The sequence below is a fragment of the Pisolithus orientalis genome (assembly GCF_024613125.1).
Source record: "Pisolithus orientalis strain OTSU chromosome Unknown F5J12scaffold_101, whole genome shotgun sequence".
NCBI classification, from domain to species: domain Eukaryota; kingdom Fungi; phylum Basidiomycota; class Agaricomycetes; order Boletales; family Pisolithaceae; genus Pisolithus; species Pisolithus orientalis.
Window position 1 is genome coordinate 5406 of NW_026260882.1, and position 70009 is coordinate 75414.

General features: G+C 45.8%; 12 protein-coding genes across 12 annotated transcripts; 7 read left to right on the forward strand and 5 right to left on the reverse strand.

Annotated features, from left to right (window-relative positions):
* Positions 1 to 3342: 3342 nt before the first annotated feature.
* On the forward strand, positions 3343 to 3681 carry F5J12DRAFT_898889 (uncharacterized protein; the record flags this gene model as incomplete). The annotated part of the gene is made up of 2 exons (XM_051748139.1): positions 3343 to 3420; positions 3469 to 3681. 2 exons carry the CDS (start codon positions 3343 to 3345, stop codon positions 3679 to 3681), a joined length of 291 nt encoding a protein of 96 aa, XP_051594367.1.
* A 2876-nt stretch (positions 3682 to 6557) lies between these two features.
* On the forward strand, positions 6558 to 8204 carry F5J12DRAFT_787331 (uncharacterized protein; the record flags this gene model as incomplete). The annotated part of the gene is made up of 9 exons (XM_051743626.1): positions 6558 to 6569; positions 6606 to 6623; positions 6721 to 6753; positions 6963 to 7010; positions 7059 to 7347; positions 7785 to 7814; positions 7881 to 8002; positions 8059 to 8097; positions 8157 to 8204. 9 exons carry the CDS (start codon positions 6558 to 6560, stop codon positions 8202 to 8204), a joined length of 639 nt encoding a protein of 212 aa, XP_051594368.1.
* Positions 8205 to 8704: 500 nt separating this feature from the next.
* F5J12DRAFT_728980 (uncharacterized protein) lies at positions 8705 to 8887 on the forward strand (the record flags this gene model as incomplete). The annotated part of the gene is made up of 1 exon (XM_051741931.1): positions 8705 to 8887. A coding segment is annotated over one exon (183 nt), but the record flags the coding sequence as incomplete, so codon positions are not given.
* A 14372-nt stretch (positions 8888 to 23259) lies between these two features.
* F5J12DRAFT_930357 (ras family-domain-containing protein) lies at positions 23260 to 25008 on the forward strand (the record flags this gene model as incomplete). The annotated part of the gene is made up of 7 exons (XM_051749539.1): positions 23260 to 23305; positions 23414 to 23589; positions 23750 to 23797; positions 23951 to 24023; positions 24115 to 24230; positions 24377 to 24629; positions 24821 to 25008. The coding sequence occupies 7 exons, from the start codon at positions 23260 to 23262 to the stop codon at positions 25006 to 25008; spliced, it is 900 nt and encodes a 299-aa protein (XP_051594370.1).
* F5J12DRAFT_869249 (cleavage and polyadenylation specificity factor 25 kDa subunit) lies at positions 24783 to 26041 on the reverse strand. Its single transcript, XM_051747098.1, has 7 exons — positions 25994 to 26041; positions 25919 to 25945; positions 25687 to 25860; positions 25439 to 25619; positions 25299 to 25374; positions 25168 to 25240; positions 24783 to 25109 (listed from the first exon to the last, which is right to left on the reverse strand). The coding sequence occupies exons 1-7, from the start codon at positions 26011 to 26013 to the stop codon at positions 25046 to 25048; spliced, it is 615 nt and encodes a 204-aa protein (XP_051594371.1). The 5' UTR covers positions 26014 to 26041; the 3' UTR covers positions 24783 to 25045.
* A 927-nt stretch (positions 26042 to 26968) lies between these two features.
* Positions 26969 to 29725, forward strand: F5J12DRAFT_787334 (uncharacterized protein; the record flags this gene model as incomplete). The annotated part of the gene is made up of 17 exons (XM_051743627.1): positions 26969 to 27014; positions 27065 to 27381; positions 27467 to 27509; positions 27616 to 27685; positions 27751 to 27931; positions 27982 to 28097; positions 28241 to 28289; positions 28359 to 28442; positions 28603 to 28652; positions 28717 to 28813; positions 28861 to 28913; positions 28959 to 29040; positions 29093 to 29158; positions 29201 to 29302; positions 29361 to 29592; positions 29635 to 29669; positions 29705 to 29725. The coding sequence occupies 17 exons, from the start codon at positions 26969 to 26971 to the stop codon at positions 29723 to 29725; spliced, it is 1644 nt and encodes a 547-aa protein (XP_051594372.1).
* Positions 29726 to 36292: 6567 nt separating this feature from the next.
* On the reverse strand, positions 36293 to 37930 carry F5J12DRAFT_898897 (uncharacterized protein; the record flags this gene model as incomplete). Its single annotated transcript, XM_051748140.1, has 5 exons — positions 36293 to 36631; positions 36835 to 36963; positions 37019 to 37684; positions 37748 to 37778; positions 37800 to 37930. 5 exons carry the CDS (start codon positions 37928 to 37930, stop codon positions 36293 to 36295), a joined length of 1296 nt encoding a protein of 431 aa, XP_051594373.1.
* A 12241-nt stretch (positions 37931 to 50171) lies between these two features.
* On the reverse strand, positions 50172 to 50708 carry F5J12DRAFT_728988 (uncharacterized protein; the record flags this gene model as incomplete). The annotated part of the gene is made up of 1 exon (XM_051741932.1): positions 50172 to 50708. A coding segment is annotated over one exon (537 nt), but the record flags the coding sequence as incomplete, so codon positions are not given.
* Positions 50709 to 58586: 7878 nt separating this feature from the next.
* F5J12DRAFT_869258 (ras-domain-containing protein) lies at positions 58587 to 60034 on the reverse strand. The gene is made up of 5 exons (XM_051747099.1): positions 59792 to 60034; positions 59584 to 59631; positions 59358 to 59430; positions 59139 to 59254; positions 58587 to 59003 (listed from the first exon to the last, which is right to left on the reverse strand). The coding sequence occupies exons 1-5, from the start codon at positions 59960 to 59962 to the stop codon at positions 58725 to 58727; spliced, it is 687 nt and encodes a 228-aa protein (XP_051594375.1). The 5' UTR covers positions 59963 to 60034; the 3' UTR covers positions 58587 to 58724.
* Positions 60035 to 60654: 620 nt separating this feature from the next.
* F5J12DRAFT_898901 (P-loop containing nucleoside triphosphate hydrolase protein) lies at positions 60655 to 61671 on the forward strand (the record flags this gene model as incomplete). Its single annotated transcript, XM_051748141.1, has 5 exons — positions 60655 to 60795; positions 60937 to 60984; positions 61071 to 61143; positions 61207 to 61322; positions 61417 to 61671. 5 exons carry the CDS (start codon positions 60655 to 60657, stop codon positions 61669 to 61671), a joined length of 633 nt encoding a protein of 210 aa, XP_051594376.1.
* A 1889-nt stretch (positions 61672 to 63560) lies between these two features.
* On the forward strand, positions 63561 to 64798 carry F5J12DRAFT_869281 (ras family-domain-containing protein). The gene is made up of 6 exons (XM_051747100.1): positions 63561 to 63701; positions 63762 to 63870; positions 63932 to 63979; positions 64076 to 64148; positions 64214 to 64329; positions 64445 to 64798. The coding sequence occupies exons 3-6, from the start codon at positions 63941 to 63943 to the stop codon at positions 64697 to 64699; spliced, it is 483 nt and encodes a 160-aa protein (XP_051594377.1). The 5' UTR covers positions 63561 to 63701; positions 63762 to 63870; positions 63932 to 63940; the 3' UTR covers positions 64700 to 64798.
* On the reverse strand, positions 64799 to 65725 carry F5J12DRAFT_869282 (uncharacterized protein). The gene has a single exon (XM_051747101.1). The coding sequence runs from the start codon at positions 65656 to 65658 to the stop codon at positions 65164 to 65166; it is 495 nt and encodes a 164-aa protein (XP_051594378.1). The 5' UTR covers positions 65659 to 65725; the 3' UTR covers positions 64799 to 65163.
* Positions 65726 to 70009: the final 4284 nt, after the last annotated feature.

The following is a 70009-nucleotide window of genomic DNA, read 5'->3' on the forward strand; positions in this document are numbered from 1 at the left end:
TGAATGGAGATGAGAGACTAGAGCCCTAAAGTGTAGGAAGATGGCCAGAGGTGTTAGCAGTCATCCTTTGCACAAGAATAAGTTGTCAGTGCCAAAGAAAAAAGGAGGAAGCAAGTTAAGTGCCCATAAAAATTCTTAGTGCCCATGTATCGCATTCCAGTTTTCAATGTATCTCCTCCATTTCCAAAGATACCAACCCCATTCCCACACTCACTTATAGTGCTCAGCCACATGATCCTACCTTCCAAAATTGGAGAGGATCCTTACACTCCACATGTTTCTACAGCACTCCCTTCAACAGATGCTCATTTCACTAATTCCTTTGATATGGCTGCCTCCATGTCAATCATTTCACTTGTCCCCTTCACTAGGGACAATGGCTATGTATATCTACCAGGAATTCCTACCAGCTTCTGCCTTGAAGCATCCTGGTACATCCCATCCTCATCTGCTCCCTCTCAGCCCATCCAGCTTGGACAACATGTTCTCCTTGTCAGTATGACATCCAGAAGGACATTCTTTGGTCACCTCAGGTCTGTCATTCAGCTTGAAAGGTTGTTTCAGTCTCCCCAGTCAATGAAGCATATGGATCCTTCCTCCCTGCTCCCTGCAACATCTTTATACCAATCTCATCCATCATTCTTGCAAAATTGCAACAGCTACAGTATGCTCTACTGTCCTCCAGTCTCCCTGATCACATCCATGATGAATATGATGCACATCTTGCCTTCTTATTGCAAGATACAGCAGAAGATGCCCCCTCCTCATCCTCTCCTCCAACAGAGCCTCATCCATGAAGTATTTATTAACTTCACTGAGAGGACAGAGGGGGGGAATATGTGATCCCCTATGCTCCTGTCACCCCACAGACCCCCAATGCTCAAGTCCTTGGTCACCTGACACCTGCCATCCCTTTATGGATGTAATATATCAGCATCAGATGAGTGCTGCCTCTCTGTCATCCCACTTTGGCCTGGCAGTGATTCCTTTGAGATGTGTCTGACTGTCCTTGACTCACCTATTGCAAATACTTACCAATCTTTTGGCATTGCTTACTGATTTTTCACCTTTTTGCTTATTGATCCTTACCAATCCTTACCAAGTGTTTGTGCCTTGTTTTCTATAGGCTATGCCCCTGTACTGTATATAAATCACTGTACTTACATAGATAGCAAAAAAAAAAAAGACATCAGAGAGCCCCTCTTGCATGCATTTCATTGTCCCTCAGTAATCCATATAGTTGAGACTTTATTAAGGGTCTAACTATCATCGACTTCACCTATCACTGCTTATCATCAATATACTTTGCTCCAAGTCCTCCCTGAGCTCAAAACAGCTTAAGACATTGCATTAAGTCATCATCCATCCTTCTGTAGGCTGATAGCAGTCTACCCCATCGCAATCTCTCACATTCCTGCTCCCCTCTTTGTCAGGAGCACCCCCAACCCTCAGCAATCATCTTTGAGTGTTGTATCTCACAAAAACTGCCCATTTTAGATCTTCTGCCACCCAGGTACCATGGAGGCATGCCACCACTTGCTTCATACTGTCATTTGTGTTGGTTTTGGTTGGTTTTCACCACTGATCCACACTTTGACTCACACCAGCCTATGCTGGAAGGCCAGCACCCTGATTCACCAGATTGTAACAAGCCAGCATGTCCTTTGGCAGTGCTGAAGACTACGAAGAGGGCCCACAAATGGCCAAATTCACAGCACAAGTTTCCCATTCCATCCATGAGTCAGTACTCCTGCCACAATCCCTGAACAGTTGATTAAATTCATCCATCAATTCTAGTACCCACAAACAGCATGGGTGAATATGATGTGATCAGTATGCAGCACTCAAAACAGGTGTGCAAGGTACCAAAGCAGCCTGATGATGATTTTCCCACTCCCAGTCCCTCCAAGAAATGTAGGTGATGTTAGCAGTGTAATTTACATGAGGATGGGATGTGATACTATTTATTGAAAACCTATAGCCACAATTACAATAAGTCCTCATTGAGTTCCAATTCATCTTTGCCATCCCAATCCTTGGTCATCAAATCTTGTATGTATTGCTGAGTCCATGCCAGTTGCACTCTCCTTGCAAGCAAAAGACAAAACCAGATGCTTGATTCCACCAGTATATTGCTGTAGTGATTGTAAGCAGCAATGATCAACCCATCAGTGGTGGTATTAAGAGGGGGCAGGTGCTCATCAGCAGGTCCCAAGAGAAGAACAGCAAGCCACCTTGCTTTTTCCACTGCTGAAAGATCAATATATGTGCATGGGATATTGTAACACAACTCACATGTTGTAATTGGCCCTTTGTCATGAATCCCTTGTATACCCAAATCACTGGCAAAACATTGCAGCACTGAAAAGCACACTAATACACTTATCAATGCCACCAAAAAGCATGATGTAACACTCAATAGCAGTGGCAGAGATGGCTGCCATGATTTGGTCACAATGGGCTGAGTCTCAGCAGTTGGCTCCTCATCAGCCCCCTCATCCATGCATGGATGGTCCTGGGGCAATGGCTGCATAGGCAGAATTGGGGGGGATGCCACTAATGAAATGGGTGTTGGTGAGGCAGCTGTATGTGCCAGCAAAGCTGTTGGCAAATCCCAGCTGGGGGCAATGGCCACCAAGGAAGGCATGGAATGGCTAGTTGGTCAACCCTCCCATTGTCAATCAGTACCAAGGGGCTGCACAGATGGTGACAATGGTGAGGAGTCCCATGAAGGTGCAACCACACATAGTGGGGGTCAGGAAGGGCCAGCCATTGACTGTGATGAGGAGGATGGGGATCTGAGCTGATCGGCCCACACTGCAGCATTGGCAGCTGCTCCAAACAGTAGAAATTCTGGTTCATCCACTGCCATATCTGTGTCATTGAAACCTGGCAATACCTGAGATTTCTTTCATGGGGAGATGACTGGTAATGGTTGGCTGCAGTTGTATGTTATAATGACTACTCACTTCAAGTGACCAGACTGCCCAGTCTCCATCTTACTGACTTTTGATCCATGATATTGGGCAATCCTGATAAGTTGATTGAAATCTTGGTCAATTGGAAAATGTGTTGTAGTAATGTCAGATTTGGTTATTTGAGGTTGTTTGTGTACTAGCCAAGTCTTGATGCTGGCACAATGATTCAGCAAAATATAAAAATGCAGCATGCACCGCCCACACTGTTTTCAACTACCACCTACTGTGTCCCTCTCATCTGACTGAATCCATCTCCCCAACAATATTGTCCCAAGCTGAAGCTGAATCATTGCAATCCCCCACTGCTGCTACCTCCATTGCCCTCCCATGGGAAATAGTCACTAATGCTGCAGACATCATCATGATGGAGCTGTCTGGGCTAGATGCAAACAGGAACTGGCAATATGGGCAAAAGGCAATGAATGTCATCTGGGAACAGCTGGTAAGTGCCCAGCTGATCCATTTATCCTCTAGACTAACACCATCCTAGGGCCATGTGTGCCCGTTGGTTGAAGATCTGCCTTCAAAATTCACCATCCCTACCCACCTCATTGCCACAGAAATGTGGAGGAAAGATTCCACTGAGCTCACCACCTTGAAACAGTGGCCAGATTTTGATAAGATCTGGGATGCAACAGACACTGACATTGTGGATCATCAGTGGTACCAGGTTGGGAGGCCTGTTGCCAATGGTAAAGGGTGAGCAGTCCCATCAGAGCCCCTTCAGATGAGTGGCACTGCCAGTGATGTTGCTAACACTTCAGAAGAACCTTGTCATATGCTAAACAACTCAGTACTCCAGTCCTTGACAGAGGAATGCCAATGGTGCACCAAACACTGATGGTAGCTAGGCTTTCCCTTGATTCCTCTTTCAGTTAGACACTTACACTGCCCTTGCTTGTGCTGAGGCAGTGTCTATCATTTGGACCTCAGTCTAGCTTATATGCAACCTAGGTATCACATAACCTTTAGTACATTCTTGCACATCACTATTTAGTTGTTTACTAGTAACTCTGGACTTCAGGTTACCAGTCCTTGGTATATAAGTCTTAGCTACTCCTGTCCCTAGTCCTCAGTCTGAATATTGAATTAGTCTCCCCTTGATCCACCCAGCCTAAGTTCAAGTTAGCTCTTGGCTTTCACATCTGACCCCCTCAGCTTTCATCCTTTGACTTCAACCCAGCCTGCACAAGAGTCTAGCACACAAGCTAGACTAAGGGTTGTTGCACTCAGCTCTTGGCCTTTGGAACCCCCACCTTGTCTCAGACTTAACAAGCACCCCCAACCCTCAGCACTTGTCTTTGAGTGTTGTAACTTGCAAAAACCCACCTGAATAAGACCTTCCACCATCTAGGTACCACATAGACACACCACCACTTGCTTTCTTTGTCTTTTGTGTTGGTTTTGGTTGGTCTACACCACTGAACTGCACTTTGACTCACACTGAGCCATTTGGTGTGCTCTACCCTGTATCTGTATGCATCTATGGTTTCCTTGACAAGTTCTGCCTTGGCAATTTTGGGAATTGGAATGGGTGTGGTCCAAATGTTTTCTGGACTGTGCAAAACTAAACCATGCCTTCTAGAGACTGTGCAAAAGCTGCATATGCAGTCCAGAGTCTTTCTATCAGTGGTGCAGGAAATCCTGCCACCTGACAAAATCAACTGGATTGCTTAAATCTTGCTGCCACATTTGCCAGCCACATCCTAAAATCTTTGCTTCCTGCCATTCAGTTCTGCCATCACTTCACATGCAAAGAAAGGTCTTTACAAAGGTATCATGATTCTCAGCATCTTCTCTGGCAATCTGACACATTTTGATTCTCAGTGCCTTCATCCTGCTGTCAATCACATTGGAGCAATGCCCACTATGACACCTCAGAATGCACACATTCCAAAACTGCTGGACTACCCTTTACAGTGGAATGGTCTGCTAGAAATTCTGGAATGCAAACAAGACAAAACTATATTGTCAATTCATGAAGTATTGCTTTCCTATGGCAATTTCATAGAAATCAATGCAGAGTTTGACCTCATCCTTGTGTGCACCCATGCCACCAGAATGCACTTGCACATCTTCTTGACTTGCAAGCAAGTGCTACAACTGCAAACAGCCTGAACAGAGCAGGTTCATATCCATCACTGCTACTTCCATCCTCATAACACACTTACAATCTCTTCAGTGTTCTGTTCCCTCCTCTTCACATACAGAGGTAAAACACATGTGTGCCAACACAACAATGCAACATCCCAACCTCATGCTTTTGGAATCAATCCCAAATGAATAGTTTGTTTGTGAAACAATCCTACTGCCCCAGACCCACCATCATCCTTCCTATAGACCATCCCTCAACCCACTTTCTATCATAGATCACTTCCTGCTTTGAAGCTTTATGGAGACTTATCTGCCACAGACATCTCCAACTACATAGAATCATACACTTTCTTTTACACACAAAAAACCTTGTAACATACAAGTCCTGCAATTGTTTGTGTCATGTTGTCTGACTTGAAAGTAGACACCCCACACAATGTCCTACTCCTATTATTCCCCAAAGTCTTCCTGCTATCCCAAAGACATGGCCATTGCTGTTCCACATGCAGTGATGCCCCAACTTCTGCATCAAAGATGAATCCTATCTCTTGCCACTGCTCAGTAGCACATCATTGTCCATAATGGCACTGAAGCAGGATGCACCACCTTCTAAAGATCCCAATGCAACAAAAAAGGTCCAGTCAAATACTTCAGCCCTGCCTGTGTCAATGTCTGTCAGTAGCCAACAGCCAAAAACCAATCCCAAGCTTGTACATTCTTGCACTCCATCAACTGACACCCTTGCCAGCCCTGAAGCCGATGCATCCTCCCAATATAAAGAGCCTGCACCCAGCCCCCCCTCACCAATCACAGCACTGAAAGACACAGCCACCCCCCACCAAACAAGTTCTTCCAGCAGCACCTTTCAAAGTCCTTCTGATGCCAAGCAGACAACAACTGGACCTGCCCTGCCCCAGGAAACAACCTCAAGCACCAGCAATCACCCTAACTCAACTAACCTCCCAACAACCATCAGTACTGTAGCACCCAGTCCACTGTCAAGTGTTCTCAATCCAGAGAAAATGGCTACTTGTCCAGAGTCACTACTGAAGCACTTCAGGTAACCAATTTTCATAAGCATTTAGGCTGAAGTTTTTCTCAAAATCATTCAAGCTAAAAGCCACTCAGGCCAGGTCATCCCAGGGACATCTGGCAATGTCCCAGGGCTATTTGCAGTGTGCAGGACCTGGGATGTCCCACAATCCCAGCCCTTTGGTAATATATTTTGGGCTGTACCATGGCTGCCTTAGGTGTCAGGGGTCCTCAACTGCAAAAGTGCAGCTCACACTCACATTGAAATGCAACTTTCAATCACAAACACATTGCTGTTATGATCATCATCCAGACAATGAGCATACCTATCAAACTGGGGGGATGGATGAAGACATTACCCTTCCAAAAACCACTTACTATAAATATTATGTGATATTTGAAGACTATTGGACAATGAGTGTGTTTGTGTGATGCCATCTGTGGGGTTGTACAATGTGGATGAAGGTGAACCTGTCAATTACTAAAGGTTAATGGATTCAGAATTCCCCCAATAGTACTGTAAGTTCTTGTGTTTGTTACAACAGTCACTCCTTACTAAAATCACTACTTTTGTTTCCAAATTACAGTTGAGGTACATACATATATACATACATAGTATAAAAATGATGCTATTGTGGGGGATGAGCATGTGAGTGCCCCACTGACATAGGATGCCATATGATCTGATTGGCATGGGGAACCACCATTTTACCAAATAACTCCATGGGTTGTTTTATGTTGGGTAAGGCATGGCTTTACTTAAATACCTTGTCTGACTGCTTTTCCCCTCCTCCCCCATCATTCCTGACATGCCTCATGCACCAAAAAGTGTTGACCAAGTCATGGATGACTCTACAGATTTGCACACCCAGGTTCTTGGAAACCACAAAATCCCCTCCACCAGAGGTATGTCATCTTGTCCTCATCAATCCCATCTGACCCCTGCCTTCACAGATCAAAAAAGACAAGCCCAAGCCCTGGCATGCAGTGCAACTGCCTGAAGGATGGGAAGAACATATGTTCATTCTCTGTGACAGGAGGAGATCACTCATTCCTAGTGTCTCTGCACCCTCCCAAAATTCCACTACCCCAATCTTGCAGGAAGACCAGGTCAAGGGCACTCCAATGGAGGAGGATGCTGGTGATGGTAAGACTGAGGCTGAGGAGGTTGAGGTCAATGTTCTGGCTGATGAGGGCAGTCAATGTCCTGATGATGGGGCTAGTCAACTTCCAGATGATGAAGGTTTGTTTTTTTTTTGAATATTTGTCTCATTCTCTCACAGTTCTGTAGATGTTGCATTGTTATATCCTTGACTTCTCTCATGTAACTGTGGGTTTGGTGCCATCATGTGACAATTGGTCATGAAGTTGCATAGGGACACCACATGACTTGGTGGCTCAGGTCATGACAGGTGGTCCCCAGTGAAAACTGTGTAGGTTTGGGTAGGATGTGAGCTGCTCCAGTCAGATTCTGTCAGAATTCATCTGTCAGAATTGGGTGAGATAGGATACTTGCCAACAATTTGATATTGTAACACATTACATTGCCATTGTAATTGTAATGTAATTGTAACACTGTGCGATGTGCATACACTTCATCATACATTGCAACGCATTGCATCTGCCTAACATCACATTACATCATCCTTGTCGCATTGCTAGATTGATGTTGTCAGCTAGCTTGTCTTGTTGATGCTACACAATGCCCAGGTATGTGCTGCTACTTTCCAAAGTATTGCGCCATAGTAGTTAACAGCATGAATCCAAGCTCCCAAGATGCCCAACTCTCCAAGTCCAAACATATATTTCAAGCTCATCGTGCACTAATGCAACATGGCATGGGCCAGGCAGATGTGGCTCGAGGACATGCCAAACAGGCACACTCAATACAGCACAAGGTATGTCTTTTGTAACTTAATAGTTGATTTCATTTCACTATAAAAACTACATGTAGTCAAGCACAGTGACCAGAGCTGATCAGCACATGGAGGAGGTATGTTCCTCCCCTTTCATAACTATAGGTTTTTCAATGAGTTCCCAATTGGTTTACAGGTCCATATACACATGCATCCCTCTGCGTTAGAAGTGGAGCATGGTTGAATGCAATCCCCCTTGGACAACTGTGACCATCATCCAAGGACTCTGACAGAATTCCCCTCAGATGATGGTAACAACCCAGCAGACAACTGTGACCATTGTCCAAGCACTCCCCCATGATTTCCCTCAAATGACCATGACCATGTAGGGTTGTGATCCCCCCATCCACTGGAGTCACCTTGCTGATCACACTCACCTTCCCAGTCCTTTGCTCGTGATCATTGCCCTCCCTCTCACTTAGTCTTTGACACAGATTTGCTGGACCAAGTGGCCATCAACCCAAAGCAGCATGATGCAGTCACATTCATTAAACTTCTCCATACAGCTTCTCTGGATGACCCAGTAGCTAAACTAGACAATGCAGCCCTCTATAGACTATGCAACCCCCCATGCACTCAACTCAAAATAGATGATGACATTTCTCACTTGAACACTCCACAATTTCAGCATATGAATCCATATGACAATCTGCTGCATGCTGTTTCAAATGGAGGGCTGTATCCATCCCAAGCCATTACAACATCAAGAAGCTCATCACCAAATATACTGGAGTCAAGTCAATCAAACATGATATGTGTCCTGATAGTTGTGTGGCCTTCACAGGCCCATACTCTGCACTTGATAAATGTCCTATATGTGAGGAGGATTGCTATGATGCTATCAGACTGCAAGTCAGTGCAGGTTGATCTTGTGTTGCCCACCAGAAATTTGTGATGATACCAGTTGGGCCACAACTCCAAGCCCTTTGGCATGATCCCCAGCAAGTCGAGGAGAGTGGCCATCTACAACAAGAGACAGAGTGGATTTGTGAACAGATCCATAACAATAGCAGCATTATCAATATGTATGATGACTTCTGCAAAGGTATGTGCTCACTTGAGGATGTCCAGTACAGTAATATTAACCACTGTACCAAGGCTCAGACTACCTGGGTGCCATTCAGCAAGGTGACATTAAACTTCAAGACATTGTTCTCATGATTTCCCTCAACAGTGCTTAGCTTTACAAAAGTAAGGAATTGGACTGTTGGATTTACATATGGGTCATCATGAACCATTCCCCAGACAAGCACTACAAGAAGTGGCATGTCCTCCCTGGTGGCTTCATTCCTGGACCTCACAAACCCAAGAACATTGACTCATTCCTTTTCCCTGGCCTGCACCACCTTGCTGCCTTGCAGAACAAAGGACTGATGATCTGGGATGCATGCCATGATGCCATCTTCGTCTTGGATTTATATCTTATCTTTGCAACAGCTGATGGTCCTGGTCTTGTATATTTTGATGGAATGGTGGGGCATAGTGGTCAGAATGGGTGCTGACTCTATTGTGGCCTGCATGGGCGCCACAAAGGCAATCATTATTATCCTGCATTGCTCCTTCCAAACAACTACAACATTGAAGGTAGTAATCATGCTGATTGTAGCCCATACAACCTCCGAGATCCTGATTCAGAGGAGTACTTCCACAATCTACTTCATCTTACCACTGCTCCCAATCCAACTCAGTACAAGAAGCTGTGCATGGAGACTGGCATCACAAAGCCATCCATTCTTCTTGGTCTCAATATGTCTCATATGCTCAGCATTCCTGATTGTCTGACCCCTGATATCATGCATCTTGCAGCTCTACTATCTGACCTCCATTTACCATTATGGTGCAGCACAATCAAGTGTACCCCTCCTGACCATATCTCACAATGGCCATGGGCCATCTTCAAAACTTTAGAGGCATGGGAAACTCATGGTGCTCTCGTTTCATCTGCTGTGCAGTATCATCCCAGGTCCTTCAATCACAAGCCACATAACCCTGCCAAGAAGATTTCATCTGGCTACAAGACATGGGAATTCCAGGCCTATATATTCTACCTTGCACCTGCCCTACCTTATGGAGTCCTTGGCAAGCCTTATTGGTGGAACTTCTGCAAGTTGGTCCATGGATTCCAACTCATATGCCAGAGTAAGATCCCCAACTCTGACCTTTGTGATTCTCATGTACTCCTTACAGAGTGGCCTCTTGATTTCAAGGAACTCTACTGCCAGCAATCTCCTTTCTGACTCCATTTTGTCTGGCTGTGCATACACCAAGTATCTCATTTGACACAGCAGACAGTCAAGAAGGGTCCACCTATCTGTTACTCACAGTGGGTTATGGAATGCACCATCAGAAACTTAGGTCAAGAAATCTGACAGCCATCAAACCCATATGCCAACTTGTCTTGTGAGGGGGTATGGCACTGCCAAGTCAATGTGCTTAAGGCAATGGTGCCCAGTCTGTGCCCTGAAAAGCCACTGTTTCCATCAACCACCATTAAACTAGAAGGTGGATATGTATTGCTCTGCAAGCAAGATGCATGACCCACCTTTCCACAAGGACTTGCCACATCAGCAATTTCACATTATCTAGGCCATGAAGGTAGCATCAAAATACATTGATGGGCACATCTCTGCCTGCCCAATGGGCAGATCATGCAGACAGCATGGAGAGAGCTTCTTCATGAACCAGACCAGATATGCCCTGCTCACTTTGTGAAGGTACTGTAATACACATGTATTTCTTTGACTGTCCTACTTACATCTTGTAGTTTGTGCTTGACCAGATCACATGTGTGGGTGAAGTCCAGTATTTCACCCACCTTGCTGTTCAAAATGAAAACCCAAATATCATGTCTGCTTGGATTTGGAAAAACATTGCCATGATCACGATGTTTTCCTCCCCTGACCCCAACCTACTCAAACTCTCTTATCACACTGTCCATGCTTGCCAACATCAGGAGGAGGATGTGTGCATCATTGACATCAAGTCAATTACTGGTGTCATAGGGATGGTTCCACATCAATTTGCAGGATTAGGGTACCGCTACTCTATGGTCAAGCAGCTGGGTCTAGATATTGCTACATTTGGTGTCCCTTACAAAGGGGAAGGCACTCAGAACAATATGGATGATCACAAGGATGATCACAAGAATGATGGAGTTCCAGTGACATAGTGCACACTTAGACACTACGAGATCAACTTCATGTAACTAATTAGTTCATCATTCACATTGTGTTTCATGCTTAGAATGCACCAGACAATTCACTTGATGAGCATGATAACAAAAAAAGTATTCTGGGCATGTAAAAATACAGTTCATGGTCATTGCAAGTCCTCGAGCTCCTTCTTCCATTGCCAAATCACATTAAACATCTTATCCTGACCTGCACAATCATACCACTTTCCATCTTCCTCTGGCATGATGTACTTCTAGTGAAGGGAGCCAGGAGGTGGGGGACTCAGAGTAGTAAAGATACTTTTGAAAACAGGGACACATGGAGCTGAAACATTGGCAGAGCCAGGCTTAGTTGGAGACAGAGCTGGACAGGGGGTTTGCTCATGCAGTGAGGCTGCTGGAGCCTTGGACTCAGGCTCAGTTGTAGAGCCAGGAGAAGGACACTGTGCCAGAAGAGGAGGATGTGGAGTTTGCATATGCAGTGGAACATCATCAGACTTGGGCTCAGTTGTAGAGCCAGGAGAAGGATGCTGAGCTGGAAGGAGCAGGCAGGGAATTTGCATATGCAGTGGAACTGTTGCAGCCCCAGACTTGGGCTTGGTTGTAGAGCCAGGAGAAGGATGCTGTGCTGGAAGAGGAGGACATGGAGTTTGCATATGCAGTGGAACATCATCAGACTTGGGCTCAGTTGTAGAGCCAGGAGAAGGATGCTGAGCTGGAAGGGGCAGGCAGGGAATTTGCATATGCAGTGGAGCTGCTGCAGCCTCAGACTCAGGCTCAGTTGTAGAGCCAGGAAATGGATGCTGAGCTGGAAGAAGAGGACATGGAGTTTGCATATGCAGTGGAACATCATCAGACTCTGGCTTGGTAGTAGAGCCAGGAGAAGGATGCCACACTTCACAATATGCTGGGTCCTTAGTCAGTGAGGAGTGCTGTGAAGGTAGACAAGGTATCACTTGACATCAAGTTGGACATGGGGTATCAGCTTGAGGAGGAGTGTCACACTTGGTATCAAAACTGGGCCCACATGTTAACAAGGAATAAAATTGAAACTGGGACACTCACACTTTATCTGCCCAATCAGTATTGGAAAGGGCCCCAGGGAGTTGGTAAGGAAGCAAACATTGTATGAGCTGCTCATATTGATAAGGGTGGGAGTGCCAATATTCAGGGTTGAGTAGCTGATCATCAGATGCAGTTAAATGAGGGCTAGTGCTGCTCTCAGTAAGGCTGGGATCACTGAGTACAGCATTGTCAAGGTCAATGTTGTCTGGTATGTCAAAGAAGCACTTGGCAGCTAGAGGTAAGTCCATGTAGAAGTGGAGTCACACAGGCATAACTGCTATCATCCCTTCCATACTTCCCCCCATCTCCTTCCTCCACATGCCACTCACAACAAACATGGATCTGTCATTCTCTGCATCTCAATCAACATTTCAGAATATCCCCAGTATTTTTGACACTCCACTGAGCCCAATGCCAGCTGGATCAAGTTGTCAGCAGCAAATCAACATGCTGAACAAGTCACACTCATTCTCACAAGACATACCATTTTCTCAGGCTTCTCAGGTGTGTCAGAAGATCAAATTATGTTCTTACTTGGCAGAATTGAATGGTTGGGTCATCTGGGGTCTGTATATGCATCATCTAGTCTCAGCACTATCCCAGCTTGGCTTGCCAGCAAATGTTCCACAATCAGACAATCACAATGTATGAAGCAGAGATCAAAAACCTACAACAAAAATTGGTGAAGACTACAGCCAAGCACAATACAATCAAGTACAATACAAGTAAAATTACAATGCTTGTTTACTTGATTCTTTTCAGGGGTGCATTTCAAGCACTGATATCAGTGCTTAAACTCCCAGAGGAGACAGATCCATTGTCTTTTTCACTCACAGACATCAATGTCAACTTCCAGGTGAATACAAATGAATACATGAAGCATTCAAAGGAAGAATACCCTGGATTGTGCTTTTGGGTTAGATTGGACTATGATAGTTTTGCAATGTCTGCAGAAGCCCAAAGCATGGATTGTGGAAAAGCCCCCTGGCTCAAACAACCAAATAGCAACCAAATAACACCTGATCAACTCAGAGTGATCTGTGCCAGCCTCCAATGTGCCTGGGCTGAGTTTGTGCAACACAAAATTGCACCACAAACATGGACAAAGGTCAGTGTGTCAGCAAAAGTGCTTGTCTACAAGATTATGGTCAAGGAACACCCCCTCATCAGACTCAATGGAGACAGTTTCAAGCTAGAAATGCTATGTGTAAACAACTACTCTGGCTGGTGGAAGAATCATCTGGGACTGAATGGCAAGTGGAAGGAACCTTCATCAAACAAGGCCAAACCAAAAGAAGAGTCGAAGTTGGAATATCTTGATACCATGCTGCCTATGGATACTAAAGGTAAAAAGCATGAGAGTGATACCCAGCCAGTCCATGGGCCCACTAAGTGGTGTAAAAGTCAGTTCATCATTCTCTGCACATTTTGCTACTGATAATCTTACTTGGAGATTCAACAATGGGAACCATGGGAGGGTCACAGCATGTGGAGTGGCTGGCAAATGCCATTCCAACAGGTAATGTATTCAATATTTACAGGCTTGTGAAACATGGGAAGACTGTCTTGCCTCAGATCCTGCCCATACAAACCACAAGGTGCTGCTCTGTCCTCCAGCTTGAGACCAAACCCTGGAGGACATCCCATTTGGCATTGTCTTGCTGATGCCTACCAACCAATCACAGTTGCCACCCACCCTTCCATCTGTGCTCTCTCATTGCAGCTTGAACAAAGAGAACAAGTTCCCCTCACAAGGTCCACCATACATGCTACTCATGGTATTGACAGTGAACTAACTTCATTACAACTTTAGCATGAATGTGCAAGGAAAGTCTGGAAGTGTCTAGTGCCAAAATGAAGAAGAAAATGCATCCAGGTGTGGCAAAAAATGCAAGGTAAGTCTCATTATTAGCTAGTAATACCAACTATCTACCTGTCCTGCCAGAAACCTATGTGCACTTCAATGGCTCAAGCAAGTCAACACAAGTGGAACAACAGACAAATTCAGGGTTTATTGGGACTCACTAACACCTAAACACCATGAACACTATTGGCTTGAAGCTGAGTGTCTCAAGCAAGAAGGAATGTGGATGAAACTATCTGATCCTTCCATGTGTGATGGTATGATGCATGAAAGAGCTTAGGTATTTATTCCCCCCTCCTCTGCTTTGTTTGATGTCTCTTTAGCTGTATTGTGTTCTCAGCTTCGACATCTTGCATTCTCTGGCCTGCTGCTACCATATCTCGTGCACTTGTCCCAATATTGTCTGCTCCCTTCCCCAGGAATGTTGGCTTTGATGTCTCACATTCCCTGGCCCTGCCACTAACATATCTCACACACTTGTCTCACTCGAGCATGGGATCCTGGCTTCAACATCTCACATTCCCTGGCCTCACCACTACCATATCTCACACTCTCGTCCCAATGTTGTCTGCTGCCTGCCCCTGCATTGTGTGTAGGATTAGTACATGTTGTAATACAACTGGATCCAGATTCAACAGAATCAAACATACTGTGAAACATTCATATCCATCTGAATAAGCCAAGATTGGATTGATCAGATTGCATCAGATGAGACCAGTTGTCATCATATTCAACCTACAGACACAGATGGACATAGAATCTATTGAAATCTGATGGGATCTGATTGTATGTACAGAAATCCAGTGTTGTCCACCATTGACCTGCCTCCTCATGTAAACAATCAAATGCAGCCAGGTCACATCTAATCACGTCAGATATCTACAGGGTATCTGATCTCGTCTGACTGGAACCTACCTGATCCTACACAGTTTTGACTGGGGGTGGTCTGTCATGTGCATGTACAGGTCACATGAGATCACACAACAGGATTCACATCTGTGGTCATGTGGTCACAAGGGTGACATGGCAATGCAAACCCTGAGTCACACGACACCATGTGACTGCACCTACCTTGCATCCAGCACTATGTACCTAGCATGTGACTAACTTGCCCCTGAATGCTAAGTGTGGCTGTGCTACAACATGAATCATGTCACCACTCATTCAATTCTTGACATATGCATCTGCAATTTCACCAGCAGGATGGGCTAGGGGGTATCTACAACATGTTACAGGATTGTCCAATCAAAGTCACTGGTTGATGAGACATAAGAGGATTGGAAAAAGTGAAAGAATGTCACACCATGCATCCCATACATAGTTTATGCAATCCTTAATACCTCAGATGGATGCCCCATGTCCCTAGCTACCTATGTAGAAGGTATCAAGTCATTCCATCTGGAATTGAATGAACAGTAAACAAATTACACTTCCCAGATGCATGGGAAAACTCCAAAAAAGTGCAAATAAAATAGTGGAGATTTACAAAACATATCTAAAACATTGCATTGCAGACTCCACAATGCTGCTATAGTTACAACAATTCACCTAGCACATGGGGTGACATGCCTTGCCATAATAACTGCAGGTGCCTAGTGATATCTGCAACTAAAAGTTTCAAAAATGCGAAATGTGCACCTCTAATCAATCAGTCCATTAGCAATTTATAGCTTTGAGATGGCCAATACACCATTGACCATTGAGTACATTTCGCATTTTTGACACTTCTGGGAGACATGATTGCCTATGCTCCCATTACCCCACAGACCCCCAATGCCCTAGCCCTTTGACACCTGACTCATGCCATCCTTTTCTGGAATCAATACTTCCCTGACTGGAAACACTGTCCATCTGTCATCCCATCTTTGAATCTAGTGATGTCTCCACCAAGATCTGACATGCATTGCCACCCCCTAATGTGATACCCATGTGCTTACTCAGGTTCTGACATTCTTTGACTCATACTGTGATATTTTGACTGTCCTTCACTCATTTGTTGTCAATACTTACCAATCTTCTATGCTTCCTTACTTTTCATTTCTTGCTTACTCATCATGATTACTCATTGCTTGCAGTCCTTACACATTACTTACCAAGCATTTATGCCTCATTTGTCATAGGCTGCACTCCCCCCACAGTATATAAACCCCCTGTACTTAGCTACAAAAAAGCAATCAAGAAGTCACTCAGGAATCAGTTCAGCTCATCTCAGTCCTAACTCATCATCAACAGTTGAGGCTCATTTGGAAGAGTCTATCTGTCATCATTTGTATCCTTGGTAGTTGAGGCTCCATCAAGGGTCTATCCACCTTCATTTATCATCTAAAGTGTCATCTGTGCTTAGTCAGCACATTTGATTAGTCATCCCTCCACTCCTGCATAACTTGATGTTGACTTGCACCAGGAGTCCTTTTGGCTGAGTACCTTCACTGTATTCAGCATCCCCCATCAAGTCTATATTCATTCATCTACACCTGCATAACTTGTTGATGACTTGTGCCAGGAGCCCTTCCTATTGAAGAACACCCACCTTAGATTTTTCTGTCCTCCAGGTTCCATGGAGGTAAACCACCACTTGCTCATACATATTTGTCTTTGGTGTTGGTTTTGGTTGGTTTTTACCAGCTTTCCACACTTTGACTCACACTGAATTACATGAACAAGCCCTTGTTGTCAAGGCAACAGCTAGTGCTACTTTTGGTCCTGCAGTCATTTGAACTGATTCCTATTGGTTCTCTCATAAATCTCAAACCCTTCCAAAATCACCCAACATTGGGTCACTTTTTTGAGCCACTGTAGGACATCCATAAAAGCACAGCAGATGTCAGGTGTCAAAGAGCTCAAGCTTTGGGGGTCTTTGGGGTGACAGGAACATAGGGGATCACATTTTTCCCCCCCACTTGTCCTCTCAGTGAAGCAAATAAAAAACTTCATCAATGAGACTCTGTTGGAAGAGAGGACAAAGGGGGAGCATCTTCTGCTGTATCTTGCAACAAGAAGGCAAGATGCATGTCACACTCATCATGGATGCAACCAGGGAGAGTGGAGAACAGTAGATTATACTGTAGCTGCCACAATTTTGGAAGAATGATAGACAAGATCAGCATGAAGACATTGCAGGGAGCAGGGAGGAATGATCTGTATGTTTCATGGACCAGAGAGACTGAAACAACCACATAAGACCTTTCTAACTGAATGACAGACCTGAGATGACCAAATAACATCCTCCTGGAAGTCATACTGACAAAGAGAATACATTGTCCAAGCTGGATGGGTAAGTGTGGACAATGTGAGGGTTGGTTTTCTGGTGGTTGCTGATGTGCCACACAAGGATGAACTTAATTTCACACCAAGAACCTCATGTTATTTGACCAAGTCCTTACTTGATCACTGTAAAACAACCCCAAACCACCCTGGAGGAACTCCCTGGTGCCTGCCAACTGGCCCACAGTACAAAACCTAACACAGAAGAAACAGCAGTGGACCCAACCAGCCAATGCTATTCCAAGACATGTGGAAGTGATGGCCAATCCAGGGCTGTATACCAGAAACAAATGAAGGGATGGACTGGTGGTTCAAGATGTGATTATGGGTCCATATGAACAGAGTAGTACTCCTGCTTGATTCTGATATGTAAAAGGCCCTGAGATGCTTATCCAAAGACAATGCTTATTGGGACACCTGCCAAAAAGGTGGGGTGTGGAAAGAAAGGGAAATGGAGAAAGAAAACCTCTTAACCCTGGGGTCTGGGTATAGCTAACACATCCAGTGTCATTGTCAGGATGATAGAGCAATGGTTTGAGAGTAGATTTGAGTTCCAGTGAGATAATCCTAAAGAAGACACTCTCAGATTACCCTACTGTCACTTGGAGGAGAGGAATAGGGTTGAAAACTTTAGAACTAAGACCCCAAAGAGAACCCAAATGAGATCTCTGAACAATGTATTGCAATCCTTTACACTACAGACATGTCCCTACAAATGTAAAGTGCATGTAGCCAAAGCAGTGTTCATGACATCACCAGTGATATCAAGGGGAAATGTGAGGAAACAACATGTAAGTAAAAGAAAGGCCCAGAAGGATGTGGAACCTTGTGTCAAGATTAAATGAGATAACTATGATAAGATAAAACAAGATGAGAGGGGATGACAGACTCAGGAAGCTGATGATGCTGAAGTCAGATCATGGAGAATCACAGGTGCAATATCCACAATAGTGTTCACTCAGCCCTCTTCATTGGCATCATCATGTCAGATCAGGACTAGTGCAAGTAGTGATTCCCAGCAACCAGCTATGACAAGACTGTTGAGCTTTGCCAACACTGCAACCTCTATGGTTACATTAGCCATCAAGAACAATGACCATACCATATGCCTTCACATTCACAATGCACTACATGCTGGTGAATGTACCAAATTCAATGTGCCAATCTACCAGAATCAAGAGGAAATGGTACAAGAAATGGAAAAAGAGCTGCATACTATGATGAGGTGCTGGAGAGTGGTATAAGGACATCACCTGGGTAAGAGTCATGACCAGGGGGATGACACAGGGCTCAAGGAACTTTTGACAGTATGTGACAGATTTCTGGGAAAAATTATTGTAGGTAGTGAGCACTGTGAGTTTGTTGATACCAGAGGGGGCAGAGGGATGGGAGAGAATATTGGCTGGGGGTATGGTTACTAGTTAAGGGATCCCCTTAGTGAATTATTATGCTGTACTTGGCTGTAACATGTACTTCCCACCAGGTAGTACATCTTGAATTGTAATTGAAAGTGGGGTGTGATAACATGTGGTATGTGATATCAGAGGACATCAGTACAATTAGCAGGTAAAATGATCATTGGAAAAGCATAGGGGATGAACTAATATTTGGCAGTACAGCAACAGGTATGCCCAACATAAAAATACAACTTAAGACATCATTTGTTCACTGGAATGGAAACATTGGCACCACTCCTTGCCATGGGCCATCTGACTCAAGTCCAACTCTGTGCAACAACCTCTAGGAATGACTTGTATGGTCCACATTGAGTAAAATGGACTCCTAAGTTTTGGGGGGATCCAAAGTAGTAGTTGTCCCTTTGGGCCTCTGATCCAGCCATCATCATGTAACTTGACTGCTTGGCCCAGCAGAGCCTGCTGTTGCACAAACCCATCAACAAGTGGATTGCTATTATGCAGTGCATGTGAGGGGTCAAATGAAAAGCAAATGGGATATCTCTTGGCATCTGCATTTTTATTAAGTGAAATAAGGATAGGTCACAGGTGGAGGTACATACCATCTGCAGGGGGGAATGGATGAAGCATGCTGGAGGGGTGGGATACAATCAGTGCCAACTGCTCATTCTCCCAGAGCCTCACAGTGTTGTCCCAAGAGCCTGAGACAATCCTCTTCCCATCAGGGGAGAATGCAACTGATTCAACCCCATCTGTATGACCCTCAAGAGGGCTGCCAATCTGCACACCTCCCTCAACATCCCAGACCCTCACAGTGTTGTCCCTTGAGCCTGAGACAACCCTCTTCCCATCAGGGGAGAATGCAACTGATTCAGCTCCAGAAGTATGACCCTCAAGAGGGCTGCCAATCTGCACACCTCCCTCAACATCCCAGACCCTCACAGTTTTGTCCCCTGAGCCTGAGACAATCCTCTTCCCATCAGGGGAGAATGCAACTGATTCAACTCCAAAAGTATGACCCTCAAGAGGGCTGCCAATCTGCACACCTCCCTCAACATCCCAGACCCTCACAGTGTTGTCCCTTGAGCCTGAGACAATCCTCTTCCCATCAGGGGAGAATGCAACTGAAAAGACTCCAAAAGTATGACCCTCAAGAGGGCTGCCAATCTGCACACCTCCCTCAACATCCCAGACCCTCACAGTGTTGTCCCAAGAGCCTGAGACAATCTTCTTCCCATCAGGGGAGAATGCAACTGATTCAACTCCAAAAGTATGACCCTCAAGAGGGCTGCCAATCTGCACACCTCCCTCAACATCCCAGACCCTCACAGTGTTGTCCCTTGAGCCTGAGACAATCCTCTTCCCATCAGGGGAGAATGCAACTGATTCAACTCCAAAAGTATGGCCATGTAGCAGCTGTTGTTCCACTGGCCACCCTTTCAACCCTCTTACAGCAACTCTAGCCAGGCTTGGGAATTTTGGCAAGAGCATCATTGATAGCAATGCATTGGAAGGAATAAATGGCAATGCAGAAGCATACAGGTGTGGAGTGCTGTGCACTATCACACTGCCAAAATTCTGAATTAACTTGATTCCATCCCTTACCAATGCCAATATATCCTTCGAGCCATCTTGACCCTTCATTGCTGTGTCAGATGTCATCAAATACCATCCATAGGGTACTCACCTGTAGCCATGTTGCAACAGTACCAAGAGCACCTACACCCTTCCCAACCATCCCCAGAAGACTTAATACCTCCAGCCAGAACAGAATCTTTTCACTTCCAACAATAGCCTTCACCAACCCTGCAAGTTCCAAGTCAAATCCTGTCTTCCACAGATGCTGAGCCCAGAATCGACAGGAGTAGGAGAGATGGTGTGGAATCTTCTCCTTGATTCTCTTTGACAGATCAGAAACTTCAGAATTGGCAAGGTAGGAGCTTTCTAATTCGCAGATGTTGAATCGAAGGTTCTCATGAAGAATCTGCAATGAAGCAAAGGTTAGGTCTCTTGTATGCTGTGTGTTAGAGGTGTCAATGAAGTAGATACCGCTCCGCGAATGATCCGTCAGGAAGTCATAGAAGGATGCATGAAGGGGCCGCACAGCAGAGACGCGGTCCACAATACCACTCAGCACCGGAGACATGAACTCGAGGACGAGAAAAATGTCATAGTGCTCCAGCTTGTTTGGGAATTTTTCACGCATCGAATTCAAGGCTGCCATAGGAAGAGGTTCGAGCGTCATCATGATTTGCCGCATAACGGAGTGATATCGTTCCAGGCCTCTCCCAGATTCAGGTATGCCCCCCTTCAGGATTTCAAAGTAAGTCGTGTCCAGAAGTGTCCTTCCTTCTTTTGACTCGAAAGCCATCAGATTGTCGTAGTGTTCTTTCGAAGTTTCTCCAGCTTTACCTGGCTTGATGAACTCGCTAGCCAGACGAGCCCACTCGAACAGACCATCAGATTTTTTGACGACATTCTGGACTTCCGTTGCTCCAATGCTGGGAAAACGGTCAAGTTCCTTGGAAACATATAGCTGGATGTCACGTTCCACCAACTCCCGAGGGACGTCGTCCAATGAGGTTGCCTTCACGTGTTGAACATCCCTCATGACACGTTCGATGTCCGGCATTGGTCTGGACGTCAAAAGGATCCGGAAATTGGCTGGCAGCTGCGCAGCTTCTGATGATTTCAGGAGGCCCAAGATTTCCCTCCTCGACGTCTCCGGCCCACTTTCATCCAACGCATCGATTACCACGACCACATTCCCAACTATCTCTCCATTAATCTCCGACAGCGGCTCCAAGATGAATCGTTTCCACTGCTGTAATACATCGCATGTGGTCTTAAGAGAGTGGTCATTTGACACCACATTCGACAACGCTCGTCGAAATGCCGGACCACGATCCGCCAGATCACGGGCGATAGTAGTCAGAATCTTTTCCTCCCGTCGTTCGGCCTGCCTGTCGCGAGCGAAGCAGAAACAGGTGCCGGGTGCTTTCACATCCTTGATCCAAGATGCGATTGTATGGGCAATGGCAGACTTCCCTCTTCCGGGCTGCCCGTGGAGCCACAAGATACGAGGGGCATCGACGTCACATGTGGTGATCCAGTTGATGATATCCTTCAAAATTTCCGTCCTGGTGCCTTCGAGGCATTTCTTGGTCGTATTCAGGCCCGCACCAGCTGCGTAAGCCATGCCTTCGAGGTTCAGGTCTTCAAGCACGTGGGACATCTTGATCTGGATGTCTCGTATCGCGCGATCTCGATATTGTTGCATCAGATCACCGAGATTCTTGATGTGGCCACGGGCGACGGTCTGCGGGTCAGAAACAAGGCTGTCCCCGATTCTTATCACTGCCGATGTATCACATCAGCACACTGAAGCGGATCAGAGTACCATGACCATAGGACCTACAGATGTTCTTCTTTTTACAATATTTTACGACGAACAGCGCTGCGGCACTCATCTCCTGTGAAATCCTCCGTAACGTCTCTTTCATGCTATCCATATTCTCAATGGTATCCTCTTCCATAAGAAATTCGTAGAGATCCTTTACGGTTTCGAGGAGGCCGAACACTTCGTTGTCCAGGTTTGCTTGATCGATGAGCAACTGAAGAGGACTATATAAGCGAGGGATCCATGAGAGAGAAGGGGGACATACTTGAGAAGCAGCGGTGAGAATCCCTAGCGCAAACTGGACATAAGGGTGGACCTGTGCGCTTACATCAGAGCGTGCAGGCGACGGAGGGGTAAGGCGCCTACATTCGATAGAGCGGTAACAAAGGAGTTGAACAATTTGAGAGGCTGGAGAACCGTCTCGATACTTTGAATCTTCGTCACCGCGGTATCGGCCTGCCCAACGAGACCCACAGCTGTTTGCAATACCTGGGGGATGGGCCTCATCTCAACTACTGCCTGTTGTGCATCATTGACCTGGCTGCCAATTCCGGTGTCGGTTGTCTCTGTAGTAAGAGGCTCTGATCGAGTCTGGTTCGACCGATGGAAGAGACGTCTCATCCCGGAGAACAGTTTTCGAGGTGTATTCACCGACGGTCCAGCAACCGAGGGGGCGTCGGCAGAGGGGCGAGACGCTCCTTCCGACTGTTTGGGCAGAGATCAATAAATACCTTCGCGCGCAAGGTATAAAATGTGTACCGAGGGAATGTTAGGTGCAGTCGAGCTGGGCCTTTCGGAGCTAAACAGACGATGTTTCTTCAGTTGCTTGCGAGCCATTGAGAAATCCGTATTTTGTGTAAGCTTTGTAGGCTGGATTCGAGGTTGAGAGATGTAAATCAGACAGTAGTCAGACTCAGGTGTTGAAAGCGCCGACATGCTGTGGACACGTTGCAGGTGGCACTGCTGGCGCGCGGGCCAGATACATACACAGTGACGCTATCCTCGATATCTAATGCTTATGATAAGGAATTCGACTCCTTCATGCTCGCATTGAACAGAATGTCGACGCCAAGTCTACGAACATTTTCGCTATGCAGTGGGAGCTGTATGTAGTACCTTCAATTGCAGAAGAGTCAGCCAGCCACACCCCCACACTCGCACCTCTTCCCTTCCCTTCTCTCCCCTCCCCCACCACGAGTCGTCATACCCACAGATGGCGGCCCGCCAGTAACGACGACGACACCAGTCGCCTCATCATCACCCGTCAACGTCAAGCTCCTCCTGATTGGCAATGCATCTGTAGGCAAGAGTAGTTTTCTATTGCGATTCTCAGACGAGCAGTGGATACCCGAGGACGAGGCGACTGCAACTATCGGAGTGGATTTCAGGGTGGGTCTTATTTTGTAGGGTTATTTTGTAGGTAGTGATACTGGAGACTCCCTCGAGAATCCCAGCGTATCCGACAAGTTGTTTGGCGCCCCAGCTGCACAGGGGTGACGAGATTCATATGTGCGACGGCTTCGCGCTAACGACTCTTTTCCTCACGTAGGTCCACATGATGGAAGTGAATGGCCGAAAGGTCAAACTCAGTATATGGGTCAGTTTATCCTTCTTTCTGGCTTGCCCGTTGACTGACGGGGCGTTTCCTTCGTTGAACTTGGGCTCTGTGCTTCATCATGCGCTCGTCTTTACGGCGTACACCACATTGTTCTTCCCGCCCATATGTAACGTTGCGCATGATGTGCCACAGGACACAGCAGGACAAGAACGTTTTCGGACGATTACGTCGTCCTATTATAGGGGTGCTCAGGGTATCATAGTCGGTCCTCCTTCTCGTCTTGATTTATTCACGTGTCTCCCGTCTCCCGTCATCTGGTTTTCGCTGTTGAATTTCTCGGTCCAATCCACGGGCAGTATACGACGTCGCGAATAGAGAAACGTATGATGCGTTGCCCAAATGGTTCACGGAGATCGATACGTATGTCTCGTCATTGGTGCCGAAGATCATCGTTGGCAATAAACTAGATAAGGTCATTTCTCATTTCTTTCTCTCCCGCTATTTTCCCTCGTTTTGTCCTCATCTGTCGTGTTGCATGCTATCCTTTTACCTTCATGCATACGATGGAACGGACGAGCATACTTAACAAAACCCAACCAACAGGGACACTCCCGTCAGGTATCTACCTCTGAAGGGCAGACGTTCGCTACCCGCAAAGAATGCCTCTTCCTAGAAGCAAGCGCTAAAACCTCTGTTGGTGTACGCGAGGTTTTCGAGGATCTTGTGAAATGGATACTCGAGACACCAGAATTGTGGGCACCCGTGACACCCGAGTCTGGGGGTGGGAAACGTGGAGATGGGGAAGATGGGATGCCGGGGACAATTGATTTGAATGGGCGGTCGGCACAAGAAGACGATGGGGGGGGGTTGGGTGTGCGTGTTAGTTGCAGTTGGAGACGAGCATTCTGAGAGAGTGGGATGGGGCTACTAATATTGGAGGCAATTTTGGAATACCCCGTCGACTCTCACAAGTTACTTCTGGGTTTGAATGCAGGAGCTAGGTAGTTTTGCATGGAATATACGATAGCTGCACGTCTACTCATTGCTCAAGGTCTGGGGCAGTACATATTCTAATGATCTGGACTCAGGGTGTTGACATTTCTGCTAAGAACGGTGTAATAGCTGCACCGAGTATGGCTCTCGAGATAAGAGGATCGGCGCGTCGCAACCTCGAGATAAGATACAAAGCGTCGGCGACACGGTCAAGGAGAGGAGTGCGCACGAGAGACACGCTCATGGTCAAATTCTAAGGATACAGTCTGTTGCCCTCTCTTTGCGCGCGCGAAGTTACTGGTATATAAAGTTATACCTCGACAGCAAATGTGGGATAGCAGATAACTGCGGGCCGTATCTGCCATCGTTACAAGGTGAGCGACGAATAAAGGGAACTAAGGAGACGATAGACGTACCGAGCAGCGTTGTCGTATAGCTCAAAGAGTGGTATAGCGAGCAGTTTCATGTTTTTGGGAACGGCGAGGACCTCTGAAGAATAGGAATGTCGCATGAACACACGAAGCGATCTACCACGAGAAGGACGAACTTCGTTCAGGCATATGTACCAAGAACAACTTTTTGCACTCCTTTGGTTTGGTGATGTGCGCAGGGATGAATGGATACTGTAGGTATCCGCCGTCAGCCCCTCGCGACAGAAATAAGCATGCAAGGGATGCGCAGACTCGCCATGAATGTCTCGAAGTTGGGTCTCCACCACTGTGCGAGACAATCTCCGATTTCCCATTCGTTGTCGATGCCGTGAGATGCGTTGAATTGCTTGGATTCTGGAGGTGGCGCGAGTCGTTCGTCGAGTCTTCGCTTGAGACCTTCGACGTCGTCTTCACCTGGTTTGAGGTAATCGCCTGGGCTATCCAAACACACATTGAATAAAGGACATGAATGGATATATGCGCGTGAAGATGGGGAGTACTGACAGCTTGAAGAATGCGTTGGCAATCTGTAACATGAGGATATGCGGGTGGCCGTGATCGTGTACCACCAACACGCCCTCTACCGTCCGACGCATTCCGAAATCCTCATAGTTGTTTTGGAGACGCTGCAGACGCGCCGAGACAGATGGGTCTTCCTCTGGCTGAGCTTCCTTTGTGCTAATCAACTCCGGGGGTGAGTGTGTCTGTCGCAGACGACGATAACTCTGTTGCGTACCAGAATGTGAAGTTGGAAAGGGGATAGCTGTGTGGTTCGTCAGCGCTTCAATGAAACAACGTGGCCTGCACTCACAGGGGGATCGTGTTGGACATCGTGGACGACGACGACGACGAGAGGCACGTGACTAGAGAGAGCGCCTGTCACACGAACTCCGACGCGGGCTCTGAATATGAGTCACGGGACCACGGAATTGGAATTGGCACAGATGGCACTGGCGGAGGTAGCGAGTATAGTGTTTTGCCTTCAGCACTATTTAGAATGTTCCGGGGTGTCCTTGTGGCCACGAAGACACTGGACGACGTCGCCGAACCGCTCCGCCAGTGGATTTCGTCATGGGGGAGTAATGTCGCAAATTTTCGAGGCGCATAATAATGCCGCCGGCTGACAATGCTCGCGTATTTCCTTATTAGGGTCATTAAAATGGTCTGGTAATGACATGTCAATGGCTTGGGGGCAGTGCCAAGGGAAGAAATTTCATTGGATGGGAGTTACCTGAGTTACCAAGTGATAATGATCTGATAATGACTGATATGGTGTGACATTGTCTTACATCAGCTGAACCTGGGATCAAAGGATGAACTAGTCCAGCTACGATACATCTTCTCTCATGGCTCCCTCCTGTACCACCCATTTGGCTTTGACCTGTCAAAATGCTGAACAGAATCATGCCATTCTCCATCAATGCCCTCACTGTAACAGGAAATTTCAGAAAACTGGTTTCAAGCAGCACAAGGTGAGTTGCAGGAAGCACAAAGAAGATGAGAGGGAGCATGTAGCTTTTGAATGTCAGTATGAAGAGAAACAACAAGGTACATGAATTGGTGCATAGTGCAGGCAGACCCAATGTAATGGTTTCTGGCTTCAATTATTAACTCAGCTGCCCACCATTGAGCTGCAGGAGCATCAGTACTCAAATCACAGCCTCAAGTGCCTGAAGCTCACTGCACAGATACAGGATATTTCTTCATTGATGAACCCAGTGAGTCTGATTTCCATTTATGTTGTGGTCCTAGTCTCAGACAAACTGCAGCTGCAGTCGAGGTGACTATGGGACAAGATTACAATGAGATGAGCGACATGCTCCAAGCCTCAGGTATGTATTCACTTTGGCACATGTTCTCATAGTGCTCATAATTCCCTCAGACATGCCAATGCCAACTGCCACAAGTTCTAATGTGGAAAAACTTCCTGAATTCAAGATCCAATTTCATCTGAGAAGCAATCAACCACTGATTTATCAGTCTTATGAAGAGTTCCATGTTTTCAGTGAGAAGTCCCCATCCCTGGTTGACAAAACACCTTGGTCCCCATTTCACATGTTGGGTGACTCCGAGTTTGTGGAAATCACACTCACTTCACTACTCAACCAGCAACAAGTCAATGCCCTGCTGGATCTCTTTGCTCATGTCACACAGGGAGCTGTCCAAGTCACACTCAGGAATGATGCTGAACTTCACAAAGTGTGTGATGCAGCTGCAATGGAACTCACTCTGGTATGATTTTCAAATATCCATTTGTCACCATCCGTCCTACCTATCTAAATAGTTCTCCAGGGTCAAAGTTAAGGTACCATACAAAAAGGAAGAATGTATGTTTGAAGCACATATTCGCCCACTGTGGGAGTGGGCATTTGATATCTTAGAAAATCCATTCCTTGGTCCACACTTCACCTGGGACACACAGCGACTTTACAGGCACAATGGCATTGAGTATGAACATTTCTATGACAAGCCCTGGACCAGAGATTATTGGTGGGATATTCAAGTATGTGCCTGGTCAATATGTCATTCATTACCCATACATAACATGTTGTATTTGTGCTGGTCAAGTCTACCAAACATCAAGAATGCTGTGCCATTTGGCCTGATCCTTTATGCTGACAAATCCAACCTATCATCTTTTGGCACTGCCAAGAGTTACCCCATCATTGTGTGCCGCGCAAACTTGCTGGTTGAGATTTGGAATAGCAATGTTGTTGGTGGAGGTACTGTTGTTGGCTGGCTGCCTATTGTGAATGATGTCCACTGTTTAGATATTTGTATAGGCTAAGAACATTTCAGGTGCCTGAAGATGCCAAAGAAGAGGGAAAGCTAGGCTACACAACCCTCAAGCATGTCATTTGGCATGAATCTTTTAAAAAGTTACTTCTGGAGATTGAGCAGTGCTCAAAGACTGGGTATGTACATACATCTTTGCACGACAACATTACCCATTGGCTCTTTCCGAGTCTTATGATGCTGTCCACCAATTTTGAAGAGATGTAATATACTTCCTTCTTCTTGCTTGGACTAATGATACTAACTCAATGGCCTACTACAGATGCATGATGGCACTCACTCATGGTCATGGTGGCAAATGCCCTTGCCTGGTATGTCTTGTACCATCAGAGCTACTCCATGACCTCTCTAGGACTTTTGAACCTCATATGCATGCCCAGGGCATCGATGCGTTATGTGTTCATGCTATGAATCGAGCTGAAGGCAATGAATTGCTGAAGTGGTTAGGTTTACGACCAATCAAAGTAAGTTTCCACCAACAAATCACCATCAGCAAACTAATATAATGGGATGCAGAATGTGTTCTGGCTGATTGGGTTTTCTGATCTCCACCTTGCCTGCAGCTTTGATTGACTGCATTATGGGCATGGTTTTTGGGGCAAGCATGTCTTTGGGGACCTAAAGGTGATTGTAAAGGCGCTCGGGCAACAGATTGAAGCTGACATCAAGAAGTAGTGAATCACTGTTTTACAATCAATTGCTCTGAACATTGTCACTTCTCACATTTGACAATGACAGTGTTGCAAGTTTTCCTCGCTGGCAAAACCTCACACACTTCAACCAAGTCATTCATGTCACTTTTTCAGATGGTAACAAGCTGGCCAATATCTCCAAGGTATGTGTGTCCAATACCAGATGGCTGTCAATGAACTGTTTTCCTAGCAAATCTTCTACACAGGGATCAATGTTTTGAAGAAGAGTATAACCCCTGAAGGGTACCAGCTCCTCTGAGTCATCCGAAGCTACCTACAGCTTGATAGCCTCATTGGCTTAGATGTCCAGACTGAATGTATGGTTAACGTGATCAACAATGAAATATTGACATTTGATCAGACACTGAAGGTAGTTATACACTTTGTGCTCATGCCAATTTGTCATAATGTGTCATTTTCAGGACTACACCAAATGTGTTGTGAAGTCCAACATTGATGGTCTGCAAACTGACTGGAATTTCCTGAAGGTCCACCTCTGGAAGCACATCATTTGAGATATCCACCCAAAGGGTGCCACATGCAACTATAGCACTCAGCCCAATGAAAGTATGCATAAGCCAATCCGAGACGCATATGAACACCATTCAAATGGTAGAGACATTCCTGCTCAGGTATGACAACCATGTGTGCTGACACTCCTACTCACAGTCACTTCAAAATGCATGTTAGGTCTTGTGGGTAGATCATCAAGATCTTGCTACAAAGCTTCTCAGATTGTGTGTTGATCACCTTGAGAAATCCATCTCTGGGGAATCAGATCCAGAAGTTGATGCAGTCAGTGAGCATACCTCAGTTGATCATATTAAGCTTGGTGCACATGTCATCATGACCCAAACCCTGAAAGACTTGGAGGAAAATGGTCAGCCAGATATGGCATTCCATCGGTTCCGTCAAAGGTTCTGTGAGTTCCTTAATGACGCCCTTCTGGCATATGGATATCAAGTCAATTCATGGATCTCCCTCCCCGCTGACTTCACAGTATGTATCTACACTCTCATTATGCATTCATCTAGTTGAAACTGTGCTTGTGCTAAGGTTAAAGAATACCGTTATCTGCTGGTCAACTACAAGTCGACTGTCACTTGGAACCAGTGCACAGATTGTCTCTGCTGCAACCCATCATTTTTTGGTGTGCCCTGCTGTCACACACCAAAGGTGTTTGGTGAGGTGGACATGGATACAGCTGATGAATGGAGATGAAGACCATAGCCCTCATGTGAAGAAGGACAGCCAGGAATGTCAGCAGTCATCCCTTGCACAAGAACAAGTCATCAGTGCCAGAGAAAAAGAAAGGGAGCAAGTTAAGCACTGGCTAAAATTCTTAAGCACCCATGTACAGCATTCCAGTCTTTGACATATCTCTGCCATTTCTGCAGATACCAAGACCATTCCCACACTTGCTTGTAGTTCTCAGCCACGTGATCTTACCTTCCAAAATTGGAAAGGATTTGTGCACTCCACATGTTTCTACAGCACTCCCTCCAAAAGATGCTCATTTTGCTAAATTCTTCTGATATGGCAGCCTCTACATCAATCATTTCACTTGTCCCCTTTGCTAGGGACCATGGCTACATATATCTACCAGGAGTTCCTACCAGCTTCCATCCTGAAGCATCCTGGTACATCCCACCCTCGTCTGTGCCCTCTCAGCCCATCCACCCTGGACAGCATGTTCTTTTTGTCAGTATGACCTCTAGGAGGACATTCTTTGGTCACCTCAGGTCTGTCATTTGCTTGGAAAGGTCTTATGTGGTCGTTTCAGTCTCTCCAGTCCAAGAAGCATATGGATCCTTCCTCCCTGCTCCCTGCAATGTCTTCATACCAGTCTCATCCATCATTCTTCCAAGATTGTGACAGCTACAGTATAATCTACTGTTTTCCACTCTCCCTGATCACATCCATGATGAGTATGATGCACATCTTGCCTCCTTGTTGCAAGATACAGCAGAAGACACTCCCTGTTCATTCTCTCTTCCAACAGAGCCTCGTTCATGAAGTTTTTATTTGCTTCCCTGAGAGGATGGTTTGGGGGGGAAAGTTGCAATCCCCTATGCTCCTGTCACCCCACAGACCCCCAAAGCTTGACCCCTGTTGACATTTGACTCACCCTGTCCACTTTTGGATGTACTATATCAGCATCAGATCAGTGCTGCCTCTCTGTCATCCCACCTTGGCCTAGAAGCAATCTCTTCAAGATGTGACATGCACAGCCTCCCCCTAATGCAATTCCAGTGCACTTTCCCAGTTCCTGACATTACTTGACTCATACTTTGATGTTCTGACTGTCTTTGACTCGCCTATTGCCAATACTTACCAATCTTTTGACTTTGCTTACTGATTCTTTGCTTTTTGGCTTGCTAATCCTTACCAATGCTTACCAATGCTTTCCAAGATGATTACCCATTGCTTACATTCCTTACTCATCAGTTACCAATCACTTACCAAGTGTTTGCACCTTGTTTTCCAAGGGCAACACCCCTGTACTGTATATAAATCACTGTACTTAGATAACAAAAAAAAGACATCAGAGAGCCCCTCTTCCTCACATGTTATCATCACTCTGTAATTCATTCAGCAGCTTTGATAGTTGAGACTTTATTAAGGGTCTAACTATTGTCTACTTCACTTATCCTTCTTAGGACATCAAATTAAGTCATCATCCATCCTTCTGTAGGCTGACAGCAGTCTACCCTATTGCATTCTCTTGCATTCCTGCTTCTTCTTCATCAGGAGCACCCCCAACCCTCAGCACTCATCTTTGAGTGTTGTAGCTTGCAAAAACCCTCCCAAAGAACAGGTTCTACCATCTAGGTACTGCATAGGCACACCACCACTCACTCTTTTTGTCTTTTGTGTTGGTTTTGGTTGGTTTTCACCACTGAACCACACTTTGACTCACAGCATGTTCACTGCTGATGGTTCAAGTATTCCCCTCTTTGAGAAACCACATATCTTCAGGGAAATGTTCTATGATAGAACATCTAGGTACTCGTTGAACTGCCAGGTGTGTACTCAAACGCTGAGTGTGAACAGCAGAAGAAACTTACCAAGATAGCTTATTGTTTTGCCACACAATCTTCTTGTCATGGACTACAGACTTGGACATCTGGGAAGTGTCCATGATGCATGGGCCTTCCAGGGGACTCACATTGCTTCAAATCCTATGCAGTTGATTCCACATGATCATTGGACATGGGCAGACAGTGCATACCCATTGGAGATGTGGTGTGTTGTCCCCTTCAAAAAACCTAAAGGTGGGAGATTATCTTGAGATCAGAATGTGTATAACAAGTACCTTTCAAAGGTACACACCTAGTTTTGCTGCAGTACATGGGCTGACAGCTTTGGAAGATCTGCATACAAGTTGAACATGCATTTGCCACCTTGAAAGGGCACTTTCAAAGCCTCTGTGAAGTGTGCCTGAAAATCCAGACAGAGAAAGAAATGAAAGTCACAATTTACTGGGTGCTTTGTTGCATCATCCTACACAACATGATCATCTAGTTTGAGGAGGAAATGGATGATACAATTGACCATTCAACTGACTGGGTGGTCAACGAAGGAAGTGGCCTTGATGATGGGGACAGAATTGCTGCAGTGGAGGCTGTGGAGACTATTGGTCAGCAATTTCAAGCGAAGCTATTGCATCAGTTGTTTCAACATCTCAGATGGGAACAAACCCATTAATGGCAGTTGTGGGAGATGGTAGTATTAGCAAGATGAAAAAAATACATCCACCATATGTACATCTTGCAAGAGAATAGAGGAAACATGAATATGATGTGAGTACATAGTGGGAACATGCCAGAGATGGATACAGTGGGGAAGTGTGGGTAAAAACTTGGCCACAACAAGATAAACCTATGCAGCACAAGGGGTTGCATCCAAATCAGCCTTCATGAGTTTTGCAAGCTCGATTTTGAGGCAAAGCATCTCTGCCTCGCTGTTGAAGGTGATCTCCTGGGCCTTCATCAGCTGGATGTCAAGTTTCTTTGCCTCCAACTCCAATTCCATCTTAGTCACCATTTCCACCTGCTCTTTCATCAATTCCTCCTTCCTACAAAGATATTCCATCTTGACCATATAGTGTTTAGTCTTCCCAGAAGAAGAAGCCACTAGTGACTCAGCTTCATGACTCAAGTCAATGACCTGGTCTTGAAGCTGAGACTTGCCACATTTAGTTAGTGTTGAACTTGGCTTTGTCAAACTTGTCTTTGATGATGAGTCCCAGAGGGACTGGCTAGGTTTTCAGGAAGAGCTACCAGAGGAGTCAGATGTTGTCATAGAGGCAATACTTGCAGATGAAGGAGGAGGGCAAAGATACAGTGAAGACTGAGAGAAGGCAATTTGGCTATCTGATGAGGGCATACAACCCCTTTGCAGGAGGGAGAACCTAGAGGGGAAATAAGTGACACTTGGCATTGAAGGCCATTGTAACTAGCAATAACTTATCAGTAAATTTTCATTAACATTGCTCTGAATGAACATGAACATACCTTGTCACCCTGCACAGATGCAGAGACCATGTTGACATCGAGGGACTCATCACCACCAGTCTGCTCATCCCCAAACCCCAGCATTGCCTCATCAAACCCAGCTCCAACATCTTCTTCACCCTCATTAGTGACTTCACCACCAGCTTGAGATGGCACATCCTCCTCAGCTTCCTCAAGTCCCCCCACTGTCCCCCCCACACCCATGCAATCACCTGTGATCTCAGCCCTGGAACCCAAAACATTCTTCATACCAAGTGTCCTGTTTTGGATAACCACTAAGAAGCCCTCTGCATGGTTTTTGTTTGGCTCAGAGTTGAAGGGCTTGGGATCAAACAATGGGTTCCCCTGCCAAATGGAATGTAAGTCATCATACCAAGGAAAACTGTTGAGAATGACATCTGTATGTACACATAAGCCCCTGCATTCTTGTACATTGGTCATGTAACATACCATGAAGGCTGGAAAATTTTGGATGGCCAGGTATGATGCCTTCCCCTGACTGTTTGAATCATGCACAGCACTTTCAATAGCTTGCTTTCGGCCTAGATGATCATTAGTGAATCCTGGGTTTATCAGATGATTGGAGACTCACATATTGAGATGGTTGCCCACACTGACTTGAAACTTGGCAGCACTCACTGTGTACATGTCCTTGTAGACACTGTCATCCTTGAAAACAGCTTGGGCAATCATCACTTGGACCTCCTTCTTGTTGTGGCCCACTGGTCTCTCAGTCAAAGTAGATGATAATGATGGGGGTAAGTCACCTGAGTTTTTGTCACTGAAAAGAATCCTGCAGTTAGCAGGATGGCTAAGAAGCCACTGGACAAGTATTTTGGTATGAGGAGTATCCCAATTGATGTTTTTTAGCTGAGTACTTTCCATCAAGGAGTCAGCTGCTGGCTGCTTGTTGGATGCTGGGCCCTTCCCTTTACTCCCACTCCCAGGTACTTGTGAGGATGATCCACCACCAGTAGTCACAGTTATAGAAGGCCTTCCTCAACAAGCTTGTCCACTCAATGAAGCCATGGGTTTTGATAAGAGTGACTGCAGGCAAGCAGACCATTGAGGGTGTTGTCAATAGGGAGGCATAATTTTCAAACTGCATCATGGCATTGCTCTTGAATTTGCCACTTCCAGAATGCTTCCAAAGCCACCTTGAGCGCCACTATTGTCAATAACCTTGTGACATTCTTGCAATATATAGTTTTCAATTGTCTTTGGATACACATCTCAACATTTTTCACAATGTAGACTTTGGATAAATTTTATATGTTTGCTTGAAATCAATATTTACAAGAGTCTCATAATTTGATTCATAAGACAATGTGCTGTATTTGCTTTGGAATACTCTTTAGAGTGTGTGATAACATTGAAACCACTGGTGTGTTATTTCCCATGTTTAGGTCCATTCAATAGATCTCAGGTGTCACAGGCCATGTAGAATTGCCATACAGCTAGGAAACCTTGAGAGCTTTGTGAGGTGGTAAAACGAGGCCCTGTAGTCATGGAATGTGATCACACCAAGGAGGCACCATGCCTGCCATGAGTCCTCATGTGACAGCTTCATTCACCATTTGTGAGGCTGGAGAGCTGTTGTTGTGTCATCATGGTCTTGGCAGCCCCAGTCCAAGGCCTCCTTTGTCGCAAATTTCCTAAATCCATGACAAGTCATTAGCATACCATAATAGGAGCGGATTTCCCACACTGCCTTTTAATGACTTGTAACACCACCCACTTTCCATGAACATGTGGTTGAAATCACATGTCATCTCATGATTATGACTTTGATAACTCATTATTTTACCTAATCACAGTATTATATTGCTGCGGCCTAATAAGTACTTATAACAGCATGACAATGGTGAAGAACCCATAGCAATACCAGTGGAACTCATCACAATGTATACTAACCATTATTATTTATTAATATTTTGATGATCCATTGTTATTTCATTTTGCCTTGGTACACTCATGACAATGGTTAAAATTCCATTCGGAAATTGCTACTTATTGATGTATAGATGAGTGGTAGTAATAATTGGAGAGTTCTACCTAATAATGCCAGTGGTGCAAGTGGACATGTGAAGCAGACAATGAGCAACTAAGAGCAGTAAGGGGAGGAAAGGACAGCAGCTTAATGTAAGTATGGGGGTCATTGTGACAATGACACAAGGATGAAAGCAAATGCATATGCTGTTGACAACCATCAGATCATAGCTTACAGTGTAATTAAAATACTTATGAGATTAGTGAACCAATGGGAGCAGTGATATGGGGTGACAGGATGAGGAAGATAGAATAAGTGTTGCACGAGAAGCATTCATAGCATCAAGCAATAGGACAATAGAGCTGGCTTTGACACACAATGCTGTCATGAGTTGTCTGGAACCTTGAAAAAAGTTAATGTCAGAAGTAATAATAGTGTCATGGGGGAAACATACCTCAACCCTCGAACCCACTCCCCAGGCAACAGACAACAATGAACAAGCACAATGGGGTGGATAACAGTGACAACACCATATGACAATGCAATGAACCAGGACAACAATGCAGGAGACAACAAGGCATGAGAAGAGGGGTGAGTCACTTATAATATAGCCAGTGGAGTTTGAATGACTTAGAAGAAATCAGATCAGGTAATTCCAGAGGACAATGGCGATGATGTATGATTGCAGTGAATGAATGTATTACAAGTAGATCTACGTGACCTTGAAACATGAATTGCATCTAATATAATGGGATGCAAGCTAAATCAAAGACTGTAGAACATATGGTACTGCTATTAATTCAAACCTTCATCTTCTTTGGTTTTGAGGACCTTGTAGTGGTAGCACAGTGACCATGGTGGGTGGGTTCCAGACCTGGTTCAGTAGCATGAATATCAGTTGTAAGACCCTCAGGAACCACCTTGGGAATGGCTGGAATTGCCTTTTGAGCAGCTGAGCTGCACCAGCGACTCATGACTGGAATTGCTCATTGGGATCAAGATGTTTCAGCCTCAGCTGGGCCAGACACATTCATCTGACCAACAGCAATGGTCACCACTGACACCTCAACACCACTGTTTGAAATTGGATGCCCAATTGAGATAGAAGGGGACAATCAATGAGAAGCACCAGAAATAGTTTGAGCACTGAGATCAGCTTGTGCAGCAGTGACACTAGCTGGATGAGAGTGAGGGGGATTGAAATGAGTGACCAAGCCAGCAACAGGTGATGGAGTGTGAGAGACCAATGACAGATTGGAGTCATGTAGATCTGAATCACAGCTGCCAGGGGCATTGAGGTCATGCAGTGTGGAAATGGGCAGGGTGTGACTCTCAGTGGGGTCAATGTTGTCAAGTTTGTCTAAAAATTCATCTTCCCAAGTACATGGCTGCTCCACATTAGCAAATACCTCAGATTCGACATTTGCCAATTGAGACCCCTTCCTGAAGACTTCCTGGTTGAAGAAATTCATCACACTGACAGCCCAAGGAGATGCATTGAAAAGCTTCTCGAGGTAGAAATCATATTCTGATCAGTAGTTGACCTGTGTTTCTGCACTGGTAGCACTTAATTCAGGATCATGTGACAATAGGAATCAAACCTTGGTATGATATTGATGTCAGTGTGTACTAGCACAGTGACCATGGACACCCTCACCAAGATGCAGGCACCAGCAATCAGGCCCTCAGTAATGCTCAGCATGCCCATCTTCTGACCCCTGGCTGGGGGCCATCCATGTTTGTTTTCTGCAAGGATCAATTTTCCAAACATCAGGACATGGAAAACCTATGGGCTGAAATCAATTTTCAAATAAGAGCAGCATTGAACTGTGCATGCTTACCTTAACTAGGATGGGACTCTTCAAGAAGCCTCCAGTAACCATCTGCTTAGGATCTGCAAAAAGAATGGGTGCAAAATGGGTGTATTCTCCAACTCCATCCTTCTTCAAGAGCACCAGGCATGCCTTGTTGTCCTTCTTACAAGTGGGCTGTCCAGTAAAGAGATCTGGTGAAATGTTATATGGAGCAAATAACATGCCAGCACAGTCCTTGATGACTTTGAGGACATTGGATCTCTCCTGACCATGTGCTTGTATGAACTTAAAACAAATTAATATGTTAGTGGTCACCAAGGTTGGAATTACACATATCATGGAGCCAAATTGCTTGTAGGTTGCCATCAACTCATGTAAATCTGCAGGAATCATCTCATAAAGCTCAGTCAGAGCGCCCTTGAGCTTCCCATCCTGTGATTTCCACCATGCTGGATTGCATTGATCAGTATTGGGATTTGGGGCTGCTGGGAAAAGGCTTTGAATGATGAAAAAATGATACAGTAGGAGGTATTTCTTTGCTTCTTGCTCAATACAAGTCATGAGGCTGTTTGACTTGCTAGACATGTTCCTGGACCACTTGGAATGCTGGCTATTGGCTTCGAAGAGAGCCTTCCTTATCTGGCACAGTTCCTTGTGGCATTCAGTGTATGCTCGTTGCACAACACTGAGAGCCTAGCATCATGTCAGCACTAATGCCTGGTGACTCATCATGAACAAGAATGTATAAATACATACCACTTGCAGCTCAGCAACATCAGCTTGAGGTCTGGGAACATGAGTAAGTCACCTGTGCTGTTTGGCATCACTGTCCAGGTCTTCCAAGTTGGTATTGTCTGTCCCTTTGTCAAGGTTGAAGTTTTCAGGACCTCCATCCTCAGCATCAGAGTTGAAGGCATCATAAGCAGCACTGGGTGCCATATCAGTGAAGGAAATGGATGTCAAGGATCAGAGGAAATGGTAAGGCCACACATGGATGGTTGCGAACCTTTGCAAGCCTCCCTTTATTCTCCTTATTAAGGGCCACAGATGTCACAAATCCCAATGGAGGTCAACACCTGCCAGTTGGGTGCTCTTAGATGAATATGGAAATTTTGAATAGTACAAAAAAAAGCAATACATACATAGTAGTAGCCTCAGGGAATCCACATGGCAGACCATCAGCAGGTTGGATGTCAGCAGTTGGACATAACCAGCTATTGAGCTGGTCTGAGGACATAATAAAGCATGATTTGACAATGCAATCAGCAGTAGGCAACTATGGTACAAAAGTTGCTCACCTTAGTCCCTTTTGATATGTAATCGACCATGTGTTCTGGGGATCAATGTTGATGCAGTACAAATTGCAAGTGAATAACTTATATGCAACAATGCAAGGTTGCAGCATTGTCACATGAATTGACTTGACATTAACTTGAATCTGAAACTGACCTTTCAGGAGCTTCTTTCTTGCTTTCTTTCTGGTTATAATATTACAGCTGTTTTATTCTGTTCATGTAATGTTACAGATTCTAGTGTAGACAACAACACTGGTGATGAACCCAGCCACAGAATACACAAGAAAAACTAGCAGAAGAGAGAGCAGAATGCTTCGGCACTGTAAGTGGTTTGAGATGAGTTAGGGATAGGAGTGATAATGGGGAACTGCAAACTCACTGGGAGAAATATGAATCCTTCATGGGCAGCAGCAGCTGCATGATGAACAGCTGCAGAACCCTGCAGCAACTCTGCTTTATACTGGAAAATAGATAGGAAAGATGTAACCATGCTCAGAATGGAACATGAAATGGCAACTGGACCTCCAATGTGTGCAATACCATCCAGTCCCAGGAACGAGATAAGCATGACAGAGGCACTGAGGATAATGCAGACTGTGCAAGCAGAAAGCAGGGAAGGAAAAGAAGTTAGGAATGAGTACAACTATCATCATAATGATTAACCCTCACCACGAGACAGGTACAGGCACCAACAACAAACAGTGGCACACTACTCTGCATGCTTACATTCCCCTCCACATCAAAATGGCTGCTATATCTTGCTCAATCCATGAATGGGATGCCAAGGTACAGTATTCCAATCAATATCTCAACTGCCATTGTGAGTCAAAGTGTGGTTCAGTGGTGAAAACCAAAACCAACACAAAAGACAAAAAGAGCAAGTGGTGGTGTGCCTATGTGGTACCTAGATGGTAGAACCTGTTCTTTGGGAGGGTTTTTGCAAGCTACAACACTCAAAGATGAGTGCTGAGGGTTGGGGGTACTCCTGATGAAGAAGGAGCAGGAATGTGAGAGAATGCAATAGGGTAGACTGCTGTCAGCCTACAGAAGGATGGATGACAACTTAATTTGATGTCCTAAGCTGCACTGAGCTCAGGGAGGGCTTGGAGCAAAGTATATTGATGATAGACAAGGATAAGTGAAGTAGATGATAGTTAGACCCTTAATAAAGTCTCAACTATTGAAACTGCTGAATGAATTACTGAGTGATGATAAAATGCAAGCAAGAGGGGCTCTCTGACATCTTCTTTTTTGCTATCCAAGTACAGTGATTTATATACAGTACAGGGGTGTTGCCCTTGGAAAACAAGGTGCAAACACTTGGTAAGTGATTGGTAACTGATGAGTAAGGAATGTAAGCAATGGGTAATCATCTTGGAAAGCATTGGTAAGCATTGGTAAGGATTAGCAAGCCAAAAAGCAAAGAATCAGTAAGCAAAGTCAAAAGATTGGTAAGTATTGGCAATAGGCGAGTCAGCAGATAATTGCATGTGATTCTGTGCTTTGGGTGAAACTGGGCAGAATAAGTTGGAGTCTTCTGACAGGTTCAAGTTGTGGAAGTGAAGGCATAAATTTTCTAGTTTGGTGCATTCAGCAGTGCACCTGAGCAACCTTTTGGAAGTGGCAGCAGAATCCCTCACAGTGGGCTCCAGTTGTAGGAAAAGTCCAAGTAGCTGTATAATACAAGCTAGATGGCTTAGGTAACAACAATAAGATGAAGGGAATGAATTGCTCATCCCAAGGGATTCTGGACTGCTGAGACTAGAAGGTGGGACCCAGTGATTTGTAGTGGTAGCAATTTGTGACATGCACAACATGGTCTGCAGAGTAGTACTGGTGATGTGAGCAGTGCAAGTGGTATGCATAGTTTGTGTGCAGCAGTATGCAAAATGTGCAGTGTAGACAAAGTGGAAAAGAAACTTGTAGTGACCTTCCAAGTGCCAAAAGGTATCATTCTGTACCTAAGTATAGGGCTTTATAGTCTGGGCAAACCCAGAACCTATGTAAGATAGAGTACAAGTAAGGGAAAACCACACAACAGTGCATACACATAAGACAGGCTGGAACAGAGGCTAAGGGTATACTACAAGCACAAAAGGAACAAAGACTGTAGTAAAAGAAAGAGTCTGAAGGAAAGGCAGTGACTGGAGCACAGTGGCCATGGGTATAGTGTTGTGTGAGAGAGAGCAAGGGCATGGGAAGGTAGCAAGGTAGGTGGGCAGACAGTATGCAAACAGCATTGGATGTGAGTGGTCTGGGGACATAATGATAGTCATGGAACAGTTGATGATAGGGGCTTATGTGTCCAAGGAATGCAGATTCCTTACACTGGCTTGGATGTGTTAGAGCCAGTCTGACCAGTTGAGGTGGGTTTAGATGAAGACTGGTTACCAGAGTTGCCATTTCCAGAGTTATTGCCAGTCTTGGATTTCTCTTGACTGGGCTTAGACTGGGTGTTGTGACCAGGGTTGGGAGTTGACTGAACCTCCTCTTTGCATTCCAAGTAGCATGCATCAATCTCCTGGGCTAGGTGATGAAGTTCATGCAAGGTTCTGGGTTTGCCAACCCAGCAGACCTCATCTTTAATGCAGTCAGGGAAACCAGTGTAAAAGAAGTGGTGCAGAGTGCCATCACTGTATCCCCAGACATGTGAGGCAAGCTGGTTGAACTTGACCATGTACTTGTTGACCCAGTGATTATCTTTCATTTGGAGGTGGTCTAGCTGGCTTTCAGCATTGGCCACTGGGTTGTGGGGTCTGAAGGTGGTTTGAAGTTCTATGATGAACTCTTTCCACAAGTCCATCCAGTAGGGCCAGTCCTCTGGGTCTTCAGTCCCAAGTAGGTCTGGTTCAAACCACTTGAGAGCCATCCCTTTCAGGAATGACTGCATGAAAGTGACCTTGGCTTGATCACTTTGAAAGGCCCAGGGCCAGTCCCAGAAGTTAAGTTCACATTGGATATGAAAAGCATGCAGCTTCTTTGGGTCTGTCCCATCAAAGGTGTCCAGTTCATGCAACTTGGTTCTGGAGGATGATTCAGAGCCAGTGTGAGCATTTCATGCAAGGAGCTCTATGGCTTTTGCAAGGTTGTCAAGCATGGTTACACCAGGCTCAACATCATCTTCTGGGAGGGGTTCTTCATTATCATTATCTGGGTCATCTCCCAGCCCATCATCACCAGGACCATCATCACTGGGGCCATCACCACTGGGATTGAAGTCATCTGGTTCATCCAGGTCCAGTTCATCATCCAGATCATTGGTGGGCACAGGAGGCTGGTTAGAAGTGGGTGTAGTGAATTTGCAGGCTGAAAAGCCCCTGAAGTTATCAACTTCACTGGGCAACCATCTGGCTGTCCCTAAGGACACCAGGGCAGCAGCACAGCACAAGTTGACAGCTAAGGCAGATTCTGGATTGGTGGTAACACATACCTGTGCTGCTTGGGTTCAAGTTTGAGTAGGTATGCTGAGGAAGTGTTGCTGGAGTTTAGATGGGAGGGTAGTGACCCACACAAGTGTGAGTCTGAAATACTGTTAAGTCTGGTTTGTCACCAGTCCAAAGCCAGTCTGGATTCTGGTCAAAGGTCAGGGGGTAGGCAAGGTACTAGAGGTTTGGACTGTTGGACTTAGTGACTGAAGGTGCAGTGCTATTCCCTTGTGTGGGCCATAGTCTGGTTGAGAGGCTGAAGACAAAGGACAGAGGGGACTGGGTTAAGATGAGACTAAGTTGATTTCAGACTGAGGCTAAGCAGTTATCCTATGGCTTAAATACTAAAGGTAAAGTAAGCATAATGTAGCACCAGAGACTGGTTTACACCAGTACAGTGATGGTTGGTAAACTGATCAGTAAGTAATGTTACAAAGAATATTATCAAGCAAAACTATGAACAAAGGGTTTACTGGGAACTGGGGCAGGACTAGTGGCTGGGCCAGGTATTACACTGGCCTGGTACCAACTGAGCAGACAACTTGATTGGGCACTGCCTTGCAGTGCCTCATGAGCTAACATGTTTCTAGGTTGAAGGGTTAAGGCCAGGACCAGGGCAAGGGTTGGGTGAGACCAGTCAACACCAGGGTAGAGCCAGTCTAGGGTGGTCTAGACGTGGTTATGACACCTGTACTAATCCATCTGGCATACTTATTCATTCAGTCAAGGTCAATATTGATGCTAATGGGACAATTTCTACTTCACAGGCCAATGAAATTGAGCTCATCAACACAATATCCAAGTCAACCACCATCCAAAATTGGCCCCATGTTATTAGACTTCAGGTTCCACACAGCATCCAGAACATCATGGTATCTTTTAGCCAAAGTTTCAAGGCCCCATAGTATGTCATTGGCCTCTGTATTCTAGGATTGTGTTCACTCACCTCACATTCCAGACCATAGAATTTTTGCTGACTACCATGTTACCAGAAAATCTGTTCATCGCCAACTCCTCTCACATCATTTGTGATCAGAAACATGTTGTCAATATTAATGAGAGTATGGATGTTATCACTGGCAAGGTCAAAATTGACCCCACAGATGCCAACCAATCTGCCACCATGGTGAGTTAGTATGTATTTAATTTTCTTGCTAATGCATTGCATAGAGCCCTAGCAGGACCTTGCCTGCAGCTCCAATCTCTGCCCTCTTTGATGTTGCAGGCAATGCTTCTCCCAGTGACAACCATATCAAGTCAATGAGTGCTGAGCCCCTCATGCCTTGCACCCCTGTCATCAATAACAGTGAAACTGAGCCTGAAAGTCAGGAAGGGACCCCTAGGCTCCTTGAGGTAAGTTCTATTGGACCATTCCTCACTTTTCTGATGTTGTCTTTTAGAAAGTCACTTCAGAATTACCTGTCTCCACTGTACCTGCTCATGGTCCTCACTGTCCCCTCAAGTGTAGCTTCACACCTGATAGCTTTGCTGAATCTGAGGATATTGGTAGTGTCAAGTCTAGGCCTACTCCAACCAATTCCAACACTAGACAAGGCCTGGGGAGAGGTTTGGAAGCAAGTCTGACAGAAAGAGCAGAACTCTGACTGGCAGAGTGTTGGCAGGAACAAAGTCTGCCAAGATAAGGGCAGAGCAAAGTGAGGGCATCAGGTTTAGCTTGTGCACTACCCCCTTGCATGATCTCAGCCCTCATATTTCAGAGGGGGAGTACAGATGGACAGTCAGAGGTAACTCCAACAGGCAGAAGATGGAGACAGAGGGAGTAGGAACTAAGTTGGTACTGAAGAACAGCAGAGTACAATACATGCTTTTATACTACTATGGAGGTACAGTAATCAGAATCAGAACTGACATATGGAGACTCATAAAACTTCAAGTAAAACTTCCTAGACAATGAATGAAGGGTAGATGGAGGACACATGAGCAGGTAACACAGAGCATCCCAAAGAGGAAACAGTCCAGGCACTGGACCATGTGGTGCATACACTGTGGAGTACCTGATCATGCACTGTCAGGGAGAAGTCCAAAGGGTAGTCACATGACTCCTCAGGGGATGGCCTGCACCATCCAGTAGGAGAGCAGTACAAGTCCAACAGCAGTCGGAGTGGAGATGACTCATAAATGTCAGGGGATGGGTGGAGTTGGTGTGGAGTGAGCAAATGGCCAGCAGAAAAGGGGTGTGGAGTGAGTGAGGACCTAGGACGAATGCATGGTCATGACAGGTAGTATCAGCACACAGTTCCTCTGTGTATGTTTTCTTTTTTTTTCATCTTGCATTATTATGTACTCATGTTATTACCTAGGAGAGATGGGCTCAGATAAGGGAGAACCTCATAGCCAGGCAGGAATGTTACAAGCTGATCTTCACTGATACTAGCACCCCCCCTCCCCCCCCACCAAATGCTCTTGCAAGTAGTACCTTCATTTTGTATGTAGAAATTTGCCTTCACAAGTTGTATAACCAGCATGCCCATGATCTTTTTTTTGTCCATGTGAGATCCCATTCCTGCCCATTTGCACCTGCACCTGCACCTGCTATGCTACATCGCCCACATCGATCAAGTTATTGCCTTGATGGGGTTCCAGCAGTCCCATTGCAAATCAAAAGGATGCCATGGGGCCCTAGTCCCTGCCCATGTTGCCTTTGCCCATGAACATGCTGATCTCTGTAAAGCTACCAAGGCATCAAAGACCCAGCTGCATGTGGCAGGCCTCTGTATTGTTCCTTCAACCTATAAAGACCATGGGCCTGTCTCATGAATGTTTCCACACCCTATATGCTCCCCCCCTCCACTTCTCTCTGCTAATGTTGTTTTCTCTGACCCCCCACCCTCCTTGACTAGTCCTGTCAAGCAGGAGATGCTTGACCATGGTACTTTAACTGGTGAGGACCTTGATATTCTGACATTTGGCAGTGATCTACCCAACCTGGGTCCCAATTTTCACAGTCCAGAGGTGCTCCTTTTGGCAGTCAACTATTTTCAGGAGTACAACATGTGGATGTCTACTACCTCTCAACCTCTAATGTCTTTTGCCACTTATCATCTCCCATCTGACCCAGAACAATGTGCTCTCAAGTGTCAGCTGTGACAGATCAGAGATCAGGTCCTTGATGAGCAAAACTCTGTATATGACAATGACCAGCTAGAAGTACCCCATGATGTTGGCTTCACCTGGTCCTATCCCAATGAAGATGATGAGTCTCAAACTGACCCAACTGATGAAGCTCTTCCCCACCTCATGCACAATAAAGATGATCCAGATCCATTCCTTATCAACAAGGAGGTGCAAGCAGACAGGGCTGACCTCACAGAATTTCCAGACCATGTCATGGTTATTCATGCGACCATATCATAGCTCCACCTCCAATTCCATCTCCCACATGTTGCTTGCAGTTATAAGTCCAATTGCTTAAGCACTCACTATCCTACCGAGTATATAATGAGATATACATGATGCATACCAACCCAGCAAAGTTGCTCCAATCAGAGGCCACCCAAATCATGCAGAAGGTCATGCATGAAGAGCATGGCACCATTGCTGGGCTTGCAACCCTCTCTCAGGAACTTGACAAAATCAGCATGGGTGGTACAGTTATGTTCAGTCATATATATGATTAATTGACCACTATGACTGTGTGTTGCACAATAGGGATGGCTTATGCCCTAATTCCTCGCTGTCATGAGAATAATTTCTCATCCAAAACCTATCATTTACTTGCTCACACTCCGAACACTTGCTTTCCACATTTGCCTGTGCACTGTCAACACAAATGGCCAACCTCACATGGCAGCATTCCCCTCAACCACAAAGGACTATTCTATGACTATGTTATAATTGAAGGCAAGCAAATTCATGCTTTGAAAGCAATTGGGACACACTCATTGTTGCTTGCTCATGTCATGATACTAGGTCAACTACCCATCCATGTATATGGCAAAATTCTTGAGATTTTTCAGGTCAATCAACACCTGCTCAATGGTAAACATAGCCTGTGGTTGGCCCAGATGTGATGGTTCAAGCCATATGAGGGGAACCAAGTGATGATCTGGGACAAATTGTAAGTTCATTTCTATGACCCATCATCACCCTCACTGACTATCTTAAGTTCTACTCTAGGTGTTTGCTTATGGGAACTTGGAGATTATCAAGAGCAAGAATCACTGCTCCCATTGCTCATTGAGTTAGACTGGGTCAAGAATTTGGTGGCCATGACAATTGTAGCACTTGGAGAGAACCAGCGAAAGGTCTGGGTGACAGTAGACCTTGCAAAGGTGTGTTGTGTCACAAATTTACTGACACCAGACTTGCCATTGAAGAAATACATAGTGACAGGGCTTCTAACACATTACACATATGCACTTCATGGACTAGACACATCAGCAGTAAAGTAGTGGTATTCACACATCAATGGAGCCTCTTGGATATGTTTAGACCATTAGCCTGGCAAGTGAACAATGCAGTGAAGGTTTTCAGATGTCGACCATATTGTCTTCTGATTCTGATGACATGCACATCCCTGCTTCAAGCCATTCCTTCAGCTCTTTGAGGTGGGTGGCATCTGCATCAAAAATTTCCCCCTGTCTAAGCATCAAATAGAATCCCTTCAGCCAGTCAATGCCTTCAACTACCTCCATGTCTGGATTCTTAGCACACCATGTTTTGTCTACCATTGACTTGAAGATCATAGCTTTGGGTTGTGGTGGATTATGATTTAAATGTTTTGGGGAAACATAAGATGTGTTTGTGGAACTTCTTGGTCATCTTGTGATGTTTGCACTGCAGTTCATTGTCTGCATTTCTCATGCTACCACTAGAGGGCTCATTGACATCTTGCTGTTGGTTCAAGGCACAGAAACTTAGCCAGCAAAGGAATGCAATATACTATTGAACCAGACCCTCAGTGAGTGATGGTCTTTAGCATGCAAGTTGGCAACTTACATTGATAGATTGCCAAGCACAACCTATGACTTTGTTTGCAGATTTCCCAACCTCCACAAGCTTTCTTCTTTCCAAAGTATCCTCACTGACATTGCTGTCATTACAGGTGAGAACATCAGACCCAAGGTCTGTCTTGATAAGGGCCACTGCACCCTTGTTGTCAGGTCCAGGCCTACTCTGACCAACTCTGATGCTAGACAAGGCCTGGGGAGAGGTTCAGAAGCAAGTCCAATAGGAAAGAACTGAACTCCAACTGGTGGAGTGTTGGCAGGAATGAAGTCCATCAAGGCAAAGGCAGAGTGGAGTGAGGGCATTGGGTTTAGCTTGTGTGCTACCCCCTTGCACGATCTCAGCCCTCATATTTCAGAGGGAGAGCACAGACAGAAAGTCAGAGGTAACCCTGACAGGCAGAAGACAGAGACAGAGGGAGTAGGAACTAAGTCAATATTTGTACTGAAGAACATTAGAGTACAATTCATGCTTTTATACTACCTCAGAGGTACAGTAACTGGAATCAGAACTGACATATGGAGACTCATAAATTATCAAGTAAAACTTCCTAGATGACAAATGAAGGGTAGATGGAGGACATACGAATGGGTAACATAGAACATCCCAAAAAGGGAACAGTCCAGGCACTGGACCATGCAGTGCATGTGCTGCAGAGTACCTGACTGCACACCTGTCAGGGAGAAGTCTGAAGGGTAGTCACATGACTCCTTAGAGGACAGTCCATGTGGTCTGGTAGGAGAGCAATACAAGTCCAACAGCAGTCAGAGCAGAGATGACTTGTAAACCTCAGGGGGTGGGCAGAGTTGGTGTGGAATGAGTGAATGACCAGCAGAAAAGGGACTGGAGTGAGTGAGGACCTAGGATGAACACATGGTCATGATACTTGCGGCTGGAATCTTGTTTGTATTGCAACACCACCTTGTGTTGAACTACAGTGACCTAAGAGCTTGTGAAGGGCATTAGCTAACCAGGTGAGTTCTGCAGCTTACTGTGGAATGTTGGGCACACTGCTGACCATATTCCAGCCTTTGTTTGGCCTTGCACACACCTGCTTGGTTTGGAGCTTGCTAGCTCTCTTATGGATACTCCAGAAATAGGTTTTAGCACACTCTGTTATTATTGGGAGGTTGAATGACTTGTCTGGGATATTTTTGACTTGGGTCAGCTCCCTCTGGCTCTGTTACCCTGCCAGTGAGTACCCACAAACATCATTGAATGATGGTACTGCCACCTTTTTTTTTTTTTTGGTGGACATGAACACTAGGAATGCAACTGACTAAGTCAGCCCCCTAGTAGCATGTAGGGAGTTGGGGTTTTCACCCAAGGATTATTGAACAAGGAGAAAAGACATAAACCATATAACCATAGAAAGCCCATAATGTCACCCAGGGGAAATGCTTTATGCACACCAGTTAAGGTAGTGTGGGACTCTCCACTTCATTGGTAGCTCTACCTACCATGCCCCAGAGGGTGCCAAGGTGTAATACCCACTAAAACCCCTGACTTCCAAATCCAGTTGTCTGGAAGATTCTCTTCATTAAGTAATATGCTGCTCCAGGTTTTGAGAACAGTGTCTTGCTTTAAGGCTTTGCTACCATATTGCTTGATGTCTGTTTGGAGACAGTCAAATTTCAGTCTTAGGTTGATAGCATGTATCTATTTATTATGAATTTTGTCTGGTGATGGGGTACTCTCTAAAATGCCTTTGTTAATGACCCATTCACACCTTAGTTTCCATATAAGGTGTGCAGATTCAAGGATTAGGATTGTGAACAGTCAGGAGTCACCAATCGCTTTTTTCCCACGATTGCAGGAGACTGCGAGGCCAGCACCAAGAATGGTGCCAAAGGTTATTTCAGGCCACTGGGTTTCATGCATTAACCACAGTCATTCTGCTAGGGGCCAAATTATGGACTAGAAAGGTGAGCATGTACATTCTATTAGAATGTGCAACATTGATTCAGGTTCACTGCAGAATACACAGGTACCTCTTGTTTCATAGGACAGAATCTTAAGCCAGTACTCACCAGTTTTGTAGCATCCTTGGAGGCTTTTCCACTTCCACACAGCATGTTGGGTCAGGGCTAAGTTTATTTTTGTTTGCCTATTCGCTCCTAGGTCATTTGTGGAGCAGTGCATAATTAGGGCACAGTGGAACATATGCTGCAATCCAGTGGACAGTCATAATCCTTGGATGGAGAAGTGCAGGTTTATAGACACATCACAGGATGTCAGGGATGGGTGGGTGAGGGCTTCTTTGACCAGACTAGATGCCACTGATCATTTTAGGCAGGGGGTCTTCATGCTCCAGGCTTGGAGGTGGGTGTGGGTGCTGTGAAGATGCAGTATTGCTACAATGGATCAGTATAAGTGGGCATCATCGCAGCTGTACCAGTCACTATCTTCATTTCTGGGTAGGTTGATGGTGAGGTTTCTAACAATTGATTCCAAGCTGATGTGGGCCAGTATGGGGACAAAGTGGTCAATTCTCCTGACTGATTCTATTATAGCACACAGGATACCAGTTTCACTTGTCACATGGTTGCTAATCATGCAGAAAGCAAGGTTTCAGGGGTCTTCATGTGTGAAGAAGGCACTACCACAGGATACCTTTTCTCCATCATCATTAATCTTATGGATTGAACTATATGAAATTTTGACCATGGGGTGAGTTATGTCATCTGGCACCTGCAGTTGGGTCACAGGGGAGTCCATCTGTGGTTCTGCAGGGCAAAGTATATGGAAGGAGTTTTCAATGGGGCCAGCCTCAGTGAGTGCTGGGTTGAAAGTTAAGGCATTCTTTTCTTCCAGAAGTCTTCAGTTTTGAGCAATCTTGTCTAGCAACAGGTTGGGATTCTTCCAAGGAACAGGAGATGGTGTCCATTTCTTGGGGATGCATCTAGTTATGTTCAAGGCTGTCTCCACACATTTGAACAGTTTTAGGCACCTGGTGGTATCACAGAGAGTGTTGCAATTTTCACAGACACAAGATCCTAAGCATCGGTTGGAGTCATTGAAGGGTGTATTGGCTAGAGTTCAAATTTCACCTATACTTGTTATATTATGGTGGTCTCAAATGTAGTGAGCATAAAAATAATTGTTCAGCTTTTTCAGATTCAGGAGGGCACTGGTGTGGAACCACACTGGGAGGGGGTCAAGGGAGGCTGGGTGAGAGAATAGTGCATCCAAAGTTAAATTGTATTTCCTGGCCAGCATGATACAGCAACTAAGTATGGGGGGTAGTTTTGATGGGGTGATTGGCCATGATTGTAGGAAGTAGTTAACTCTTGCTTTAGGTTTTGAGGTTGGGGATGGAGCAGCATGTATTCGCAGCAGTTCATGAGCGAAAGGTGTCCAGGCTGGGGGGTGAGGCAATAGGAGTTTTTTGAGCCAGACCATTCCTATTGCTTCGTTTCATACATGTAGGTTAAGAACTCCTTTCCTGCCTTGTGAGATGGGGGCATATAGCATTTTCAAACTTACATTGGGTTAACCTTGCATATCCCAGGTGAAGAGTTTCAGGCATTTTGTAAGGTAAATTTCTATGTTTTTAGGCATGCCTTGGATGCAGGTTAGGTATTGAGTCATAGCTCCTATGGTCCATTGTATTATTGTCTTTCTTCCTTCAATGGATGGATTCCAGGAGTTCCACTTTTGCAATTTAGAATCTATCTTCTTGAGGATGGAAGACCAGACAGATGGTTTGTTGACATTGTTTCCTAGCCACGCTCCAAGGATGTGGATTGCCTGGCCATTGTGGGCTACTCTAACACTCAGGGGGAGGGCTGAGGATGTAGGATTTAGTTTGGAGGATGCTATTAGTGACTGCCAGTAGTCTGGCATGCTGATTGGAATAACTTCTGTTTTATCCATGTTGAATTTGGCACCAGAGGTGCAGCACCATGTAGAAAGGATTGTATTAAGTATTTCTATGTCATCTGTGGCTGATAAGTATACAGTGGTGTCATTGGCAAACATTGAAACTACTGAGTGATGTATTTCCCCAGGAGTTTTATAGCCTGCAAGGGGGGATCATCTGATCATCTCTGTGAGAGGTTCTATAGCAATGTCGAAGAGGAGGCAGGATAGTGGGTCGCCTTGTCTCACTCCTCTAGTGACCCAGAAGCTTGGGCTGGCTTCTCCATTTATCATAACTATCATTTCAGCCATTTTATATAGGGACCAGACTGTATTGATGAAGGACAGGGGGAGGTCATATTTGTCCAGGACCTTCCATAGATAGTCATGCATGACCTGATCATACACCTTTTCTTGGTCTAAGGCAATTATGGTGCCATTTTCCTCAGTGGCTTCAGTGTAGTGGAGGATCATTTGGGTGAGTCATATCTGGTCAGTGATGCTATGGCCTGGCAGGAAACCTGCTTGGTTTTCATGGATTATCAGCAGAGCAGTGTGTGCTAGCCATATTGTGAGTATCTTGGTAAACAGTTTGTAGTCAGTATTAAGTAGAGTTATTGGTCTGTAGTTTTTGATTTCTTGCCTGTCTTTTTTCTTGTAAAGAGGACAAATCCATCCCTCAGAGAAGTTGGCCATTGGGTCGACTCCATGTTCTTGGATGTCATTGAAAACTTTTTCCAGGAATTTTGAGAGACAGAACTCATTGTTGGGCTCATGTTCCAGGGAGTTGTCATCTTCTGACAAGGGAGGCGCTGCCAGCCATTTCCAGAGTTCATATGGTAGACTGTTGTGTCCAGCCACCTTTCCACACAGTAGCTTGTGGAGCATAGCATCTATCTCATCCTGTGATATGTACTTATCCATTGCTTCATATTTGGTGGCAGGGATGCTGACTTCAATGTTTGTGAGGACTTCATCCATCACTCGAGAGTGCTCCTCCATGGGGCAGAGATCAGATTGCTGTAAGTCATCATAGAAATATTTGGCTATTGAAGCCATATCATCTGACCATGTGCAATATCATGGGTTTTCTGGCAAGGATGAGGGGTCACATAGTTTGATGATAATGTCTTTTGGTTTGATGTCCTTCCTGGATTTTGCCCACAGTTTACTTGTGGGAGATTTGCTCTCCAGGCACACTCTGAGGGCAGAGTGGTCATGTATGTTCACATGTCTTAATTGTCTTAGACATGCTATGTCTTCTTGGAGTTCACTACTCATCAGGAGTTTGGCTTCATCACAGAGGGATTGGTCATTTAGGGTTGCATGGAGTTGACCTTGTAAGTTGTCTATCTTTTTGGAGAGCACTGGCATCATGGAGTGTGCATGGTTGCATGGTATGCAGATGATCATGTCCTTAAAGGACTTGAAGATCACTTGGGGGTTACTAGAGGTGGAGTGGGAGGGTGGGTTGTAAGTGTCAAACTCATGAGAGAGTTTCACTGCCTCTTTCAAGATTTGCATTCAGACACTCTTGTCTTTTAGAAGGCTTGGGCTGAGGGTCCAGCAGCCCTTGCCTATGAAGGGGAGGCTGCATTTCAAAGGGAGCAGAGTGGCTGGAGGTTGTGAAAAGGAACAAGGTGAGGCCTGCACTGTGGGCCAAATTCTGATGATAGTGGAGGGAGAGGGAGAAGGTGTGAGGCAGCACAGCCACTCATGCAAAGACACTATTCTATTACTTGTCATATCTCCAATGTACTAGAATTGCTAGCTGTACAGTTCTGAAATTCTGATGGTGAGTTGGAGTAGCCTTGAGGCATGGCAGTATGGCACAGTAAGCCAAGAGGCATTGTAAGGAATCTGTATTCCCTAGATGTGTAAGCCCCTGTCACCAACTGCTCCATGACTATCATTGCATCCCCAGACCACTCACATCCACTGCTGTTCACATGCTACCTTCCCACCTACCTCGCTACCTTCCCATGCCCTCACTCCCTCTTGTGCACCACTACCTGTGGCCACCATGCTCTGGTCACTTCCTTCCTTCAGACTCTTTTCTCTTACCACAGTCTCTGTTCCCATGGACTGAGACCATCTCATGGTTGGTGTGCACAGCAGAGGGGGTTATTAACCATTCTTTGCAGAAGGGGATTACACTCTCAAGGGTGTAGATATGGTCAATGTGAGAGGCTCTTCCTCCTTGTCTAGCAGACTGGGCATATGTGAAGGCTATGTCAGAAGGGTTGGTTTGGCACCATCCATCTTGCAGATTAAGATGAGATTTGAGGGCTCTGAGGGAGTTAACAGCATTGGCATAATCTGGGTGGGCCAGAAGTCTATCTATGGAATCCTCCATGATGTTGAAGTCCCCCAGGAGGATGTCTGGTTGGGGTAGGTTCAGAAGGCTATCATGTATCATTTCCCAGAAGCTTTGGTTTTCAGATGGATTGTTGGGAGTGTACACATTGAGTAGGTTAAACTGTTCTTGTTGGTACCAGGGCATTGATAGTAGAATTGCTCTTCCAGGTACTATCTCATGGATGTTGATGTCATTTGTTTTCACCAAATGCTTGTTAATGGCAATTGTGACACCTTTCACAGATGGGTGGTTAGGGTCTATGCTAGCAATCATGAGTAATGTGCCAGTGAAAAGGTTGTTCAGAGAGTCAGCTTGGGTTGTACTCAGGTGAGTTTCTTGTAGAGCTAGAATTGCTATTTGATTGTCTCTCATCTGCTGGTTGACATGGAGCCACTTATCATTTCCATTGTGGAAGTGGCCTTTCATGTTCAAGGAGGCTATTTTGATACTTGATTGTATGTATTTACCAGGGTTGCAGTGTGCTGTCTGGGGAGTAGGGGTAGTGTTATGAAGGCAAGCCCTTATCTTTTCATTGTTATAGACATGCTCGGTGACCTCTTCAATGAATTTAGCATTTAGCTTGTCATCCACCTACCCAAGCCAATTGGGGTGCCAAATCTCAACCCCTTCAGCAGTAAGTTCCAAGGGTTCTCCACTATCAAGAGGTTTGACAGCAGCTAGCACTGCCACACAAACTTTCTTGCTATGGCTACAGTCAATTCCACATAGTTGGCAGAACAGCAGCTGGATAATAGACTTGTAATGGGAAATAAGAATGTCTGGTGAACACATCCAACAAGTAGCATGGCATACTGACATACCTTTACAGCCATATGATCATTGGAGCTTGTCCTTGATGAGACTTGCTTCAGGGTGACTTCACCTTTCTCTTGAAGTTCTGCAAAGCTCTGTTCAAGAGCATCAAGGCAAGAAGTCACTGTGTTGTCTTCCCTCAGCCTGGTATGTCCTTCTTCAAGATGCATCTTCCCTTCAGTAAGGTTTCTGATATCAACCATTATCTGCACAACTGTCACTTGCAAGCTGTGCATAGGCTTGCATTCATGGCCATGCATTGGCTCACAATCATAACCATGCAGGTCTGGCACAAAAGACCCACTTCTAGAACAATTTGGGGTGTACATATGGGAATGGTCTTGCACAAAAGCCTCACCATGTCCATGGGTAATCAACTGGCTATGAACAGACCTACTGGAACAGACTGGCATAGTACATTCATGTCCATTTCCATTCCCCTGGTAAGGCTTATAGCTGATTGGTTGGTTGGGCTGACTCCCTCCTAGATAGGGATAAGGGGCTTCATGTGGATCAATGGGACTGGTTGTCTCCACATCATGGAACTGATGCTGGAAGGAAAATGAGGGTGTGAAATGCTACAGATGTAAGGCAAGGTGTGTGGCTATTCAGACAGGAAATCCATACTGACCAGTGGTCAGTCATTCTGTTGAGCAGGAGTACTGGTTGCAAATGGATCATCTGGATGGCTGGGGAGGATGTGAGAATGCTCCAGTGTGTGCCTGCTCATATTCACTGATGGTCAGTTGCTTTGACTAGGAGGTGCAAACAGATCATCTGGATGACCTGGGAGGATGCTAGAGTGCCCCAACACATGCCCACTCAGACATGGCTGAGAGTACATCTGTCTATGGCATGGAAAACACATTCATATGTGCTGGATTCAGATGAGGAGGCTGGGGGAGCAGCAAGCAAGGGCAGCACCCAGGGGGGGTGACTGTCATGACCATGACATTGGAATAAGCCCCTAACACCCACTCCACCCTCTTCCAATGCATTCCTGCACTCCTCTGACCCTTCCAACACATCTCCACACCTCTCTGAGGTCCCCTGTCCATATTCCAACCAGCTCTGCTCAACTCCACCCTCAGGCTGGTCACATGGAGGCCAGAGCTTCATCTGTGCCTCCTCCAAGGCCTTGGTCAGCTCAGTGGGCTGTTGGACTTGTGGCCCTGCATTCTAGATAGGGTTCTGCCCTTGTGTCAGTTTTTCTCCATTCTTCCACTCCTTCAGTATTTATCCTCTCTCCCTCATTGTAGTGGTTTCCTTGTCTCAGTTAAGGTCCCCATCATCCCTATCCTCTATCCCTTGTGTTGGAGGGACTGCTAACCTGTTATACACTTATTGGTTTGCATTCTACACTGCACTGCCCTCGACCTACATCATATATAAGGCCATGTAGTACTCTGATGTAATCAGTATGAATATTGAATAAAGTCCCCACTTCCAACTCCCTCTGAGTTCCCTCCAGAGTTTCATCTCCACTCTCTCTGAGTCTGCTCTACCTCTGAAATATGAGGGCTGAGCTTGCACAAGGGGGCAGCACACTAGCTGAGATGCCCTCTCATCTGACCTCTGACCTCTGACCTCTGACTCTGACCTCTGCCTCCACAACTTTCCTCCATACTCCTCCACTCACTGTTTGTTGCATATCTCGCCACCCAGTGGTCAGATTCACTTTGGACTTTGACTGCTGTACTCTGCAGCCCAACCCACTCCTACTCTGCCCTAAGAGGAAGTCAGGGGTGTTGTGTGATCTTGACAGCAACCATTTTTAAAGTGCACCATGTAGTAGGCACTCTGAACATAATCTGATCTTATTATTCTGAATAGTGCGAGTGAAGACAGCAAGGATCAATGTGATTTATATGATGCAACTCATGTACATATCCTATAATCACAGTGTAATCTGCTTAGAATATAGTTGATGGATGTTGGAATTGTCATGATGATAAGTTTGTGAATCCAACCAGATTACACTTCAAAATGAGAACACCTCACAATGATTCTCAGACATATTGTTAACATTTACTACTCTTAGGATATAGTATGACTACAGCCTATTGCCCAACTATCACTGCACCTGATTAAAATCCTGTTTCCACAGTGACTGCACTCACATTGTTCCCATACCACTCATGCCCACCACTGCCTTATACAGTGAGGGACAAAAGTGTTGCAATGTTTGTGAGGTGTGACTTGCTGCTGATGTAGCTTGGGCTGTTCTGTACAGATGATCATGATACCTATACCATTGGCAAGGGGTGACTCTAAGCTTTCCAGAGCACTAAGGTTCAGTCCAAACAAAGCAATACATGCTGAGATACACCCTATTCTTTCCAAAAAGTGCATTGCAATGCTTTTGGCCCTGACTGGTGAAATAGTGAAAAGTGACCTTTTGATGGGATTAAGGGCATGAAGGATGGGAAAATATGATTACATAATAAACCACATGGTCTTCCAGATGATTTGTCAGCATGTAAACAATGACAAACATTGGACTTGTACCATTAACCCTTCCTCTTTTACCACAATTCATGAAATCATCTCTCTAGCTCACATGGTCATTTTCTCAAGGAATTCTTATCAAATACTGGTGGCCACCACAGTACCATCAGTATAACATGCTCTCAGAGCCATCAGTCCCTTAAAAAACCTGCTGTCAGTCATTCCCTGGACTGTTTCCCCCCCATGCCTGATGTGTTCTGGGACTAATCAGTACTTGGAAGGCTGAAAATGTCATGGAGGTCAATCTGGCACTTCAGCACATGATGGACAAACTAATCCCCTCTCAACCAATGCATTTCTGGCACAGGGACACTGGTATGGGGGTTGGGGGGAGACAAAACCTCCTTGTGCTCCAAGCACCCTAAGAGGGTTCACTAGATCTTGCTCTGATCTGAACTTTGGATGACTGGGGAAGGGTTATTCAGTCACACATGACCAAAGGCAATATTCAGGGCCATATGGAAGCACAGGATTCTGCTCCATGGCAGTTCAGTAGCATATCCTCCTGATGACACCCAGGGATAAAGAGGATTTTATCTTGCCCTAACTTCCATACCAGTGTCCCTGTGCCAGAAATGCATTGGTTGAGAGGGGATTAGTTTGTCCATCATGTGCTGAAGTGCCAGATTGACCTCCATGACATTTTCAGCCTTCCAAGTACTGATTAGTCCCAGAACACATCAGGCATGGGGGGGAAACAGTCCAGGGAATGACTGACAGCAGGTTTTTTAAGGGACTGATGGCTCTGAGAGCATGTTATACTGATGGTACTGTGGTGGCCACCAGTATTTGATAAGAATTCCTTGAGAAAATGACCATGTGAGCTAGAGAGATGATTTCATGAATTGTGGTAAAAGAGGAAGGGTTAATGGTACAAGTCCAATGTTTGTCATTGTTTACATGCTGACAAATCATCTGGAAGACCATGTGGTTTATTATGTAATCATATTTTCCCATCCTTCATGCCCTTAATCCCATCAAAAGGTCACTTTTCACTATTTCACCAGTCAGGGCCAAAAGCATTGCAATGCACTTTTTGGAAAGAATAGGGTGTATCTCAGCATGTATTGCTTTGTTTGGACTGAACCTTAGTGCTCTGGAAAGCTTAGAGTCACCCCTTGCCAATGGTATAGGTATCATGATCATCTGTACAGAACAGCCCAAGCTACATCAGCAGCAAGTCACACCTCACAAACATTGCAACACTTTTGTCCCTCACTGTAGTGACATCCCTTTCCACTGCAAGCCACTGTCTACACAGTTGGACTTGCATTCCATATGTTTCCTTCTGTGTCTTACCCCTGTTTACCCTACATTGTACTATAGCCAGGCTATGCCCATTTGCCCTTCCTCCTGTGATCCACTGGTAGCCCTGATCCACACAGTCACATGACATGTGTAACCCAGTTGCACATCTACCCCTGTACATATATGTGCTCACCCTTTCCTCATCATATGTTTGCCCCCAGTCCCCTCTGCTGTGGAGACTCAGTTGTATGGGTGTAGCTGCTGCACAGCAACTCCATGTGACTTGATGATACCATAGCAGGAACTTGAGTGTGTGTTTGAATGTTTTCAAATGTTTGTCATATAGTACTTTACATCTGATATTATAAGCTGCAAATTGTGGCATTGGTGTCTCCCCATGTGACCTCCAGGTGCCAGCACCATTCTTTGCCCTGCTTTTGGGGGTTGTGCCTTTGTTGATGTAGCTCTTCTAATGTTGTTGTTTATATTATGTCATGCACACATCACCATATGAAATTTTGTTCCTTCATCTTTATGTTTTCAAATGTTTGTTGCATAGTACTCTACATATGTATATAAACCCACATGTATCATACTAGTTCCCCATTCAAAATCTACTTTGCAACCACCCTTAGCTCTGCTCACTGTACCTATGCAGACTTGACAGTATGACTTTGGTTGGCCAAGACTAGTGTACCACTGCTAGTGAAGTTAAATAATGCATCACTTCTTGTGCCATTATGTGCTTGTGCTACATTGCACTCAATTCATGATGCAATACAAGTCATCAGCATAACAGTTATCTGCTATCCCACATTTGTTGTCAAGGTATAACTTTATATACCAGTGACTTCAGGTGTGGAAGGAGACAGCAATAGACTGTACCCTTAGAATTTGACCATGAGCATGTCTCTCATGTGCACTCCTCTCCTTGACCATGTTGCCAATGCTTTGTATCTTCTTATCTCAAGGTTGCAACACACCAATCCTCTTATCTCGGGAGCCATACTCGGTGCAGCTATTGCACCATTCTTGGCAGAAATGTCAGCACCCTGAGTCCAGATCATCAGAATATGTACTGCCCCAAACCTTGAGCAATGAATAGACGTGCAGCTATTGTATATTCCATGCAAAATTACCTAGCTCATGCATTCAAATCCAGGAGTAACTTGTGAGGGTCGACGGGGTATTCCAAAATTGCCTCCAATATTAGTAGCCCCATCCCACTCTCTCAGAATGCTCTTCTCCAACTGCAACTAACACGCACACCCAACCCCCCCATCGTCTTCTTGTGCCGACCGCCCATTCAAATCTATCGTCCCCGGCATCCCATCTTCCCCATCTCTACGTTTCCCACCCCCAGACTCAGGTGTCACAGGTGCCCACAACTCTGGTGTCTCGAGTATCCGTTTCACAAGATCCTCGAAAACCTCGCGTACACCAACAGAAGTTTTGGCGCTTGCTTCTAGGAAGAGACATTCTTTCCGAGTAGCGAACGCCTGCCCTTCAGAGGTAGATACCTGGCGGGAGTGTTCCTGTTGGTCGGGTTATGTTAGATATGCTCGTCCGTACCACCGTATGCATGTAAGGTGCAAAGATAACGTGGAACACGACTAATGAGAGCGAAACGAAGGAAATGGAAATGGCGGGAGAAAGAAATGAAGAATGACCTTGTCTAGTTTATTGCCAACGATGATCTTCGGCACCAATGACGAGACATACGTATCGATCTCCGTGAACCATTTGGGCAACGCATCATACGTTTCTCTATTCGCGACGTCGTATACTGCCCGTGGATTGGACCGAGAAATTCAACAGCGAAAACCAGATGACGGGAGACGGGAGACACGTGAATAAGTCAAGACGAGAAGAAGGGGGTACCGACGTACCAACTATGATGCCCTGAGCACCCCTATAATAGGACGACGTAATCGTCCGAAAACGTTCTTGTCCTGCTGTGTCCTGTGGCACATCATGCGCCACGTTACATATGGGCGGGAAGATCAATGTGGTGTACGCCGTAAAGACGAGCGCATGATGAAGCACACAGCCCAAGTTCAACGAAGGAAACGCCCCGTCAGTCAACGGGCAAGCCAGAAAGAAAGATAAACTGACCCATATACTGAGTTTGACCTTTCGGCCATTCACTTCCATCTTGTGAACCTACGTGAGGAAAAGAGTCGTTAGCGCGAAGCCGTCGCACATATGAATCTCGTCGCCCGTGTGCAGCTGGGGCGCTAAACAACTTGTCGGATACGCTGGGACTCTCGAGGGAGTCTCCAGTATCACTACCTACAAAATAACCCTACAAAACAAGACCCACCCTGAAATCCACTCCGATAGTTGCAGTCGCCTCGTCCTCGGGTATCCACTGCTCGTCTGAGAATCGCAACAGAAGACTACTCTTGCCCACAGATGCATTGCCAATCAGGAGGAGCTTGACGTTGACGGGTGATGATGAGGCGACTGGTGTCGTCGTTACTGGGGCCGTCATCTGTGGGTATGACGACTCGTGGTAGGGGAGGGAAGGGAAGGAGTGCGAGTATGGGGTGTGGCTGCCTCGCTGAATACGTCAAATCAAAAGACACCGCAACAATCTAATAAATTTGCTACGACGACACGATGACACTACCAGACAACAACAGTACACTGACAACTTTTCACCACAAAAAAACTCAGGGCCTATGTATCTTTTGACAACTCAACCTGGCATAGCCAGCAACGCCGTTGTGGTTCATGGATTGAGCACTGAACATCTGTACATATGATTTGTGTTACAGGGTCCGTGCCAGCTGAGATTGGATGCGTCTGGAATGCACTAATACATACTACACAGGTGCATAGCACAACGTCTCATTCCAGTGGGTCTATTCGGGGAACACTACAATGAGTCGGTTCAATGACTGATCGAGATCATTGAAGGCGAACTTTCATCGCAGTCAGATCTCAGAACTGGATATTACATACAACTTGCGTATGTGCCAGTACATATCATGAATCGATCGTGGATGTGGGGGGCGTGTTGGATTGGAGTACTCTACACGTTTTCTACGCACCAACCATATGATGGATGCGAGGCTGTGGGGCCTGCCTCATCTGGCGAACTTCGATGTCCTTATCATGCCATCTGTTCTATCCATTCCACAGACAAAGCGTCCCTTCGGTTCCATTGCAAAAAATTCTACCATGGCACAGTCGTGTCCTCCACAATTCAAGATGGTCCTTATCGGCAGCTCGTCCATCGGCAAGACATGTCTCCTTCACCGCTTCCTTGACATGGACTGGTCAGTTGACGGCGTTGCTGCGAACTACGGTGTGGACTTCCGTGTGAGTGTCCCTCTCACGCATGAAAGACATGGGACTTGTGGTATATGTAGCATACCCCGCACGTCTCGTGTGTTTCATTGGGTGGCCAGCGGCCACACTGACCAGGAGAATAAAGCGGACTGATCCTCCTGTTTGACGTAGGCTCAGAACATGGAAGTTGATGGACGCAAGGTGAAGCTTTGCATATGGGTGAGCATTGTTCCTCGTCATTCTCAACGTGGTTGAGTGAGACGCTCTTCGCTCCTTCATACTGTTTATCGTTCCCTATGTAACAGGACACAGCGGGAATGGAAAAGTTCCGAGCAATCTTGCCGGCATTCTATAGGGGTGCACAGGGTGTTATACTCGGTACGGTCGATGCGACATGTCCCCAGTGTTACACCCTGATCATTCCGATTCGAAATGGGCTAGTGTACAGCATTTCTGACAGAACATTGTTCGATGCATTGCCAGGTTGGCTTGCCGACACCAATCGCCACGCTCCATCTACGACACCCAAGATAATCGTTGGGAACAAGTTAGACCAGGTGTGTCTCGAGCGTCATTTCTCATTCCACCACCTTTCGCCACGACCCCCTCAGTTTGGCTGCGCATCTTTGACATTTAACTTTTCCAAACTAGGAGGTTGACCGGAAGGTCCCTACGTCTGATGGGGAATCATATGCCGCCCAAATCGGTGCCCTCTTTCGTGAAGCAAGCGCCAAGACTTCTATGAATGTGACCGAGGTCTTTGAGGATCTCGTCAAAAAGATGCGCGAGGCCGACGATCTCATGAAGTCCATGGTCATTTATAGAACGTGGCCCCAGGATGAAATCATCAAGCTGGTTGCAACAGACCAACCCAAACGTAACTGGTGGGATAAATGCAAGTGTTAGCAAGTATGTATGTTTGTAGTTCTTAGTTGCCGGTAGATATAGGATCTTGTCAAACAAGAATCTACCATATGAAATCCCCAGTGTATCAATTTTTCATCTAGCTTCGCCAGGTACGAGGCCGTTCGTGGCTTGTAAACTGTGATGGCCGATGGCATGGATAACTGACAGGTTTTAAGTGATGTCAGGCTTCCTCGCTGGCATCAGGCCACAGTAAGTAACTCGGATGGGCCCCTACAGTCATTGTTGCGACACGTACCCAGAACCAACATACAAAAAGCTTGGCGTGATTCATTTGTGTGGTTAGAGGGGGACAGCATCCATTGATGTAATGTGTGACATGTTGTCGCGGTGCTCGCGAACCTGCCGTTCCGGTATGTACGGCCTCATCAGCGGCCTGGCCTAATAACAGGTGAGAGGGATCCCGAGTGCTGTGCACAATCAACACAGGAATTGATTTGCGGACGCTCCATGGCACACACATACGTAAACCCTCATCCCATCGTGTTGAGACACCGTCAGCAAATGTAATAATCTATTGTCATTCACAGAAGGAAGCGAGTTCCTGGCCAACACATAGCAGCTTCGACCACAGCTCCCAAGCATACCCGCATCAATTCATCGATGTTGATCCGTGAGATACTCGGAAAGGGACAGAATCAACGACAGGAACCGCGTGAACAAGCCAAGACGGGAAGAAAAGGGGGTCCGGGTGCCGACAAACCGAGTATGACACTCTGAGTGCCCCTACAATAGAACGACGAAACCGTCCGAAAACGTTCTTGTCCTGCTGCATTATGTATCATGCCATGTGGGAAGATACGCGTTGTATATTGTAGGAGACATACATGGTGAGGCGTGGAGCCCAACGAAGGAAACGCACGTCAGCCAACAGAGAAGACGGAAAGAAAGGGAGACTAACCTCCAAACACAACCGACTACCCGTAACTCGCCACTTAGTACATTGCACGTGAAACAAGACGCCCACCAAAGTAACATGGACCTCAACCAGGACTAGTTTACGGAATCCCACACACCCCTGGCGGGAAGTGCGTAAGAGCACTTTTCCTCGGACTGGGTGGCCCCCAGTATAGTGATTATGTAGGACTAGGCGTGGCAGTTGCTACATGATACAATCGCTCGTCCAAAGAAAAGACTCACCCTGAAATCATGGTCGCAGTCGCCTCGTCTTCGGGTGCCAGTATCCACTGCTCGCCTGAGAATCGCGGTAGAAGATTACTCCTGCTCGTCAGGAGGAGCTTGACGTGGACACGTAATGTTGGGACGAGTGGGGTCGTGGTTACTGGGGCCATCTGGGGGTATGAGGGCTTATGTGGTAAGGAAGGGAAGGAGTGTCAGGAGTGTGGCTGCTTCGCTGAGCACGAAGACAATCTACTGACTTTGATACGATGACAAGATGACACTTGGACTGCATCAAACATCAAAGGTACACTGACAACTCTTCACCGCGGAGACTTCAGAGAAGTAAACCAGCCAGCCCAGATCATCCATAACCTCGACCCAAACCTGGCGTACACCGTTAGTACACGGGCACATAGTATAACGTCTCACTCCAGTTGGTCTTTTCGCATTCTGTGAACGCTGCACAGTGAGCCAGTTCAATGACAAGCTAATCGTTGAAGGCGAACAGTCGTCGCAAGTACCACTATAACGGTAGACTGACCATTACAGATATCAAAAACCGGATCACTTACGTCACCGTACACGAAGTGCGGGCGGAACGACTGGATGGATTGACTGGGTATCACAGAATCCCCTAATCTAGCCGTGCAAGACAATTTCCTCTTCTCGCCAGGTGTGTACCAGTACATATCATGAGTCGATCATGTATGCGGAGGGCACGTTGGATTTGAACCTGCACACGTTTTCTACATACGAACCATATGGAGATAGCGAGGCGTGGGCTTTCCTTCCATTCTACAGCCCAAGCATCCCTTCACTTCCAGTGCAACCAACTCTGCCATGGCACAGTCGCGACCTCTGGAATTGAAGATAATCCTCATTGGTGATATGTCCGTTGGCAAGACCTGTCTCTATAAGCGCTTCCTTGATAAACAATGGTCAATCGACAGCGTTTCTGCGACCTACGGCGTGGACCTCCATGTGAGTTCCCTCTCACGCACGAAACACAGAAGACATGTGTAGTATGTCCCATACACGCACATCTTGTGTGTTCCATTGGTCAGCCAGTGGCCACATTGACAAGGAGACTAAAGTGAGCTGATCCTCACATCTGACATAGTTTCAAAACATGGAAGTTGATGGGCGGCAGGTGAAACTCGGTATATGGGTGAGCATTCTTCCCCGATCTTTTGAACTACCGAAACATGTTTGACTGAGAGGCTTGGCCCCTTCACCGTATCTTTTGTCGTTCCCTATGCAACAGGACACAGCAGGAATGGAACGATTCAGGGTGATCACGGCACCATTCTACAGAAGGGCACATGGTGTTGTACTCGGTGCGGTCTATTCGATGTGTCCCAAACCTTACACCCTGACCAGCCCGATTCAAAATTGACTAAAGTGTACGACATCACGGATAGAGCATCGTTCGATGCGTTGCCGGGTTGGCTTACCGAACTCGATGACCACGTTCCATCCACGATACCCAAGATGATTGTGGGGAACAAGTTAGACCAGGTGCGCCTCCGGCTTTTCCTATTCCTCCCCCAACCTCCTTCTTCCGCTACTATTCCTCAGTTTAGCCATCGTGATGAAACTATGTATTATTGACACATAGCTTTTCCACACCCAGGAATATTCCCGAAAAGTATCTACCTCTGACGGGGAATCATTTGCCGCTCAAAACGGTGCCCTCTTTCGTGAAGCAAGCGCTAAGACTTCTGTAAATGTGACCGAAATCTTTGAGGATCTCGTCAAAAAGATACTCGAGGCCGACGATCGCACGAAATCTGTGGACGTTTTTAGAACGTGGCCCCAGGATGGCATACTCAAGCTGCTTGCAAAAGACCGTCCCAAACATAACTGGCGGGATAAATGCAAGTGTTAGGACGTATGTATCTATGTATCTATGTAGTTTTTAGTGGCTGGCAGACATAGGATCTTGTCAAACAAGAATCCACGATATGAAATCCCTAGTGTACCAACATCTCATCTAGTTTCACCGGTTACGAGGCCGTTCGTAACTTGTAGTTCCTGTTGTGATGGCTGATGGCAGGTGTCTACCTCTGAGGGCGAACCGTTTGCCGCTCGAAACGGTGGCCTCCTTCGTGAAGCAGGCACCATGACTTCAGTAGGTGTGACCGAATTTGGAGGATCTCGTCAAGAAGATACTCGAGGCTGTAGACCGCACGAAATCCGTGAACATTTCTAGAACTGGGCCCTAGAATAAAATAATCAAGCTGTTTGCAAAGGACAAGCCCATACGTGAGCAGCGGGATAAATGCAAGTGTTAGGGGTGCACATAGTTTTTAGTGGCCGACTGTTATAGGATCTTGTCACACAAGTCGCGGATTACGAGCCCATTCGTAGCATGTGGTTTCGTTCTGTGATGGCTGATGCCATAGGGGTACCTGAAACATTCAAGTGACGGCTAACTTCCTCACTTGCACTGAGCCACAATAAGTAGCATTGATGGGCCCCGCCCACAATCATGCTGTGGTGCTCGTGAACTTCTCTACGATGAAGTCCCTTTTTGTGCGGTTGCTTCACTTTGCAATAGTAAGGTTGCCAGCTTGCACAAGTATGAACAGGTGTTGTTAACGGTGAGAGGGAGTGATATAACCTGCGGTAGTCATCTAGAAAGTCAGCTGCGCACGGATCATGAAGCAGCCAGTTGAACTTCTTCCGTGACACGTAAGCAGTCAACATTGACGACGTGGAGGTCAACGATAGCCATGATGTTGGAATATAGGGATGCACGACGATTGTCGGGAACGGTTCTTCCTTTAGTTTGCCTAGGCCTGTGTGGAAACAGGAGAAAAGAACCAACATGCGAAAGTACATCATGATTCAGTTGTGTGGTCAGACATCAGTAAGAGCTAGTTCGGAAACCTTGGGTAAGTTGCAATTAGTTCCTTCAATGCTTGTACATGTTTTTCCACTGGGGCAGTTCACATAGTGAGTTTGAATTGAGTTTGAAACATTTCCTCCTGTATGCGAGATGGATGACATCAATATTGGTGGTGATCATGAGGAGATTCACTGCCAACACTTGCTGCGCCATATTGCTCTTGTTGTCAATATCATCCTCTGCATGATTGGTCATACTGAAGTGCAATCTATGCCAATCCAAAGGATTCTGGAGCCTTACCACATGTCAGCACTAACCAGTGAGGAATGGCTTATTGAGCTCCTTGCAGGTCATCCAGAACAAATCTGATGCAAACTTGGTGTTCATGCTGATGTCTTTGCATGACTTGTGGAGGAGCTTTGCCAGATTGGTCATGGCAACTCTTGATTCATTTTGCTTGAAGAACAACTAGCTATTTTCCTCTATATGAGTGTGATGGGTCTGACTATCAGGCACATCGGTGAACATTTTCAACAGTCAAGTGAGACCATATCTTGGTATGTCATCACCCTTAGTTTCCTGATACTTTTCTAACCTCCTTGATCAGGTACTTTTGCAAGGTACTCTTCATCCTATTGTTGTCACCCTTCTATTCCACATATGTCAAGATGCCTAGTGCTGATGATATTCAGCCAAAGATTAGGGGAGATAAAAGATTTTGGCTGTATTTCAAGGATGCAATTGGTGCATTGGATGGGAGCTATATCCATGCCACTCTGGCATCAGAGGACTGGGTGGTGTACCGAAACCACAAAGGCTCCATATCACAGAACTGCTTGTTTGCTTGTGATTTCCAGCTGATGTTTACATACTCATTGACTGGTTGGGAGGGTTTGGCTACTGATGCATGTGTATACCAGGATGCATGTATGAAAGGGCTTGACATCCCAACAGGAAAGTTTCTCCTTGCAGATGCTGGATTCCCCCTGCACCCAGAAATTCTAGTCCCATACTGGGTGACTTGCTACCACCTTGCAGAGTGGCACCAAGCACATTTAAGGTAATTTTCTTTGAATTATCCATCTTATTGTCCTGCTGAACTGACAAGACCCAGGAACAAAGAAGAGTTGTTCAACCTCCAGCACTCATCTGCACACAATGTCATTGAGTGAATATTTGGTGTCCTCAAGTGTTGTTTTTGCATCTTACTACTAAGCCCTGAGTACAACATCAACATCCAAGGCCAAATCCCCTCAGCACTCTGTGCACTGCACAACTTCATCCATACTCATGATGCCAAAGAAGGTCCAATGCCAGGACAGGATATCCACATAGATGAGCAAGGTGCAGAAGGGCCTGGGGGATCGGTGGATGAGGGCAGAGCCAATGAAGATAATCCCAATGTAGGTCAGCTCAAAGTGGCACACACTGTCCATGACCAGATCACTCAACATATGTGGGATGATTATCAGGAAATCATTCAATTGCAGGATCTTGGGCAATTGCCCTCAGGTAGTGACAACTATAGCTCTGATGACTCCACTAACACTGGTAGCAGTATGAGCAATGTATCAATGTTGTAGATGCATAGTTCATTTGTTCCCATTCCATGCAATATACATACACTTTTGGATCTCTCATGTGTGACCTATAATATTTTTTACTGTGTACTGGTCTGAGAACTACCAACCCCAAGTTTCATCTTATACTCCAGTTCAGCAAGTGCCAAATGATCTTCCTTCTTTGCTGTCCTCAAGTATACATCAGCAAAGCCAAGATTCTGCATGATCAACAATCGGATGAATGCTTTGATGGGACTGGGGAAATCTTGGTCTTGATTGTCCAGTAAATGAATCACTTGTGCCCTCATTGTCAATGCTTTATTGATGGCAGATGTCATTGATGTGTTGATTGATGAAGTGAGGAAGTTGATTGAGCCTTGTAGGTCTACTGCAATAGGGTTTGATATCGCAAGTGAAGGCAGAGGTGGAGGATTGCGAGAATGATGGGAATGGGAGCTTTTTGCATAGTCTAAAGCAGCAGAGAGGTTGGCACATTTGTTGGAGGCAGGAGCAGTAGCAGAAATGTCACTTGCATTGGCATATGGGAAAATGGACATGGTAGTTGAAACCTTGTCATCACCAAGCATGTCAGTGTGAGACTGCTTCTTGTTATGCCTGAGCACAGTGACTTCTTCAAATGAAATAGGCATGAAGCATGCAAGGGGGAGTCTGCAGGCCAAACGTGTCATAACCCCTATGGCTCAGTTATCTCTGAGGTCCAGCAGAGGTTCACTCCTTCTGGTGAGTTCTTCTGAGATCGCATGGAGGAGGGAACAAGGACAAAAGAGAAGGAAGTTAGCTGAGTTGCAAGCTATTGAAAAACTGAGGATACAGAGTAAAGTATGTGGGTTTATATACCCCTAAGTATGAGTACCATATCAGTTGTGATGAGATGCATATCTGCAGTAATCAACAAAACAATCAGACAAATAGATAAGTCAAAGGGAGTCATATGGTGTCATATGATGGGGGTGGACAAGGGAACAAAGGCTATACTGGCTGTGCAATCAATGTACAGCAAGGAGCCAGACACTGGAGCTATAGTACAACATATGAGCAATATAAATGAGTCAGAGATGAGTCAATGGAACAAGAAGTAGACATGTCATCCATCAGAGAGGGCAGTGGAATACTGGATCAAGCAGGAGGCACGGTCTCGACAGGTATTGGAAATACCTTGACAGCAGGAGATCTGAAGGAGCCTTGCAGCATATGAACCCCTAGGATGGTGACAATTATGAGAGACATGATGAGGCACGTGACACACATGACCATGGTGAGTCAAAAAAGGAAAGACCCCTGACATGGGCATAACATCACCCCCCCTCTAAGGTCCTCAGACCCTTGAGGATGAGCCAGATGTGTTAGCAGGGTGGGAGGAAAGGGGTTGGTGAGTAGTATAGACATGGGAACAAGTGCATGAAGAGATGGGCGACTGTGGCAATGGAGACAGTGGTTCCTTGAGGGCTGGAGTAAAGTGGGAGCCATGTCCATTGCAGCAAGACCAATGTCCCAAGTAATGACACTGGAAACATGCATGTTGATAAAGGATGTGGTTGGCAGGGACCAGGGACTGCCCTCTGAGGTAAAAGTGAAGCTGGTCAAGAGGCATGGGGATGAAGGGAGCCACAGGGAGAGGGTCAGCAGCATGGACAGCATTGTGATAGTTCTTATGGATACCAGCTCATGATGCGTCCTGCAGCAAGACCTCCCAAGTGGAGTTGTAAGTCCCAGTACTGAGGTGGGCACCAACCTCTTTATACAAATCACTGGAGTTGACCCATCCTAACTCAAGAGCCCTCCAGTCATCAACCTTCTTTTGTTCCACCTTCTTCTCTTCTTCCTCCTCATGGGAAACCAATGGTTCCTCTTGTTTTGGGAAAATCCAATCAAGAAGACAAGAAGCAGGCAGGGTGAGAAACTCACTGATCTGTTGTTGGAGAAGGTGGTGATAGGCACCACTGGTTATGGCTTCCAGAAGCCCTGACAAGCTCCGCTCTAACATATTAATCATTATTACCTCTGACAGGGGTGCAGTTCCAGTCAACTTTCAGGTGCATATCTTTGAGATGGCAGCATTGATCATGTCTGTTGCTCTGTAGATTTCAGACAGCAACCAAAAATATTTTACCTGTTCTGGTGAGCACCCATCAATGTTGTCCCCATCGTGGAAGACATCAAGTGCCCTAACAATGTCCAGGTAATCACTTGCTGCAATTGGTAATCACTGCTTGTCATCCTGGGCAAGGGCTGCTGAGGTGGGGAGATCAAGGGCAGTGTGTTGAGCCACATTGGAGTAGGTAGTGAAGGTGGTGTGAATGTTGGCAGGTTTGGGAGCATTTGAGGGACTGGCCATGGCTGTTCAGTTATCAGGGTCATCATCAACCCACACTGTACCTTTTCCCTGTCCCTGTCAGTTACTGTCCCCACTGACAGGGACTCTGGCCTTGGGGATGGGGACCCTCTTGACTGAGAAACCCACATGTGGACACAGTTGGAGAGGGCAGGCAAGAGGGGGTGATGTCGCACACAGCTGTGAGACTGGGGACAAGGGGTAGGAGTCAGAAAAGCTGGTGGTGGTCATTGGAGGTGAGGCTGGGGCATAGACAGTGATGGGGGGTATGAGGAGGTCATCTCTGTCAGCAGCGGGGTCATAAAGGGATTCTGCAAGGGGGAGGTCATTTTCCATGTTGACTGAGTGAGGGGAGTCCATTTAATTTTGAAGGTGACAAGTGAGTTTGTACTGAGAGAGGGCTTCTGAAGCATGGTCCTTTATATGTTCTTC

Bases quoted from the DNA above. Each gene is read 5' to 3' on its own strand.
- F5J12DRAFT_869249 (XM_051747098.1), bottom strand. From the start codon at position 26,013: ATGTCCAACACGATCCCCCT. The intron at 25,375-25,438 runs GCGAGTCTGCGC...GGATACCTACAG, and splicing joins CCAACTTCGAGACATTCATG to TATCCATTCATCCCTGCGCA. The intron at 25,241-25,298 runs GTTCGTCCTTCT...CCTATTCTTCAG, and splicing joins GGTACATATGCCTGAACGAA to AGGTCCTCGCCGTTCCCAAA.
- F5J12DRAFT_869258 (XM_051747099.1), bottom strand. From the start codon at position 59,962: ATGACGGCCCCAGTAACGACGACACCAGTCGCCTCATCATCACCCGTC. The intron at 59,431-59,583 runs GTCAGTTTATCT...GATGTGCCACAG, and splicing joins AGGTCAAACTCAGTATATGG to GACACAGCAGGACAAGAACG. The intron at 59,004-59,138 runs GTCATTCTTCAT...CCCGACCAACAG, and splicing joins TTGGCAATAAACTAGACAAG to GAACACTCCCGCCAGGTATC.
- F5J12DRAFT_869281 (XM_051747100.1), top strand. From the start codon at position 63,941: ATGGAAGTTGATGGGCGGCAGGTGAAACTCGGTATATGG. The intron at 63,980-64,075 runs GTGAGCATTCTT...CCTATGCAACAG, and splicing joins AGGTGAAACTCGGTATATGG to GACACAGCAGGAATGGAACG. The intron at 64,149-64,213 runs GTGCGGTCTATT...AATTGACTAAAG, and splicing joins GGCACATGGTGTTGTACTCG to TGTACGACATCACGGATAGA.
- F5J12DRAFT_869282 (XM_051747101.1), bottom strand. From the start codon at position 65,658: ATGATGTACTTTCGCATGTTGGTTCTTTTCTCCTGTTTCCACACAGGC.